Below are 66,123 nucleotides of genomic sequence, written 5' to 3'. Positions count from 1 at the left end.
ATTTATTTTTTTGTATTTTTCAGTGTGTGAGTGACAGTAGGTCTCTACCAAACCCTCCTATCCTTATTGTTAAAAACCATCCAGAGATGACTGACTGGATCCATCCCATTCAGAAACATGTTCCATTCTATACCAGCAATAAGAATTACACCAAAATTGCAGTGGATAGTGTGCATGCATCAGATGGAGAAATGTACAATGTATTGTTGCTTGCTACAGGTATGCACTATTATTATATTCAATAATTTTGGGTTTACACATTGTTGTTATGCTTCAAAATTATGTTCCTGTTCTTTCTTCAACTTCAGCTCTACAGTTTAGCAAGTGTTACGTAAGGTTCACTGAGGCCAAGAGTCCATTCGCAGGAAGTACTGTATAATAATAGGGTGGTCAAAACAAACAAGGTCAACACAAGAAAGACAAATCCAAAACACAATCAGATGCAGCAAATCAAAACAAAAAGGTCAGGCAAAGGCAGGGATGAGATAAATAAAGCGGTAGCCACCATCTAATATAACAGTGGCTAAGCAATTACAATTGATGGGGCAGTCTGCAAGGCTTCATAATGTATGTTTGCGTCCATGTGCTTTTATTGTGTATAACTGGAAATTATGGAACTATGTAAGGAAGTGGCTCAAAACTATGGTGCGAGGGATCTCTATTCAGTATTTACATTATATTGTATAGTTTGAAAATTTGAAAATCTTTCAGTGTTTACTGGACTGTCCTCTTTTTTTTCTGAATACTGTTGGTGTGTGCTATAATGCATTATATAGTGAGGGCCACACACTGACTTTAATGTACCTGAATAAAACATTTCCTGGCTCAGATTTCAGGCTCTCTACAAGCCTAACAATGTCATAAAATCTTGCATAAAATGTTATAAAATCCCAGTATAACCCTCCATGTAGATTATCAAATGATGCTTGTAAAAGAAAAAGGGCCATGCTTTCTAGGTGGGGAGGGAGGTTTTGGACAGAGCAACAGTAGCCTATAACAGGCAAATGTGATCTCATATATGAAGAAGACGGCAGGTAGTGCTTTCCTCTAATTTTGTTTGTTTCCTCTTAATTTATGTTGTTAAAATGAAAATTTTCCGTAATGATTTGCTTCCCATGCCTTTGATACGACTTGTGGCATGCAAGATATTGTAGCATCTTAATTACAAGCTTGAAAAAGTTGTGAAAATTTAATGATGTTCAAGGGAAAATCTAATTAGCATAATTCTGCAATGGGTAATGGGTAACGAAAGTCTGGGTTGAATGGTTGTTGCAGCAGTTTTCAGCATTGCAATGTACTTCAGGCAATAATTTACCATATAGCTGTGTGTAATGATTTCAGCATGCATGTTACATGATAACAATTAACAGTTATAATCTGTCATTGAGTCAAGATTTGCCTCTTAGCTCCACTGCAAAAGTGAGAAAAGTTAATAACTCAGGTGGTTAGCTGTTTGTTAGTTGTCTTCTCTTTAGTCATTTCATGCTTGTGTGTGTGTATGTGTGTGTGTGTGAACTACAGACACTGGAAAGATACATAAGATATTGGAGCATGATTCCAAAGCCTTTATAATTTCTGAAACAAGTCTTTGTAATGGATCTGCTCCTGTTCTCTCAATGAAACTACACTCTAAAAAGGTACAGCCTGACTCCGATCTGAATTTTCATTTGTTTTTGAAAATGTTGTTCTCTTAAATTCTTAAAATTCCCTTAATATTTGTATCCTTATGAATACAGTCAGTATATAATACAATTTAAATCACACAATGTATTCCCTTTTTGCTGCTTACACTTTACTTTCTCAGAGAAAGTTGTTTGTTGGATATCCTGGAAAAATGTCTGTCTTAGACCTGCAGAATTGCCACGTCTACAATACATCATGTGAAGATTGTGTTCTTGCCAGGGACCCATACTGTGCTTGGACTGAAAATGGATGCACTTCACAAATTAAGTATGTTTTGCAAGCATTTTCTTGAAGTTTGCATGTTTGATAAGCTTGTCAGATTAAAATTGTGTCCTCAATGTATTGTCAACAAGCTAAATAAGCCTATGAACTGAATGGTATTGTATTATAACCTAATTGCAGAGGGGGAATTCAAAATATTGCCACTGGTGAACCACAAATATGTTCCAGATATTCAGGCAAGATTCTGCATTAATTCCCTTTTGATGTTCTTTTTATCTGTGTGATTTTGTTTTGTTTTTTGTTGCTAAAATCCTTTAAATGACATTTTTCCTACACAGCTCTCAAAAGGCCCAAGCGGGATGTAACATTCTCATATCCAGCCCCTCCAATAGTGCACACTGTGCCCAACGGTTTCCCTTTTTACCTTTCCTGCCCAATTGACTCGCACCATGCCACCTACAGCTGGAAGCACAGAGATAATCAGAGAAGCATACCATGTCAGAGAACTCAGTCTGACTGCCTCCATTTAATACCAGATATCCATGAACATGACTATGGAATGTACAACTGTGTGTCAAGGGAGCATAACTATGACAAAATTATTAAAGTATATAAATTGCATGCTCCAGCTAAGCCACAGAGCCTAAGCAAAGCTTTCAAACTCACAGCTCAGAAAGAATGGCTGTTGGCTATATTCATTGCACTTCTTTTCAGTGTACAGTAATATAAATCAATGGTTGCATCGGAAAGCAAACAAGTTGCAAGCAATCGTTGTAAAAAAAAAAGGCTGGAAACCAGACAAAAGTGTCTGTCAGTGGGTTTGGTGGGATGGCATAATACCAGTGACATTCCATCTGTGATGGCTGGGATTTCCAGTATTAAGGTTAACCATCAAGTCTAATTCTAATAAGATTAATGAAACAGCTCATAATTAGGTTTGGTCTGAATTATATAGCAGGGAGTTTAGTGCAAATTGAGATCATTTAGTCTAAAAAGTTATGCTCCTAATAACATTTCTCTTATAATATTTTTGAAAAATATGTCTTATTTATTGGCTCTGTGCTGAGTTCCTCACCTAGGCTTAACAGTAGGTAAGGTCATCTTTTTTGTTAGTTTCAAGTTAAAATGTTTAAGCCATTACACCTCTAAATTGCTTAAACTTTTCTAATAATGTGATTTATACATTTAAAAAAATATTTTATTATTTTATTCATATTTTTAGATTCCCCTTTTGGGCCCCATGTTTATTAAGGACCCTTGGTCTTAAGCTCTTTCCCTAACCACCCCTGAGTCCCTTAATGCATATGTAGCATTCTTTATTCATTTCCTTGCGTAGACATGAATCTACCATGAAAATCTTTTGTTTAAGGATCTTGGGGGTGAGATTTAAACAGCACAGTGTTCAGTGCTTCCTGCTGCTGCTGTAGAATTAGAATGTGATGTACTGTATGTACAGTCTATAAAGTGATGTGATTTGGTATGTAACTGATACGAGTGAGCATATGTAGTGTTATAATGAGTAATCCATGTGGCAGATCTGATGGAATTGAACAGTCAGTTAACTTAATGTTTTTAAAAATGGGCTGAATTAAGAAGGACTGCGTGATTTTTATTGTTCAGACTGGAAGTAGGTGTCACCCATCCTGGCATAGGCTCTGATGACAGAATGGTAATGGGGGATATAGGAAAGGGTGTGGAATGAAGTTAATCTGTTAGTTTTACTGCAGCAGCCACAGCCACACTGTTATTACACCAGGGATGTGCATTTTAATTAGAGAGTATATTTATTTATTTTACAAAACTTGTTTCTAAAGAAAATGTTAAACTTTTAATCTGGATCCTGTGTGCTGTGTGCGTGTGTGTGTGTGTGTGTGTGTGTGTGTGTGTGTGTGTGTGTGTGTGTGTGTGTGTGTGTGTAATATTTATTTTTATATATAGTTACTGTGTGCTATTAAAAACAGGTGCCATTACATCATGGAAAACATGGTTGAGCTACTGTATTATTTATTGATGGATGATTACAACAACAGGCGGTGATTCAGGATACATGACAAAACAACCAAGCCTTTCCAGAGAATTTCAACTATTATTGTCTGCTCTACAGGATATCAACCTGTTAAAAGAATTATATTTTGCTAGGTCAAGGGTGATGCTACACTGGGCCAGTAATAATATTTTATTAAAGTGATTAAGACGTGGAGTCTATTTTTCCTGTAATATTTCATTGTTAATCTAAACAAACTCAGCAGTTTACTTATTGACGTTAAATGAGCAAGCACATCATAGAAAATGATGGAGACACCATATTAATGGCCAAAGGTTTTGACACAATTAACACGGGATACACAATTACGTATTTAAAACAGTAACAAGTTGTTAGCTTAAAAAGACATGGTATCTGGCTAATGTGAATTTGGTTTAGCTTGAGTTTGAGGTTTCCTGGCCTTAGGTGCAAAGGCAGTTTTGGAGTTGAGACTGTGTAAACCTGATTAAGGTCAAGTCAGGATCTCCTGAGTAATCTGTTAATGTAAGTCCTGAATAGAAACCCAAATAGGATTGTTGCAAAAGCTGGGAGACACTGCTTTATACTGTACTTTGACCTTGTAGTGAGTATTGATATAGGGCAAACTACCTGCCCAGAATAATGGATATAGTTTCTGCAAAGAACCATTAAATACAATATGTGTTCACGAGTTAGGTCAAAGGGACCATTAGTCATGAAGGGGTAACAATACGCCTTGCACATCTATACATTTCCTTCAAACAAAAGATTATTCAGAACATATGGAGGCAATAATTTCCCCCAAGCTGTGTTTGTTCATTAAAGCCTAGACAATGGTTTTACTATTTTATGCTTTATACATTATTTATTCAATTACTTGAACAAACAAGCACAAACACAGACTCTTTTATTGGATATGTGGACAATAGTCCTGGCCATTACACTGTTAGCCCGGATTTAGTTTCTACTTAAATATTCAAGCATAATACACTAAAACAAAAAAGTTTGATGACATCACTTTATAATTTTAAGTATATTCTACTAATTTGTTGGCATAGTCCAATGTGCAAATAATTTGAAGTACAATGAGCTTAAATTGGGGCGGGCTTAGTGGTTAGCACGTTCGCCTCACACCTCCAGGATCGGGGTTCGATTCCCGCCTCCACCTTGTGTGTGTGGAGTTTGCATGTTCTCCCCGTGCACTCCGGTTTCCTCCCCCGGTCCAAAGTCTGTATACGTGAGTGAATGAGAGTGCGTGTGTTTGCCCTGCGATGGGTTGGCACTCCGTCCAGGGTGTATCCTGCCTTGATGCCCGATGACGCCTGAAATACAGGCACAGGTAGTTCGGATAAGCGGTAGAAGATGAATGAATGAGCTTAAATTGAAAAGTTATTGAACAGACCTCTTCTTCCCAGTTGTGACAACTGTCTATTAACAGAGTAATGAGCAGTTGCTCAAGGTATCAGTGTGTGTGTTTTCCTTATTTTAACAGTCTTTATTGCAGCTTGCTCTTACACACAAATACATACAGACATATAATACAAAACAAAAACAGTCCAAAACTGATTTCAGTCACGTACTGAGTCGAAGTTTTCTGTCTTTGATGCGGTTGTGTGGATTCAGGCACTGTTGGCGAGGAACTGGGATGTGAGTATAACTCCGAGAGTTGTAAAAACCTCATTTAAACTTTCGCCATTTCGACGGGCATTTTTAGACACTGGCTAAACACGATTTTAACCAGTTACACTGCCTTTAGGCCTTCACCTGGCCGGCTGCAAGCGGCGTTTTTTCCAAGAAGATAGCGGGAACACGTGCGGCTGTTTTTTACACGGTTTATCACAGCCTATTGTATCTGGTAAGTTCCTTTAAGACAACGTAAGCGAATATGTGTATCTTAAGATGTGTATGTGACTTAAAATGCCCTATATTAAAGCTAATTCGCCGTAAACTAGCAAAATAATAAGTGTGATGTCAGTGTTCAAACTTTTCCAATCTGTTAGGTTTCATAAGGTAAATGTTGTTAATGTTTGCTCATTTGCAGGAAAATAAAGAGAAATGCTTAGAGTTAAGTCTAAAGAAACATTAAATAATGGTTTGGAAGTGCAAGTATTGTCCTTTTAGCTGTGAAAAAAGAGCACAATTGTTTAAACATTACAGGCTAAAACACGGAGGTTATACCAGAACCGAGCCTTTTCCTTGTTTACATCAGGGCCCTTGATGAGCATAAATTTAACCCTCCTATTGTCCTATACAAATTAGGAGCACTAAGTCAAGTATATATGATAGCCTTTTTTTTCACCTTTTTAGTCAAACTTGTTTCAAACATATTAACATATATTTTGCAAAAAAAATATTATATTTGGTATAATAAACCTTATTTATATACAAAAAATGCCTCATTTTTTAGTAAAAGAAAAATAAATTTTGAATTATTTTCACTATAGAGGCACAAAAGTTGATGCACAATTACAGGCTGGTATATTTCAAGGGCAGGAGATTGTTTTGAAACAATTTTGACCATTTTTAATGTCAGCAAATAATAAAACGTGTTATTTTCCAGGCCAAATTGACTTGAATGCTTATAAATCAAAAATTCTACAATATCACCATTCTGTGTGTAATATCTATTTTACACTTGTAATAATATCTATTTTGCCCACCTGATGTCATCTGATCAACCAACAACAGGCTACACACACACACACACACACACTCAAAAACATGCCATGATTTCATGTGAATAAAACTTCGTTTACCTCCCTATGTTTTTTTTATTATACTTAATTCATGAATGATAAACCTTATGAAATTTTGCCATGTTTTGAGTAAAATAAGCAGAAATGATTATATATTATTTTGGATAACAACTGACTGATAAATGTCAACATTACTCAGCATATCTCCAGGCTAAAGCTGACTGATGCAACTAAATTCATAAATAAGAGAGAGGAAACAAACATGATTTGAATATGAAAACACAACGTGTGTGTGTGTGTGTGTGTGTGTGTGTGTGTGTGTTTGTAAAGATTGTTGGTAGAAGAAGAGAAGAGAAGATATTTTCCCCAGCTGGACAAATGCATATAACGAGTGTGAAATATTTACAAATGAGTAGCTTTTATTTCTGGAGGCCTAATGAATTGCTATGCCCAGTGCTTGTGTGTGTGTGCGCGTGTGTGTGTGTGTGTGTGTAGCATCATTTCGGTAGATCATATTTTGCCCTCTGCTAGGCAAAGGTATATCAAAAGTGAGAAATATTTACAAATGTGTAGCTTTTTTTTTTCTGGAGGCCTAATGAAATGCAATGCCCAATATGTGTGTGTGTTTGTGTGTGTGTGCATGTGTATGAGTGTGTGTGTGCGCGTGTGTGTGTGTGTGAAATGTTTACAAAAGTGTAGCTTTTGTTTTGTCTGGAGGCCAACTGAATTGCAATGCCCAGTGCTTTGAACAGTGTTTGACTGTGTGTGTGTGTGTGTGTGTTTGTGTAGCATCATTTCGGTAGATCATATTTTGCCCTCTGCTAGGCGAAGGCATATCAAAAGTGTGAAATATTTACAAATGTTTGGCTTTTTTTTCTTTTCTGGAGGCCTAATGAAATGCAATGCCCAATTTGTGTGTGTGTTTGTGTGTGTGTGTGTGTGTGTGTGGGGTGTGAGTGTGTGTTTTGGGTGCGTGTGTTAGTGGACATTTTATGTGTGCATTTTTGTGTCTGTATGTATGTTCATTGCGCTTAAAAGGGCAAAAGTGTGACCTATTGCCCCACTAAATGTGGCCGGGTCAAAATGACCCAAGCTGTTCCAAAACGCAAAGTATATATTGTTCTGAACACATAGTCAAAAGCCGGGTCAAAAAGACCCAGGGAAAATAGGAAGGTTAAAGAGAATTCGGCTATTACGTCGTTGCACTATGATACTGAATGAGTATGATATACAGAACACTATCCAATTTGTGTAAAGTTATGTAGTATGAAATTAATTTGTAAATGGTTTTATTGTGTGGGGCTGAAGTAGTAAGAGGTGGCACCGAGGTGGTGGAATGAACTTCCCCTTAGGGTGAATACCAATGAAACACTTCAACTAGCACTGTATATATATTTATATATATATAAATCTTTGTTTTAGACTCATGCTATCTTAAATATGTAACCTAGAGAACCAGAGTTAATGTATCCAATGATAGAGACTTAAGCACTTTTGTACGTCTCTCTGGATAAGGACGTCTGCCAAATGATGTAAATGTAAATGTAAGAATTTGGATAATTGTAAACCCACAGTAAGTGTGACAAAAGAAAACTTAAATGGAAAAGAGAAGCAAAACAGGTCAGATTAAACCCAAACTTGAGGCCAATAAATCCTGAACAAGATGGCCACTTGTCAGATCTATGGGCTGGATGATTTGATACGATAAAACTCTTTTTGGCATTGCACCGAGACTACTCAAATTTTCATAATGGATGAGTATCGTAGTAATTCGTACAGTCTGTTTTGCATGTTTTGGGTTGTGGGTCAGAGCAGTCAGGAGTCTATGCATTGCTTCATGCATAGTGGAGTTTGCATAGGGATTCCAAGTGGCCCATAATGAACTAATTTGTCTTTGAATCTATGATTAGTTATGCTTTAAATAAATAACATTATGTAGCTTATTCCACTATATTATTTAAAGCATTATATGCATATAGCCAGGAACCAGCCTATATTCCCAATATAAAGTACATGTTATTCACATTAGTGAAACAGATCACTGATGGTTGAGTTCTTTGCCACAAGCATGTCTCAATGCTGTCCTCTGCTGGACAAACTGTATAAATTGTAACAGTCAGGTTAAAACAAGGTTTTAATAAGCATTCGGACGTTTGTTGGATATTTCCCTTTTTTGCGCATGCAGTTAATTGTGAGTATTGTGAGCGTTATGTGTTTTTTACTAATTTAGCCACATGGGTTGCAAGTGGTTTTACCCCTACTGGTCAGAATTTCCTATGTCTACATTAAAATAGACATAACACTGCAAAAAATGCAATACTCAGTTTTAACATGGGTCTTAATAATACTGACATTACTTACTTCATCAGGATGTAGTTCCTATAGTTCTACCCAAAATCATGGGTAGCTTTTTCTGATAAGAAAATCCAGTCCAGAGTATATAAGCACCTTAATAAACTGATCTTTTTCAGCATAATCTCTGGTAAAGTCATTATTTAAGAAAATTGATCTTAAGCACAATAGTAATAAAAAACTGACTTAACTGTACAACAGTTAATTTATAAGACAAATGTATTAAAATATAAATATATTCATTCATTTTCTACCGCTTATCCGAACTATCTCGGGTCACGGGGAGCCTGTGCCTATCTCAGGCGTCATCAGGCATCAAGGCAGGATACACCCTGGACGGAGTGTCAACCCATCGCAGGGCACACACACTCTCATTCACTCACTACAGACAATTTTCCAGAGATGCCAATCAACCTACCATGCATGTCTTTGGACCGGGGGAGGAAACCGGTGTACCCGGAGGAAACCCCCGAGGCACGGGGAGAACATGCAAACTCCACACACACAAGGAGGAGGCGGGAATCGAACCCCCAACCCTGGAGGTGTGAGGCAAACATGCTAACCACTAAGCCACCTGTTGTGTTCTCTTACAATTTAATTGCTATTACCATTTATGTTCACTAGGTGGTATATACACGTTAAGAGATGTAAAGGGGTGTTAGTGCTAATGTGAGTGAAGTAAAAGAAGCATGGAGATGTTAAGCTACAGCTCGTGTCCTGCCTGCTTATTTATCTAATCCTCCTTCAACATAAGTGGCGATGAGGATTTTAGGATGGCCCTGCTCTTTCTACAACCACCAGTAGCGTTCCTGGAATGTCCGGGTGAACCGAAACTTTCATTTGATGCATGGGAAAAGTTATTTCGGAACTACTTGCTTGCTATCGGTGGGGACGGGTTTTCCGCCGAGAGGAAAAGAGCTCTACTGATACACTGATTGGGAACGGAAGGACAACTGATTTATAATACCTTGCCTCTTACTGCCGTAAAGATCAATGGATCTTTACAAGCACTAAAACAGTTCTTTTCTCCCAAGCTGAATGTGGTCTCAGAGAGATACCGCTTCAGACAATGTGCTCAGGCCATGGGTGAGTCCACTGATCATTACGTTGCTGCGCTCCGTGAACTAGTTAAAACATGCGCTTTTGGAGATATTGAGCATGAAATGATCCGTGATCAGATTGTGGAAAAAACGTGCATGCCCCGAATCCATGAAAGACTGTTAGTAGAGCCCGATTTAACCCTTTAAAAGACGCTAGCTATTGCAAGACAAATTGAAGCAGCAGTAGCAGACGCCAAGGTCATAGCTGAAGGGGAATCGAAGCAAGTAGCAGCGATACAAAAGAAAGAAAATGCACGAATGCACAAAAATACAACAAGAATGAAATCGAAGGAGGACAAGCATGTGAAAGGACAGCAGATGTGTTACTGCTGTGGTTCTGGTGCAAGTGCTGCCCCGCAAAAGACTGTAAATGTAGAACTTGTGAAAAAGTTGGACATTTCTCAAGGGTGTGTAAATCTTCATCAAAATCAGTTAATGAAGTATGCTTACCTGAATTGACGGTTCTTAGTGTGAATGACCGCCATACAGATGATGGAGCCATAATGGGTACTTTTACCATAGCTACACCCGTACTTCCTACAGAGACCTGCACCATTAAGATGATGGTAGATACAGGGTCTGGTGTATCGATCTTACTGCAACACATATTTAAAGAACACTTCAGATCATGTGCCCTGTCTCCACCAAAAGTGCAGCTTCTGACTTACTCAAAAGAGAAAATACCTATGTGTGGTTATCTGACACTGAATTTGACATACTGTGGGAAGACTGCCGTTGTATTCGTCTGTGCGTTGATCTACGGGAACCAAACAATGCTGTGGTACAAGCTAGTCATCTTCTGCTACTGATTGAGGATATATTGTCTGAGTTGCATGGATTAGTGATGTTTTCTTCTCTTGACCTCAAAAACGCATATTACCAAGTACTGTTACATGAGGAGAGCAGAGGACTGACCGCGTTCATTACTCATGAAGGCCTCTACCAGTTCTGCAGAGTACCTTATGGACTGTGCTCAGCACCTTCTGCTTTCCAACACACGATGACCATGACCTTAAAAGGACTTAATGGTGTACAGTGTTACTTGGACGATGTGATAGTCCATGGTTCTTAGGAAGCCAGTCACAATACAAACCTTAAGGCTGTTCTAAAAAGGATTAGTGAAGCTGGTCTGAATCTGAACGCAGATAAATGCAAATTCAACTTAATGACTCTTAGCTTTTAGCTAGGTGGTATATGCACGTTAAGAGATGTAAAGGGGTGTTAGTGCTAATGTGAGTGAAGTAAAAGAAGCATGGAGATGTTAAGCTACAGCTCATGTGCTGCCTGCTTATTTATCTAATCCTCCTTCAACATAACACCACTGTGCCCCCCATATATACAGTGATACCTCGAGATACGAGTTTAATTAGTTCCGTGACCTTGCTCGTATCTTAAATTGCTCGTATCTCAAAACAATTTTCCCCATTTAAATTAATTGAAATCCCATTAATCCGTTCCAGCTTGCAAAATTCCTCCAGTTGTTTTGTTTATGTGTTTTGAATATGAAAAATGTACAGTACCTGTATTTATAAATGACAAATATTGTATAAAAACATACAGTAATAAAAGAGAATGTTAAAAAAATAAACTGTTTTTACTTTACGGAAGATGCGCACGGAGGTGTTGAGGGAGGAGTAAACAGGCGGAGGAGTTAGGAGGAATTACACTTTCACTTTCGTTCACTTACTCGCTACTGTACACTCTTAATGCTACTTTACAATTAAATGTAACTTAACTAAACTTCATTTAGAGCGGGGAGAGCAGCAACTAGAAGATAGAATAGACCCCCGTATAACAGAACCATTAATCATGCATAGAGTTAAAAATAAGAAAGGAAAATAATAAATGAATAAATGGATAAATAAATAATTAAATAATTAGAGAGAGAGAGAGAAAAATATGTGGAGATTTATGACGTAAACTGGTACAATGAACACAGGTTGGAGGAGGGAGTTTAAATCGCAGCAGCAGCGAAGCGCTAGAAAGCGGCTCAATGAATGGGAATTTAAATGGTCAGGTAATATGGATGTTGTAACCGGATTGGTGCGCGTCGTGGACAGCTGATTAACAGCTGATGCACGCTTGACGACGTGGCCTGCCAGAACTAATGTGATGTTTGGTTTCTCTTAACTCTACATTAATTTTGCTTAATTTTCTTCATCGCTTTTCTCTTCACTTGTTTTTGCTTTTTTTGTCACTCTTTCCTCACTAACATCTGCCGGTCATTTTAATAAAAACCTGTCCGGTCGGCATATCTGATGCAGTGTACGAGCGCGTAGATTTTTGTCCAGAACAGAACCATACCCCCAACACTAACTGTATGCCATTAAAAAGCCAAAAGTAGTAGCTTTATTTTGGGTCATATTTTAGCCATGTGGCAGCTACAGTAGCTTAGCATGTTTGTCAAGAAGTCAGTTGGGGATGGTTGTCTCATAGCTTGCAGGGTTGGTTGTCACATGTGACAACCAACCCCTCAAGTATTAGAATTTGTTTTTTTTCAACTGAGAATGTGCAGACAGTGATATATTGTGTCTTTGTTGGTAGAATGGTCAGGAACTTCAAGAGAAAGACAGACAGGGGCAGAACACCAGCAGACATTATGCTTTTGGCTGTGAGGCAGGTGAAGCTAGAAGGCAAAAGCATACGTAGCAAAGCAGCAAAGACATTGACCCGTTACTGCCAGAAAATGTGAAATGATGACATCCAGGGTGGAGCTACCACTTCCTCACTGCCAGTTGGCTATAGAAAAAATCGCCAGATTTTCAACGGTCACCAAGAACAGCAGCTGAGAGATTACATAATAAAGGCCTCTGAGATCTATTATGGTCTCTCTCCCAAAGAAGTGCGCAGTCTGGCTTACCAGTTTTCAGTGTCACAGCAAATTAAAATTCCAACATCCAGTCTGGCTTTAGGGTTGCGGGCATTTACCCATTTAACAGGGATGTGTTTAAAGACTATGAGTTTGCCCCATCTTTTGTTGCAGATCGGCCCCTAGCCCCTCCCACAACTGTGCAACAGGAGCCCCTGGTCCCTCCCACCACCAGTCAGCAGCAAGCACTGGCCCCTCCCACCACCAGTCAGCAGCAGACACTGGCCCCTCCCACAACTGTGCAACAGAAAGCCCTGGTCCCTCCCACCACCAGTCAGCAGCAGGCACTGGCCCCTCCCACAACTGTGCAACAGCAGGCCCTGGTCCCTCCCACCACCAGTCAGCAGCAAGCACTGGTCCCTCCCACCACCAGTCAGCAAAAGGTACTGGCCCCTCCCACAACTGTGCAACAGCAGGCCCTGGTCCCTCCCACCACCAGTCAGCTTCTTCTTTTAATAAAAACAAGGCTTCCCATTGTGAGGATCCTGAAAAGTCTGACTCCTTTATTTGAAGATTCAAACAATAGATTAGGTAGAAGAACTTGAAGAGGATCTTTTGTTAGAAGACCGAAGGACACCTGCATTCAAGGTAAGACCAACTCTGATAGTTGATCTTGTGTTTTCAATACTAGGATACATCCTTTAGTGGGAGGGTGGAAGGGTTCCTACGCACTTCGAAAGCATGTGTCACTAAAGGACATGTATGTCAGTATAATTACTTCAATGTTTAATAATGAGCATTTGGAACATCATAGGATAAGTTGACCATTTGCTGAATTACAATATTTCGATTTCAAAGCCCAGGTATACGTTTGAAGACATTAATAGTTATTTAAGCCACAGAATACTTTCTTTAAGTACTTTAGATGTATAGATATGAACTGAGCATGTGGGATGAATATGATTCCTTACCATTTCAATCATACCTTTTTCAGCATTACCTTCCAACATGGAACACACCACACAGATGTCCTCTGCATTTCCTAGAACACAATGATTGAAATAATGATTGATTGAACAAAACAATCCATATAAAGTTCATCCAATTATAGTACAAAACATTTAAAATTTATATTTACAAAATGAGACTTGACAATCCATTGTCCGGCATGTCTACAGGAACCTCTGAAGGAAACACTGCCTCTCTACCATACATTAAAAGAAATGGAGAGTGCTTCGATCTGAGGGAAAAGAGTGTCGCATCCAGATATATGTCCCAATCATTCTGCTGATCATTTACTAGCTTCTAGAGGGCTCTGAAATATAAATAATGCCATACTATCATTTAATTTTTTTTTTCCATGTAATGTAATATGCCAGAAAATGTTATCATTTGTAAAGTTTACCGTTTAATGTTATCATTGGTTCTTTTCATCAGGGCCATTCGTTTGGGGGTGATAGGCTGCTGTGACACTCCTTTTAATGTTCAGCAGTTTACAAAGTATATGGTTGATCTTTAAAAAAAAAAGTAAATTCTAATTTTTGTATTTAAAAAAAAATACTTCATTATCAAATTCTCTACCTTGATTGCTCAGTACTCTTTTAGGACAGCCATGTCTGTAATATAATAGAACAAATTTGTTTTACAACTTCAGCTGCAGTTTTGGTATTCCATGGGAAGGCTTCAACCCACTTTAAGAAGTAGTCAATGGCTACATTACCAACCCATTATTTAAAATTTGGAGTCAAATCTGAGCAGGTTTTGTCTCTGTGACTTGTCACGTCCTTCTGGGTATGACTGTGAAGATAGACAATTGTAGATTTCCTCCCACTTGGGTAGGACGCTAAGATGGAATGCACAAGCGCAGAAAGCTTGGGTAGGAAATAATGATGAGTAGAATGAAATGATAGAACACCTGTCCCAAGCCCAGATAAATAGAGAGGGTCGCACCAGAAAGGGCATCCGGTGTAAACCGTGCAAAATTAGTTAGATGAGGTGATAGAGATTATTCCCAGATTTGAGTCCATTCTTGTTTGCCATGGTGATGGACAGGCTGACAGATGAAGTCAGACAGCTGATGTTTGCAGAAACATTGTGATCTGTAGTGAGAGTAGAGAGAAGGTGGAAAAACAATTTTTAAGCAATGTGCAGCACATGTTCATAAGAGATAGTTATGACTGCTGTGATCAGTATTTTAGGCTCGTTTTAGTAAACGTTGTGGCACACGAATGTTGATATCACATAATATCACGTGATAGTCTGTGAGACATTAGAAGCACTTACTCTTATGCCACTCGTGCAAAATAAAACTCGAAAGGATCAGAGAAGCCAAATGAACAAATAAACAAAAACTCCCTACATAGCCTACATTTGTGTACATTTTAGCTGTTTCTAAAAATTACATGTCTGAATATGAGGAAATGAATGATGTAGGCATAAATGTAGGTTTGTAATGTGTTGTTGAATTAGTAGAATCTTTGGTAAAATATCTTAAAAGCCAAGTTGTGCACTACTTGATAAATGTGCCAGGGCTGGAATTGTGAAGAAAGTAAAGAAAAAGAAATATTTCTTGTTAAAGTGTTTTTTTGAAAGTGGTTTGCAAAAGAGGGTCCCATATTAAAGCCCATATTAATGTATCTTCCCTAAAATGAAAACACTGAATTAGGGTTGTTATGGTCAGCTGACTCCCTGTGGCCTACTGTGTAAAAGCCCACACCACCACTTCCTGTTTAGCTTTTTTGGCTCATTTGCTGTGGTTATTTGTTTGCTGTTAACTAGTTTTGTGAATTGGTCGTTATATTTGTATGCTTAGCATTTCCTGTTATTACGGACTCCTGCCTGTTCTTTTGACTTTGATTCTGGATTGCCCTTGTTTGGACTTGTCTGCTTATCTGTATATAGTTGTACATAGTATTCTTGGGGAGGTAGGGAGACCGATGCCATTTTGTTTGTACCTTTTTCTGACTGTGTTTTTGTTCAGGGAGTTAGGGAAGTGATTTGTATTTTCTTTTTTGTTTAGTAGGGAAGTTAGAGGGTGAAATAATTAGCTGTTTTTGTTTGTTATTTTGGCCTTGTCGGCTCCTGAAGACACACCCCCACCTGTACACTGGGTTCTCATTAAACTGTTGTTCTTTCAGTTACCCCTGGTTTCTCATTCCCTTTCATGTTTCGCCTTCACCCCTAGACGGGGCGTAACAGGGTAGTTTAGTGTTCTGATTAGCAGGTGGATCTTAGCTGTGCACAGAGAAAGTGTTTTATAGCTTAAGTCCATCACCATTAAGATAATTGTATAAGTTTTTGATTTTCATAGAACGAAGTAGAGGTGTGTCATGTGTCTGGATTCAGTACTTTTCACTGCACTTCCACTTGTCACTTCACCTTACTGGAGCAAGCATCAATATTCTCAACTATCTACTGCTCTTAGTCTTGGCCTCCCTGAGAAGGGTAGGAGATCTGTAGGCCCTGCAAGTAACCCCTTAATGCATAGACTTTGCTCCTGGTATGTTCAAGGCTATTCTGCAAACCAGAGCAGGATACATTCCTGTTCCCAATGATGGATGGACATCTAGTTATCCTGCAGGCCTTCTGACCTCCGCCTCATGAGTCAATGGAGCAGGAGAGACTGGACCTGGACCTTGATGATGTCATGACAGCCTTACTAACCTTTGACCAACAGCTGAAGGACTTTTCCAAGGTTCTCTATCATCAGTCAGATGTTCAGTTCCTAATGAAGTTTGAAAAATGGATGTCACTCTGGTTCCAGATGTGCTCTCACAGAACCACTTTAGTTCGTAAATGAGGAAAACTGATCCATTGCTTTACCATCACACCCATTTGTGGTTTTTGAACTTCCCATTCCAGATTTAGTTACCTCCTTGCTGTTAAAATAACCTCCACACTTCTGGGAAGGTGTGCCACTAGATTTTGGAGCATGGCTGTGGGGATTTTCCCATTAAGCCACAACGGCATTAGAGAGGTCAGGCAGTCAGACCGTCAAGGATTAGAATTTGTTTTTTTTCAACTGAGAATGTGCAGACAGTGATATATTGTGTCTTTGTTGGTAGAATGGTCAGGAACTTCAAGAGAAAGACAGACAGGGGCAGAACACCAGCAGAGATTATGCTTTTGGCTGTGAGGCAGGTGAAGCTAGAAGGCAAAAGCATACGTAGCAAAGCAGCAAAGACATTGACCCGTTACTGCCAGAAAATGTGAAATGATGACATCCAGGGTGGAGCTACCACTTCCTCACTGCCAGTTGGCTATAGAAAAAATCGCCAGATTTTCAACGGTCACCAAGAACAGCAGCTGAGAGATTACATAATAAAGGCCTCTGAGATCTATTATGGTCTCTCTCCCAAAGAAGTGCGCAGTCTGGCTTACCAGTTTTCAGTGTCACAGCAAATTAAAATTCCAACATCCAGTCTGGCTTTAGGGTTGCGGGCATTTACCCATTTAACAGGGATGTGTTTAAAGACTATGAGTTTGCCCCATCTTTTGTTGCAGATCGGCCCCTAGCCCCTCCCACAACTGTGCAACAGGAGCCCCTGGTCCCTCCCACCACCAGTCAGCAGCAAGCACTGGCCCCTCCCACCACCAGTCAGCAGCAGACACTGGCCCCTCCCACAACTGTGCAACAGAAAGCCCTGGTCCCTCCCACCACCAGTCAGCAGCAGGCACTGGCCCCTCCCACCACCAGTCAGCAGCAAGCACTGGTCCCTCCCACCACCAGTCAGCAAAAGGTACTGGCCCCTCCCACAACTGTGCAACAGCAGGCCCTGGTCCCTCCCACCACCAGTCAGCTTCTTCTTTTAATAAAAACAAGGCTTCCCATTGTGAGGATCCTGAAAAGTCTGACTCCTTTATTTGAAGATTCAAACAATAGATTAGGTAGAAGAACTTGAAGAGGATCTTTTGTTAGAAGACCGAAGGACACCTGCATTCAAGGTAAGACCAACTCTGATAGTTGATCTTGTGTTTTCAATACTAGGACACATCCTTTAGTGGGAGGGTGGAAGGGTTCCTACGCACTTCGAAAGCATGTGTCACTAAAGGACATGTATGTCAGTATAATTACTTCAATGTTTAATAATGAGCATTTGGAACATCATAGGATAAGTTGACCATTTGCTGAATTACAATATTTCGATTTCAAAGCCCAGGTATACGTTTGAAGACATTAATAGTTATTTAAGCCACAGAATACTTTCTTTAAGTACTTTAGATGTATAGATATGAACTGAGCATGTGGGATGAATATGATTCCTTACCATTTCAATCATACCTTTTTCAGCATTACCTTCCAACATGGAACACACCACACAGATGTCCTCTGCATTTCCTAGAACACAATGATTGAAATAATGATTGATTGAACAAAACAATCCATATAAAGTTCATCCAATTATAGTACAAAACATTTAAAATTTATATTTACAAAATGAGACTTGACAATCCATTGTCCGGCATGTCTACAGGAACCTCTGAAGGAAACACTGCCTCTCTACCATACATTAAAAGAAATGGAGAGTGCTTCGATCTGAGGGAAAAGAGTGTCGCATCCAGATATATGTCCCAATCATTCTGCTGATCATTTACTAGCTTCTAGAGGGCTCTGAAATATAAATAATGCCATACTATCATTTAATTTTTTTTTTCCATGTAATGTAATATGCCAGAAAATGTTATCATTTGTAAAGTTTACCGTTTAATGTTATCATTGGTTCTTTTCATCAGGGCCATTCGTTTGGGGGTGATAGGCTGCTGTGACACTCCTTTTAATGTTCAGCAGTTTACAAAGTATATGGTTGATCTTTAAAAAAAAAAGTAAATTCTAATTTTTGTATTTAAAAAAAAATACTTCATTATCAAATTCTCTACCTTGATTGCTCAGTACTCTTTTAGGACAGCCATGTCTGTAATATAATAGAACAAATTTGTTTTACAACTTCAGCTGCAGTTTTGGTATTCCATGGGAAGGCTTCAACCCACTTTAAGAAGTAGTCAATGGCTACATTACCAACCCATTATTTAAAATTTGGAGTCAAATCTGAGCAGGTTTTGTCTCTGTGACTTGTCACGTCCTTCTGGGTATGACTGTGAAGATAGACAATTGTAGATTTCCTCCCACTTGGGTAGGACGCTAAGATGGAATGCACAAGCGCAGAAAGCTTGGGTAGGAAATAATGATGAGTAGAATGAAATGATAGAACACCTGTCCCAAGCCCAGATAAATAGAGAGGGTCGCACCAGAAAGGGCATCCGGTGTAAACCGTGCAAAATTAGTTAGATGAGGTGATAGAGATTATTCCCAGATTTGAGTCCATTCTTGTTTGCCATGGTGATGGACAGGCTGACAGATGAAGTCAGACAGCTGATGTTTGCAGAAACATTGTGATCTGTAGTGAGAGTAGAGAGAAGGTGGAAAAACAATTTTTAAGCAATGTGCAGCACATGTTCATAAGAGATAGTTATGACTGCTGTGATCAGTATTTTAGGCTCGTTTTAGTAAACGTTGTGGCACACGAATGTTGATATCACATAATATCACGTGATAGTCTGTGAGACATTAGAAGCACTTACTTTTATGCCACTCGTGCAAAATAAAACTCGAAAGGATCAGAGAAGCCAAATGAACAAATAAACAAAAACTCCCTACATAGCCTACATTTGTGTACATTTTAGCTGTTTCTAAAAATTACATGTCTGAATATGAGGAAATGAATGATGTAGGCATAAATGTAGGTTTGTAATGTGTTGTTGAATTAGTAGAATCTTTGGTAAAATATCTTAAAAGCCAAGTTGTGCACTACTTGATAAATGTGCCAGGGCTGGAATTGTGAAGAAAGTAAAGAAAAAGAAATATTTCTTGTTAAAGTGTTTTTTTGACAGTGGTTTGCAAAAGAGGGTCCCATATTAAAGCCCATATTAATGTATCTTCCCTAAAATGAAAACACTGAATTAGGGTTGTTATGGTCAGCTGACTCCCTGTGGCCTACTGTGTAAAAGCCCACACCACCACTTCCTGTTTAGCTTTTTTGGCTCATTTGCTGTGGTTATTTGTTTGCTGTTAACTAGTTTTGTGAATTGGTCGTTATATTTGTATGCTTAGCATTTCCTGTTATTACGGACTCCTGCCTGTTCTTTTGACTTTGATTCTGGATTGCCCTTGTTTGGACTTGTCTGCTTATCTGTATATAGTTGTACATAGTATTCTTGGGGAGGTAGGGAGACCGATGCCATTTTGTTTGTACCTTTTTCTGACTGTGTTTTTGTTCAGGGAGTTAGGGAAGTGATTTGTATTTTCTTTTTTGTTTAGTAGGCAAGTTAGAGGGTGAAATAATTAGCTGTTTTTGTTTGTTATTTTGGCCTTGTCGGCTCCTGAAGACACACCCCCACCTGTACACTGGGTTCTCATTAAACTGTTGTTCTTTCAGTTACCCCTGGTTTCTCATTCCCTTTCATGTTTCGCCTTCACCCCTAGACGGGGCGTAACAGGGTAGTTTAGTGTTCTGATTAGCAGGTGGATCTTAGCTGTGCACAGAGAAAGTATTTTATAGCTTAAGTCCATCACCATTAAGATAATTGTATAAGTTTTTGATTTTCATAGAACGAAGTAGAGGTGTGTCATGTGTCTGGATTCAGTACTTTTCACTCCACTTCCACTTGTCACTTCACCTTACTGGAGCAAGCATCAATATTCTCAACTATCTACTGCTCTTAGTCTTGGCCTCCCTGAGAAGGGTAGGAGATCTGTAGGCCCTGCAAGTAACCCCTTAATGCATAGACTTTGCTCCTGGTATGTTCAAGGCTATTCTGCAAACCAGAGCAGGATACATTCCTGTTCCCAATGATGGATGGACATCTAGTTATCCTGCAGGCCTTCTGACCTCCGCCTCATGAGTCAATGGAGCAGGAGAGACTGGACCTGGACCTTGATGATGTCATGACAGCCTTACTAACCTTTGACCAACAGCTGAAGGACTTTTCCAAGGTTCTCTATCATCAGTCAGATGTTCAGTTCCTAATGAAGTTTGAAAAATGGATGTCACTCTGGTTCCAGATGTGCTCTCACAGAACCACTTTAGTTCGTAAATGAGGAAAACTGATCCATTGCTTTACCATCACACCCATTTGTGGTTTTTGAACTTCCCATTCCAGATTTAGTTACCTCCTTGCTGTTAAAATAACCTCCACACTTCTGGGAAGGTGTGCCACTAGACTTTGGAGCATGGCTGTGGGGATTTTCCCATTAAGCCACAACGGCATTAGAGAGGTCAGGCAGTCAGACCGTCAAGGAGGCCTGGGGAAAAGGTGTTTAATGGTATTTAGTTAAGTCAGGGCTTTGTGCTAGCCACTCAAGTTGTTCCACGCAACCTTGGCAAACCATAGCTTGGAACTTGTGTTGTCATTGTCATGTTAGACAGGTTTGGGCCCCTGTGTAGTTCCAGTGCAGGGCAATCCTAAAGCTACAGCATGAAAATACATACTATTCAACTGTGCACTTTCAACTTTGTACTGTAGCAACAGTTTGGGGAAGAACCAAATATGGGTGTGATTGCAAAATTTCACACACTTTTAGCAATATAGTACACATATATTTGGTGTATATAAAGTGGTTTAAATATTTGCCGGATTTGTGAAGTCATAGCTCAGGTACCTGCTCATAATCTCAGAAAATTACATAATATTTTACAGCCCTTAAACTTATTGTTGCACAGAATTATCTAGTTTATCAGTTATCATTTCGAGACTACTGTGACACAGTTCCAACACAGACTAGTTATAGCCTTAGGTTGAATCAAACACCATCAAGTAAAATGTTCACTACATTGAAAATATTGCCACATGACAAATTTGATAGCCTTTCTTTTGTATGGCAGGGACTTCAACAAGTCTGTCGATACTTCAGACCAAATATGCCTCAGACAAAGTGGACAACTATAGGTGAGATCATCTCTTCTCTCAGAGATTCCCATGATAATTTACAGTCTTGTGTGTCTGACATCTCACGCAAAGTACAATGAGTGCAATGTAAGTCTATCAAAGCCATCCAAGTTGTGGAGGTGCACCCTGAGATAAATAGATTGCGTAGGGTCTTTGATGGTGCTTTAGCACGCATAGTACATCCTTCCCTACTTCACATTGGATGAGGATTCACTGGGTACACATGAAATTTTGCAGACAGTTGGGTAAAGAACTCAAGGACTCATATGATGGACATGGTGCACGGTCAGAGTATGGTTTATCTCAGTTAGTGTCTGCTTATCTCTGAACACTGCAAATTTCATGCTTGATGGCACTCAACCACCTAGTGCCCTAATTGTGCATTGAAGTCCCACCCTTACATTCAAACTAGTGGTCCAGACACAAAGTAGTGTCAAGCTTTTAAAATGTTATGTGAATTTTTGTAGCTGGGAGGTGAACCTTCTATTTCATTTTACCTGAAACATGAGTGTTTCAATATCATCTAAAATGTAAATTCTATGTAACAGTTACATGCTAATTGAGTTATTTTAAGGATAATGTTTTTTAAACTCTAATGCTGAGGAAGTTGTACTTTGTCTATTGTTGTTTTTGTATATTATGCATTAAGAGCTGCTCATTTGTAAACACTCTATAATGGACACTGCTCTACTGAAGGGAATTCTTGCACATGCGCACACTAGACGCTAGGTGGCAGCGCGCATGAAGCAATGAGAAGCTGTCCATCACTCAGCTTTCTGAAGCAACAGGGTGTGTTGTGAAGTCGACAGGGTTTGGTCTCGTTATTAAAACAGGACGGCACATAGTGACCTAAACCTTCACATGTTAAGGCAGTTTTCATGGGTGGTCGCATCATGGGTCAACTTTTCATTTCTAATTTAATGTTTTGTTTTTAATTCAGCTAAATCCAAAAGGAATAAGTTTATTTTAAAAGTACAGCCTATACATAGACTGAATCAGTAATAGGTTATTAATACACCGATTACCATTTGTACAGACTCGTGTTAAGTAATGTGAGAAATTTTACTAACTGTTTAACGCATTCTCCTTCACTAAGGTGTTAATCCATGCGCACTTAGCGCGTAATCAGCAACATCTAGGTGGAGGTGAAGTATCGTTCAAGGTTTATGATATGCAAAAATGAAACCTAAAAAATGAAAACGTGCGAGATAATGATGCTGTCTGATAGTCCAAAAAAATACATTTTGGGTGTTGCTCAGAAAAGTCCAATTAATGACTCAAAACCGAGCAAAATAGGATAGATTGTATGAAATTGTATGAAATTACTTGTTACTTCTATACTTCACCTAAATGAAAGTCATTAAATCTTAAAAGCTCAAGTCATGCGATTCGTGAGTCAATACTATTTAATGTACTTGGGTCATTATCAGTTTGACCATCTAATTCAGTGCTTATTGTGTACAACCTAAATGTAGACCTGACTGCTACAGGAAAGTCGAAACACTTTTTGTGCTTGTTTCTTTCGCACTTTTATAAAATAATACAATACTACAAAATAAAAATTATGCTATTTTTGAGGTAAGAAGCGCATCTAAACCATGAACCCTTTCTTCTTGGCGCGCCGTTTCCCGTAACTATAATGTATAGACAGGGAGAGGCTGCGCGTGCACGACCCTTCTCTTTGCTCTATGGAGGCGGGAACGCGCAATGGTTCCTGCTCACACTCGATGCGCATGCAGAGAACTACCTCCGGATTGCTAAGCATCACAGTGAGACGAAAATGTCTCATCTGCTGTCCAATAACAAATATTGCTTCGTTTTCCAGAGTAACATAGGAGTATTAATTATGTTTTGGATTAATTCTCATTACCACCTCTAGACCAATCGCATCATATTTCATCGAGTGTTGTATTAATTTATTTCCGTACGAGGAGTCGGAATACTCGGCCACAGGTAAGACAGTTTAAGGACTTGCTTATAGCATATAATTAAATTAAAAACAAGAAAGTAAATCTAATCTAAAGTTTCTTTTGAAAGTTTTTTTTTTTTTTGGCACAAATTGGTCTGAGTACTATGAGTACTATCCAGACTCCATTGCGCTAAAATTAGTTTATTGAATGTGACATATTTTGTCAAGTACTATGCGACTTATATTTCATGTTTATTTGCAAAAGGAGAAGCAGTTAAAGGTTACTGAAAGATTTTTAGCACCACGGACAGCGCGATTGCAGCGCGCGTAGTGTCGCGCGCTTTCAGGCTTTTGCGCTCAATGTGAAACGAGCGCACTTAACCCTCAGACACCGTTGCATTTTCTTTTGTCTTTATCTTTACATTGTATATAGTTATATCATCATATATAATATAACAATATGTACTATTATATTAATTATTGAAATTTTCGTTTTAATAATCGTTTTAAGTAGGTTTGTTTACTTTACTGTGCATTTACCATTACTGTAAACCTCTGTAAAGCCTCTACATACGTATTTAGAAACTAATGTGTTCAATGTAAATATGGGGTCGCATGTGGTGCCTCACCATCTTTGAACAAGAATAACTTTCCTTAAATTATTCTAGGTAGTGAGTTTTTGCTTAGTAGTTATGAACAGTTTTCTCAACGTCCTTCTTTGTAAATGTGTTCACTGCAGGTGTGGAAAATGGCGACTAGGTCCTTGGTGTTCCTCGCCTTAGGGACTGCAGTGATTACCTTTGCTGTGACTGTGCAGTGCTGTCCTAAAGAATGCAGTTGCTCAGGTAAAAACCCTCTTCACCTAGTGGACTGTGCTTACAAAGAACTTCAGCTGGTACCAGAGGGCTTGCCATCCAATGTGACCACTCTTGGCCTATCAGCAAACAAAATAAAAGTGTTGAAATCCCAGAATTTTGTGAATGTGACCCAGACTATATCTCTTTGGCTCGCCCACAATGAAATTGTCACCATTGAGAGAAATACACTGACACCACTGGTCCTGTTAAGAAATTTGGATGTAAGTCATAATAAAATAGTCAATTTCCCATGGGAGGACCTTTCTAACCTCACTGCCCTACAGATGCTGAAAATGAACAACAATGAGATGGTCAGTCTGCCTAAGGATGCTTTTACCAACTTAAAAGATCTGCGCTCAGTTCGCATCAACAATAACAGGTTTACTACCATTGCAAAAGGAACTTTTGATGCTCTTATCTCCATGTCACACCTACAGATTTACAACAACCCGTTCACCTGTTCTTGCAAGTTGGAGTGGATGAGGGATTGGATTGCTAAATCTAAATCTATTTTGTCTGAGCAGGACAGCATCTTATGTGAGATGCCTACCCATTTAAAAGGTTTAAAGGTCATTAACATGCCAAAACTAGCATGTCAGGCTCCAACTGTTACCATAACCTATCAGCCCGACATTGAAAACACAGAAATTCAAGAGGGGTACACAGTCATCTTAAACTGTGAAACCAAAGGAAGCCCCAAACCTGATGTTGTGTGGGAAGTTTTTGCAGGAAACCAATTATTAACATTCCCATTGCCTTCAGTTGTTGAAAATAGTGAGTTCCCTATTAATGGTGCACCCTCTAATACAAGATTCCTCATCTTTCAAAATGGAACTCTAATCATTCCTCGTATGAGCAAAAAAGAAGATGGAAACTATAGCTGTTCAGCTACTAATGACATGGGAAAAGCTGAAAACAAGGTGAAAATTGCGATGACTGTTGTCAAAAAAGTAACTACCAACTCTGTGCTGGACAGAAAAGAAGTTATTGACAATAAGCCTGGCCCAAAGAACCCCAAAAACAATGTGTGGCCCATTTTTGAGCAGCCCAAAATTCTTCCAAATGGAACATCCTCCATTAATATTAAAACTGAACAGGTTGATATTGATACTTTGCCATTTACCAGTAAGTGTGGAATAAGTGATGGTACACAGTATATATCCAATCATGCATTTAACCTGAGCTTGGATGACCTTAAACAGTATACCTTTGATTTTGGTGTGATAGCTTTGGAAGTGTCAGAGACTGAGGCTAAAGTCCAGCTTAATCCTCTACAGATGGCAAATACCAAATCAAATCTTCACCTCAACCAACCCCAAGACCAGGAAACTGTGAATAAGGAAACATTCACTCTTTACCAGTTATCCTCCAAAAAATCTCCCATGGATATGTTGTATGTTTGCGTGAGCACTGGCAATGGACATTCAGTTGTTCAGTGGTCCAAGATCGAGGATGGTGTCAATACTTATCGTTTTCAAGGTCTGCGGCCAGGCACTAATTACACTCTGTGTCTTACCTATGGAGGCCAGGACTGTCAGGTTCAAGTTGTTTTTACGACAAGGAAGAAAATCCCATCATTGCTAATCATAGTGGTGGTTAGCATATTCTTGCTGGCTCTGGCCACAGTGCCTTTACTGGGAGCCACGTGTTGTCACTTGTTGTACAAGTATCAAGGAAAGACCTATAAACTGATTATGAAAACACAGAATGCAGATCAAATGGAGAAGCACATAGAAACAGATTTTGACCCAAGAGCTTCTTTTGTGGGATCTGAAAAAAACTTCAATGCAAGTGAGTTTGGAGAGGAAGATGCTGAAGCTGATGTAGAGGAAAGAGAAGGGGAAGGTGAGGAAGTGGAGGGCAGCGTTGTGACTGAGTCCATTCCTGAGTCGCAGTCCAAAACACAGGAGGAGTTTGAAGTGGGCTCTGAGTATAGTGACAAGTTACCTTTAGGGGCTGAGGCAGTGAATATATCTGAGGAAATAAATGGCAATTATAAAGAGCCACGCTAAAAACGAACACAGTGTAAAATATTTACATTTCGACCACATTCCAAACCAGGTGAATACTGATGAGCACATCACCTTACTATTCTAATATTCTGCATAAGGTGCGTTAACTCTATTTTACCTCAGTTATTTAGCTGTAAATGTATATATTTCATTTTGGCTCTTGGGTTTTATAGCCTATATCTACAATCAAAAGGAATTTATTCCAAAACACAGTACACTGAATTACAGTGTACATTCAACTCAACGTTAAATCCATCAACTTAACATCCCTGCATACATGCAGGAGAGTGTGGAAACTGTAGTAACAATAAGTCATTTATAAAATGTCCTTTATCTGAGGGTTTTGGTAAACGTAATGTTGTAGTCACCCTGCGCCAGGAAAGGTACATGTTCATCAGTTCAGGGAATATTTTCACCACACGGCATGTGAGAAAAAAATTAGGCTAAAAACCCAGATCACCTTCAAGTGACATTTTGTGTATTGCGTGACTTCAGATCTCCTTTAAGGAGCGGGTGCTTAAGAAGATCTTCTCGCCTTTTTTTTTGGACTGGTTGAACGTCTCCTTTCTCTAGTTTAAGGTTACTTGTTCGTGGCATGTCACACAAGAAGTATTTCCGAGTGTGTTTTATTAGAATATATAGAACGGTAGATATTCTCGGTGTCGATATGTGATGTAAAGCAGTAATGTGTAAAGATGTCCTCTTTTTTATATCTCAACCGTTGCATTTCACCATCAGCCTTTACGCACGTCCTGTACACTTCCGCTTAGTGAAATGTGTCGAGCTGTTCAACTGATGTTGTGAACCATCTTTTCAAAGATTTTGATATGATTTTATGTACGTGAACTTAATAAAATACTGATGAATACGTTTGGTTTACTTCTTGCGGTGGTTAAAAGGTTTCTGTTTAATTCGCACTCATTCTGTCTTTATATCAGAATATATGCACAAGGTATTTATTTATTTATTTATTTATTTATTTATTTGGAATGATAAGCAGAAAGCTGTATATGCGTTAGACTCGAGCAAAACAAGTTATTTTTAGGAATAATCAAGACACACGATCTTGGACAGAAAATATTACCGCACATCTTTGTAAAAAGGATTTAAAAAGTTAAACAACAGAAGAAATACATGCTTATAAATTGAGAAATGTATTTGAACAACGTGTAAAAAATTTAATTCATTTTCTAATGACACAACGCAAACGTTTGCCTGGTTCTAGTGCGTAAAATGCGCAAAATGCGCACTAGATTCTGTTTTTTAACGCGGTCTCAGACCATCTGTTACATGTTCCACAATTCTTTAAGCGTTATGAAGTCTCTGTATATTTGGTAGGGGATCATGGTGTTATTTTTATTTTATTTTTTTTTATAAAGAAACGTTTGAAAGAACAAAGAAACGCAGTGCTGGTTACAGCAGGTTGCTGCACTGCGTTTCTTTGGCTCTGATCCGCGACCCGCCTGCAATAAGGGTCAGTTATAGCACCAGAACATCACAACTATTCAAATATAAAGAAAAGAAGAAAAATTAAAAATGCAAGAATTTGTTTGTAATAATAATGAGAAAAAAAAACAAGAAGCAAATCATGCATTATATTTCAGAAATGTAATTATAATGTGTGGGTATTTGAGTTTAGCGTTATTAAACTATTATGCATTTATTTAACAGGCAATGTATTTCAGGAAGAATTACCCACAGATGTCTAATGAACCTTTTTCATCCTTATAGTGCTCTTATATGCCTCAATGCGGTATGGTCCTTCCTTTGTGTAACAGACACACGCCAAAGCATTGCTTTTTATTTATTTATTTTCGTTCAAATCACAAAATGACTTTAATTAAAATTAGAAAATAAACATTTTTAAAACTAAATATGCATTTGGATGAACTTGTTTTAGCCACAATTCAAAAAGATTATTGTCTATTGTATTGAATGGTAACATTTTACAAACAAATTAATCTTTAATCTTTGCTCACTTTTGCCAAAGACTATACTGAATGCACAGGAAACACTCAACATGGAAATGAAAAAGAAAAAACACCCAGGGAAAAACATACATCATATATCATCATTATAAATAGCAAATATAATCTTGCACAAGTATTTTTGTGGGAGTCCATTGCCACTATAAATTTTCTGATAATCCTGCACCAAAACACCCAAATGAAAAAACAGTCATTTGATCACAAAAGAAAGAGTGCATCCATCCTGCCAAAAAAAAGAAGAAACAGTCTTCTTCCTGAGGCACTATAAGGTATAAGGGCATTTATTCAAGACAAAGTTCATTTGTACACAAACACTAAAAATAATATCATTATTATTATTATAATCTGTCCAATATCTAATATAATTTAACAAAGGAAGCGAGAGAGCATAGTTTCTTTTTGTTTGTGTTTATCAGTCTCAGTCTTTAGATGCATCTCCTTCGCACTCTTTGCTGGTTGTTGTGGTGCCGATCTCTTTTTTACTGCCTTCTTTGAAGCTTCGTTTGAGGGTGCCATTCAGGACACTCTCTGAACTCTGTCGCTGAAAATGCTTCCTAGACCCCACCAAAGATGGATTATTCACTAGCGTATAAAGGAGGTGCCAGTGTCCACGTGCTCGCTTAGCATTTGGCACCTTGTTCTGTTTCTTTTCCTGTGAAACCAGTTGAATTCCTGCAACAAAAGAGCCAGATAACATCTAACATTAGCTTGTTTTACTTATAGATAATTTTGCATGTCAAATATATGCATATGAAAATATGGTCTAAGAAATGGGGTTTAAAAGCAATCCTAAGGCTATTCATTTCCTTTCAAAAAACATTATTATGCATAAATAGTGTATGACATCCTTCCATTTTCTTTTCTTCAGATGTCTTTCAATGGTGTTAGCAGGAAAAAAATAACATGCATTAAAATATTAGAAATGGGTAAACAGTACTTCAAATGTTGATATGGTCTACATAGTAAATGAGGATCATCCGCACACTGCTGCATCTAAAGGCAGTTGTAATGGAATCTTTTGAGCACAGTTGGGCCATATTGAGCCTGCCATTACCACACTAAAAATGCAAGCCCTCTGGGTTGCATAAATGAAACAGTCAATTAGAATGGTCCATCTGTGTAATCTGCAAACCTAATCTCTACTACACAAAAGAACCTTGTTCACCGGGAGTTAGCAGAATTGTGATTGTATCTAATTACAAAGACATAAATATTTTCAATTTGGGATGCCAAACAATTTGTAAATGTCTAGGTATTAAAAGAGAGATGTAGAGATTAATCAGAGCTGTGTTTTTCAGCGATGATGTACTCACCATCTGCTTTTTCACTGACAATTTGTTAACTTCTTTGGAAGCGAACAGCTGTGATCACACTCCGTTTCTGTGACTTTGACTTTAATATAGAATTATATAGAAAATAGCAAGGATATGTCTTCCTTGCCTGATGGAAAAGTATAAAACTGAGGGAAAAGTCCTGTTCATCTTGGATGAGGTGCTATTCAGCAGAGGTCGGATGTTTGCTTGGTCTATGACAGGTTTGATTGAGAGCAACAGTGAAGCCAGAGATACTCATTGTACATTATGACCCAATTTATACTCACAAATTTAATCAGGATAGATATGCTCGCCTGCTGCGTGCAAGACAGTCTGATGAATCAATTATTTTTTAAACAAAGCTGGCCAACTGCCTGGAAATACAGCCCGATGGCTTTGGAGAAATCAAATCCACAGACATGCTGCTTTAGTAGTGCACAGGGATAATGTTTATCCACCATTAACAGAAGAGAAACAGCAGACTTTTTAATAAAACTCACTGGACAAAAAGCGACAAAATGTGATAAGATTTTTTACCTGTGTACTGGATTCATCATTGCATAGTAAGCAACAGATCTGATTCAGAAACAACATTCCATAGTGTTTTGTTTACAAATCATTACATTTTTGTTTGTGATAGGAATAAGGTAATTCAGCTGCATATGGCCATTCATTCATTCATTCATTCATCTTCTACCGCTTATCCGAACTACCTCGGGTCACGGGGAGCCTGTGCCTATCTCAGGCGTCATTGGGCATCAAGGCAGGATACACCCTGGACGGAGTGCCAACCCATTGCAGGGCACACACACACTCTCATTCACTCACACAATCACACACTATGGACAATTTTTCCAGAGATGCCAAACAACCTAGCATGCATGTCTTTGGACCGGGGGAGGAAACCGGAGTACCCGGAGGAAACCCCCGAGGCATGGGGAGAACATGCAAACTCCACACACACAAGGTGGAGGCGGGAATCGAACCCTGACCCTGGAGGTGTGAGGCGAACGTGCTAACCACTAAGCCACCGTGCCCCCCCTGCATATGGCCATATCAGATTTTATTCTTATGCTTTAAGATTTAAGATAAGATTTTATTCTTATGCTTCTTATGCTTTATTCAAGGAGCACACAGGAATTGTTTCACTGCTTTCACCAACCTTCCTCCACATTACGTGCCGCATCTCCGGTGCCTTTGTCCTGTCTTGAAGACTGCAATAGCAACCCACAGAAGGCCTTCATGACTGGGTGAGACTGACTGACCTCAATCTTTAAATAATGAGCATAGCAGCGATACCCTGCAGAGCAACAGAATGGTACATACATTGAACTGGGGAAAATGCAATCTACAGTCTATCATTGAATATGGTGTACATCTCAAGTAAGACATACAGATTACATTGCAATCGGTGTCTAGGAGGATTATACAGTTTTTACATCTCATATATTTAAGAAACCTGTCAGCATGCTGTCAGCTTTACATAAAAATTATACACTCACTATACATAATGGTACTCACTCTCACTCTCACTCATTTTCTACCACTTATCCGAACTACCTTGGGTCACGGGGAGCCTGTGCCTATCTCAGGCGTCATCGGGCATCAAGGCAGGATACACCCTGGACGGAGCGCCAACCCATCACAGGGCACACACACACTCTCATTCACTCACGCACTCACACACTACGGACAATTTTCCAGAGATGCCAATCAACCTACCATGCATGTCTTTGGACCAGGGGAGGAAACCAGAGTACCCGGAGGAAACCCCTGAAACACGGGGAGAACATGCAAACTCCACACACACAAGGCGGAGGCGGGAATCGAACCCCCAACCCTGGAGGTGTGAGGCGAATGTGCTAACCACTAAGCCACTGTGCCCCCCATATTGGTAACAAATTCAAGAAAAATACAATAACCTGTGTCTTAGTAAGGTTGCCCACCATGAGCTACCAGACAAGCTTCAACGCACCTTGGCATAAATTCTACAAGGATATTCCCTCAATTATTGTTTTGATGATGGTGAATGAAAGCCCTGTCTAACACTTTTGATCAGAAATCTATTGCAAATGTTAAGTTGGGTTCTCTCTGGAGGTCATAGCATATGATTGACTTCATTTTCATACTTATCTAATCTTTCAGTGTGCCATTGTGCCTTGTGAATGGAGACTTTGACATCCTGGAAGAGAGCACTCTCATCAGGATAGAAATGTTAAATCAAAGGATAAAGATGATCAGAGATAATAGCTCTGTATTGATATGCACTCTTTGCTTTAAATGGACAAGTGGATCTAAAGCATGCAGGATAAATGCTTCCTACAGCATAACCACCACTGATTTCACCTTTAATTTGTCAACCGTCTGTATGTGTCACACTTATATGGACAAAAACAGGCAATAGAAAATAAAGCAAGCTGGTTTTTAGCTGAGCCAGGCTGTTAGTGCAATCTGATATACCTGTGTCAAAAGATTCCACATTGCGGTTGAGGAGGCTGATGTCCATGCGGCCCAAATGCACAATGTTAAAAAGAGCTGTGATGACCAACCTCCAAATTCCCAACAACCCACCCACCAGTACATTGACTGGAAATAGTATGTAGGTCAGAAGGAAAAGCCACCCCCTACACACAGACAAGCAAAACACATTTATACATAACACACATATTCACATATAGATTAAAAGTATATAAACATAAATAAAATGACACAAGGTGTTTAGACTTCAAACAGATTAACACTTTTTGGGAAAAACTCTACCTGTTAGTTAGGTCTTGTGTTCCAGCATCCTTTTTAATGAAGAAGAACCTGGACGTAAGGTGCTGGATAAGCACTGTTAATGACAGAGTCAACCAGAAAGGCCTGGGAATGGAGACACAGCACATAAGAGAGGATTTGTTTTAAGCAGCACTTTTATAAGTGCTGGAGTATATGGATTAGGATGAGAGATTTTGGAGTGCCCTGACCCTGGACACAATTAGGAAGCAGAGAGACTAACAGCTCAAGTTCACTGATCAATACCATGACAACATATTATATTCATCGTCAATGGCAGTGAAGTGTACTCACCACATTCTGCCAATGATGTGAAAGACCACAAGGTTCTTTCCATATAAGATGGGAATGATGATGAGGAACACAACAAATAGAAAGCAAATGAAGAACACCAGAGTCTGAATGATCATGCCTTGATGAGAACAGATACAGAGAGTTCTCTGTTATACTTGACATGTATACACATTATTTGGTAGGTGTAATTTTGTAAAAAAAAATTGGTAATTAAATTAATTAAATTCATGCTTAAACAACAGTTCACACTTAATTTTCCCAATTTAGTAAATATATATATCTTTCAAAGATATGTGCCACTACTAAATAATCCATAGTACAGTATGTGCTGAAAATTACACTCTAATATTAATAATAATCAATAAGTGTAGACTCAAGGGGTTAATATAAAATTGAGAAAAATATTTTATAAATACAACAAAATATCAATATGGAAATGAAAAAAAAATATATGTAGAAAATTTACCTTCCCACTGGAAAGAGAAAAAGGTATGTTTATAAAAGAAATCTTTTAAATTTACCCAAACAAATAAATGCAGCTTGGTAGCTGGTGTAGCCCATCCAGCACACGAGGGCAGGACGTGATGGCCTTATGCTTCTCTGGACGTTATAAACATTGTAGATATCCCCTCGGTACAACCCTCTCAGATTAGACCTGAATTCCAAAATATGTAATTTAATGAGATACAAGAGTTCAAATATATGAGGAATATAATAAGGATGTGTGAATTGATTTGAATGGAAATTTTAATGAGGCAATTAAAATTGACTCGATTTGAGAACCCCATTATTTTCAGCTTGTAGTTTGTAGATTAGAGTCAAACAAAGTCTGCTCCCACTAAAAGTAACTCTTATCAGTGCGAATACAATATATTTTACTATTAGTTTCATATGTGTGTGTGTGTGTCTGAGTGTGTGTGATATACAGTAAGCGAGATGCACTAATGTGCATTTAGACATTCTGTGAAATGTTAAACATTATATGCATTTTAGCCTTACCTATGCAGGACCATGGACCTCATAAACATGACCAGATTAACCAAGCAGGTCAGGGCTATTGCTGAGACATAGCACACTGAAAGAACAAAAAATAACCCTCATACAGCCAAACTCAGCAGTTTTCACTGTTGGTTGATTATCAAGTACTTTCTGCAATGGTCCATCAGTCTGCTCTGCTGACTCGTTCACTATTCTCCAGTCTTAATTTGTATATGTGGACTTGTGCATGTTTTGTGCACATAGTATAGATTTACACAGGTGTGTATAAGGAGAAGATTGACAGTGGATCTATACGCTCAGCAATGGATCCATTACAGGCCTCTGCGCAATATTTCTTGCAGTTGGCAAGAAGCTTAATATAATTAGACCACAGGCAGCTTCCTCTACTGAGCACAGAAGCCTCTAAGTCAGTGTAAGTGAATTCTGGATTACTTCTCATGTACACTGTGGAGTTAACAAACTCAACAATACCAAATATCAGAAATAAAAAAGAAAAATTAAAGCAGCGATGAATTGGCAAAATTATAAACATAAACATATAAACAGATTTGATTTTACAGATCAAACATTCTGCATGCAAACCAAGAAAAATGTTGCTTATTTTGTTTTCATGAAAGATTCGGAATGATTCTGAACTCACCCTCAACACACCCCATGTAGTACACTACTATCTTAACCACCTCTTTCCGATCATCTGACAGAACAATGTTAAAACCAGCAAGGAGAAATGCAATGTCTTCGTTCACTCCTTTTCGGACAATCTGGAGAGTGGGCACTACTCCAATGACCAGCAAGAGGGCCATCTGATAGAACATGGGCAAACAGCATATAATTAGGCATGTAGTAATCCTGTAGTAGCCAATTCAAATGTCTTTACTAGGGATTTACAAAGATACACACCTGATAAAGAGCAATAAATGAAACAACAAGAGAGATAGTTAACTTCAGAGGGAACCTAAAAACTATAGAAAAAAATCACCAAATCACAACAATGCAGACATTAAGACCTAAAACTGGCATATATTATACACACTGTGATAGTTACCCTCTTTAGGTGTGTATATGTAAGATTTTAGTGCTTTAGTGATTCTTTCAGCCAGCTTATGTTTAGAATTGCTTGAACTGAAAAAGGAAGAAACAAGAAACACAAATAAAGACAGTCAAACAATTATTTAGATGAGAACGATTATTTCCTTCTCATTTCTAACCGTTAAATAAAGCATAATAGCTGCATAGTATATTATATGTCCTTATATGGTTTAACAGGATATATTCCTACTCATAAATAATAGGAAATCTCTTTTTATCTGACTGAATGTCTCTCTTATGATTCTTTATTCCTTTTTTGAGAATGTAATTGTTATCTGATTAACTGCTATATCTTCACAAAGATGATGAATTCGGATTGATTTTAATAATTAAAATCAATTAAAAAAAAACAATTTGATACAATCTGTTAACAAAAAATATTGCACAGAACACTCATCTAACCTGGCTTGAGATGTTTTTTTCTTTTTGAGGATGTTCTTTACATAGTCTGTGTAGTAGCTACTGTTGAGGTCCTGTGAAACAAAATGAAAGTGAATGGAAATCAATTAGCACATGCATTTGCATGACATTTGCATGACATTTTTAACAAGGTACTGATTGTAATCCAAATGTATCTAATCAGTTCACGTTTTCAATTCAAAGCAGCTTTACAGAACATAAACATAGAACAAAGGATATTATAGAGAATAATATAAAGATTAATAGAATACAAAATTCAAGATTAATATTAGATATATTTAAATGTGTTTGTATTTGTCCGAGAAGTCTGAGGTGACACAAAACTCCCTTGAATGGAAGAAAGAAACAAGAATTAAAAATAGTCATGACGTTCTATTAAGATTAAGAGAAGATTATTCCCCTCAATTTCCAGTCAACACCATACATTTTTACAGTGACAAATAAGAGCACCATTGTTCTGTCTCTGTGGGAAAATAAAACAATGTAATCTATTCTGCCACAGACCAGAACTTAAATCCCAGAAAGCTGCTTATTATGATTAGGCAGTGGAATGACATTCTGGTGATTACACACAGTTTTACACTTTGCATTGTGTTAGATAATTAAGCTTTATTATTTGTGAGTTAGAAAACTTTCTCAGGTGTGCACAGGGAGTGAAAACAGGAAACCACCGATTTTACACATTTACGTGTTCTAGAGAGCTCAAATGTCACCATGACAAATTCTAGGCCTCAAATATGCATGACAAGTTTATTAATCCCTCAAAAACACTCAGTCGGTCCCAGTTCATTTACACATCAGTGGCACTGCACACACTCACCTCAAAGGGATCGCTTTTCTCTGTTCCTTTAAAGCCCTTGAACAGGAGAAGAGGATACTGGAAACTGAGAAATGCCAAACAGGCAATCTCTGGCAGGCTGCTCAAAAGGGAATGGTACTTATATATCTGCAAAGGATATGTAGAAAAAAATAACAAATAAATTTCCTACTTTTATATAACTTGGGCGGTTAGAATAGGTTGATACTCTTGATCATTTTATTCTAACTGCTTACTGCATGTCTAGCTTTTCAAAAACAATAAAACAGACAAGGAAGGTAAGCCCATTTACACAATCATCCGTTTACATGTTGTTTGCAACCTTTGGTTTATCTTTAACATTTTGATTAACTTTCAGAAGATATACTTCACTCTGCCAGACGCTGCAGTGATTAGCTATGCTAAGTGCACTGTAGCTGACTTGTATGCAGAACAAATAATTTTAAGTCTTGAACATATATTAAGAAGGCATTGGGTAAAAATGATGGGTTGTGGGATGAATGTGAGAATCTTAGGAGCTACAATATGTATTCATTCATTCATTCATCTTCTACCGCTTATCCGAACTACCTCGGGTCACGGGGAGCCTGTGCCTATCTCAGGCGTCATCGGGCATCAAGGCAGGATACACCCCGGACGGAGTGACAACCCATCGCAGGGCACACACACTCTCATTCACTCACGCAATCACACGCTACAATATGTAGTTCTACATAATTAAATTCTAGCTATGCTGTGACTTACTAGATTCTATGTAATGTTCCTACATAAAACAATAACAACCCAACTATTAACAATGCCAATACAATCTAAGGAGACCTACATGTGGTGTTTTGGGACAGTCAATTTTATGCCAGATGAGTATGCCAAAATGTGTCCATGACAACAGGCTGCCCACTATATAGCCAACTCTGATGTGGAGGGTGCCGCAGGCCAGCAAGGGGTAATACAATACAGGGTAGTAGAAGAGAGCAAGGATCAGCCAATACTCTGAGAAAATCAATAATAAATAACAACAAATTAAGAACATTTATTCAACAGTTTCTTGTAAAAATGGTACACTATTAGCTAAACATATATATAGAAACCTTGATAATATGGAAATGCGTTTAGTAACAAAAATAAATATGGGATCAATAGTTCAAAGACAAAGAGTCATGTAAAAAGACAGGTATTGTTTATCCTCTTGTGTGAATAGAGCCTGTTTTGGATAGGAGCCATTTTGTGAAAAAGTATAGTTCATTTGATAGCTTCAGTGCAGGAATGACTCACTGCCTCTGGTTCATATCATCTTTACAGATAAGTTTCCCAACTAACCTGGTGGTCTCAAACAATATCAGAATTTTCACTCGAATTGTGGCTGTTCCAATCCCATAAACAGTATAATATATCAATATGTAGATATAAAGAAACAAGCTAAAATAAAGAATTAGCACAGAAAAATCCCATACCTTTGTTTTGTTCATCCTTAGTAAAAGGTAATGGGTTGGGGGATAGAACCAGTCCAACAAGCCTGCAGAACATAACCCCAAACACAGCCGCAGACAAAGCTTTGTGCTGTGTGTGGTCTAAAAAATTCACAGGGCTTGAGAAAGAAAAGAAATATTGAGTTATATATACAGTACAATACTATGGGAATGAACCAATAGTTCTGTTTCATTTAAATATTTTAAGTTCACTGCAAAGTAAGCATGAAGTAGAACAAGCTAAAGTTTTGACACTGGCTTTAATTTAAGATGTTGAGGTGAAAATCATGCTGGACTCACCTGCATAAAGCTGGAACTCCTTTTAGCCTTTCAAATTTCTTCCGCTTTGCCAACACCACCAAGATCAGCATGACCACAAACTAAGATAGCAGAGGAAGAGGAACAGAAGAGGAAATCTTGAGCAATCTAGCCCTGCCAAGATCAAACCATAATCCACTGTTGAAAACAATGTTCTATTGCTTCCGAGTTCAAATTAAAATTACTCTCAGTAGAGGGAAAGAAAACAGACACTTCTTCAAAGAAGGTCATGTGACGTGGCCCTGTCCTCCATTAATCAAGGTCAATGAACAGAGGCCTGGGATCAGTGACCTGCTATGACCCATCACAACTTTAGGACTATCCAGGGCCTAAACAGCATGCAGGGGGTTGGCCTGACCTTACCACATGGTCCATCACATTTATAAACTTCAAATATGCTAGAATGATGGCTGTAACCTCGAGTCAACGGGAAGCCCAGGAGCTATGCATTATAAGTGCTAACCACTTCAAATGTTTCCTAGTATATTTTATATGATTTGGTCATCCACAATACAACATGCTTTATCTGTGTGGTAGCCTAGTGATTAAGGTGTTGGGCTACCAATCAGAAGGTTGTGAGTTTGATCCCAGGTCCACCAAGCTGCCACTGTTGGGCCCCTGAGCAAGGCCCTTAACCCTCAATTGCTCAGTTGTATAAAAAAATTATGAGATAATGTAAGTCGCTCTGGATAAGGGCGTCTGCCAAACGATGTAAATGTAATGTAAATGTAATCTCAGACAAGACTCACGGATATGACTGTGATGCATATGTGGTAGAGACTTTCATCAGCTTTGGGGTCACATGGTGGGATAACTCTGGAAATTTCACAAAAACAAAGTATTTATTATAAGCTGCCATAATTCAAGCCACTTAAAAATCCTTTTGCTGTTAGCATCCTTAAAGGAAACCTCTTGACCATTGTAAGCCTGAATTATGCAATTAATTGCTACACAAAGCAACAAAAATTAAACTACATCTTAAATATACAATTTGCTGTGATGAACAAAGATTGAATTAAACCACTGCAAAAACAATGGTGTCTATGTACAAATACTCAGACTATTCTGATATGAAATCAATGTTTACCAGCATGTAAATACACCAGATATACGTTTCTGGAGGCTCCTATAAAGAATACAAATCAGACAGTATGTTCCTTTAAGTGGTAACAGGAAGTCAGGTAATAAGTCTGATACTGAAATACAAACTGCAGTGACAGAATGTGTTTAGACTGAGTTACATTTTCCCTCAGGATTCAACATGTCATTTTGTATACTGATGTAACTGAGAGCACTGAGAGTAGGTCAAACAGGAAAAGATACTGTTTTCTATCGAATTAGTCCATTATTTTAGAATAATTAGCTCTATTATGACTCATCTAAACTTATACATTAGGTGATATATCCATGTTCAGTCAAACTTGTACTAATAAAATGTACAAAAAGATTTTTTTTTTTTTTTTTTTTCTTAGCAAAATGACAAAAATAATCCTACAGAGAAAACCCTGGTTAGTACATGAAAACAAATTACTTACTCTGCAGGAGCCTTTGTGGGTAGCGGATTATCATAAAAATCTTGATACTCATAGAAGTCTTCCTTTGCAATGTCTGCACTCATGATCTTGTTTTAAGGACCAAAACAGATCTATCAGTATGTGAAAGAAGTCCAGGAATTCAGGCAGAGTGGACTTCTCTTCTCTTTTCTCTCTTCCTGTGGGATACACAACACCTTTCTCCTCTTTCTTACGTTGTGCAAGAAAAAAGCTCCTTTCAAAGTTTGGTTTTGTGAAGTCCTGTGTTCCTTGTGATCTCTCCCTCCTTCACCTTATTTCTGTCTCTGTTCAGGTGCTTCAATCCTGTTGTAGCAGAGAGTTGTGAAAAATAGTTTAAGTGGCCTTTGTTTTTAGATTTAAATCAACACCACACTGGAAGACTGAATAGAGGGAGCCAAACATAAAGGATAGAAAAGACAGAAAGATAGAGAAGAGAAATGACCAAAATATGAAAATAAAGAGAAGAACAATGCAAATAAGGGGCAGCTAGTCTCTCCTGCCACCTGTGGCTTACTGAGATTGGGTGACTGTCCATGGGCGGGCTGCTGTCTGAGAGGCCAGCATGAAGAGTATCAGAAGCACAGGAATTTTATAAAACACTGAGTTATATGTGTGTGGGATGGCTATAGCTGAGGAGGTGTGGTACATTCATTCATTTCCATTTTCCAATGAGATAACAGGGAAATACATATGAGTAACATATGATACATATAACAAGCTATCTTGCTGTGAGGATTAATAATGATGAGTCAAAATCAAGTAATGAAAAGCAAGTACTGTCTACACAAACTCAAAGCTTAAAAGTACCACTGAACTCACGAAAAAAGGATTTTTTTAATGGATGATCTAGATTAGTATAGGGACCAAATTTGTTAACAAAAAAGCAAAGAGCACCTTTTCTTGGTTTCTTAAGTCACTTTCTTAGTACCTCAGTAAAGACAAGAAAAGGAAGAAAAAGAAAAAATAATCGATAGATAAACAAATAGTCTGTGTTCTCACAAAACAAACTCAACTGTTAATTAACCTGGAAACTAACTAAACCTCAATAGCTGACTGGCTGTACTGACAAGCTAACTAGATGCAATAACCATAGTTGTTTTGGTATGTTTGGATTGGATTGGCTAATCTTAATTAATTTGCTGAGAATATGGCAAAGCAACCTGAAGTCCAACTCACAACTCTTCAACTCTAAAAGTGCAACCTAGATTATAACAACTGACCAGTTATCTATCTGTTAGGTACTCAGTGGCAAATACACATGCATATGAGCTATGATTAGGAGTAATTATAGCATTACTTGCAAGAAAATTATAAAGAACATATGATGTATCATAAATCTGGAGCTCCTGGAAGCTGAATTAATTTAGTATAAAAGAAATAATTATAAGTAGATTAATATATGTCATTTAATCGTATTAGACCTTGAACATGCTATGTACAGTATCAGGCTTTTAGCTTTGGATTTATATAAATTTAGATGCATATAACTTTATATACCATTAGATTTAGATTTCACTACATCTGAAATTAGAAATGCCTTTTCTGCCCCAGCATCAGCACAGAGAAGGCAGAGCCATGTGAACAGACTGAAAACAGGATGGGGTAAAGGTTACAGTACATCTCCCTCACACACAGCACTTCAGTTCCAATTACACACATTTACTTAACTGAATATTGTCAGGATTCTGTTTAAGTTCTATGTTGTGCATTTGACAGTAAACAACAGTATTTTTCTATAGAGTTGGAAATACAACAAAGCTCTGTTGCCGGTCTCCCTCCCTCACTCATCTATTCTAGCGAAACTTCGTAATCTTAATCACAGTGTCAAGGTCAGTTTGCTCCTCTCATTATGCAGGGATTACAGTCAAAGAGAGTTAAAGAAATTTTCAAAACCATCGCTAAAACTCTTGAGGGGAACCAAAAACCTCACAAATCAGTTTCATCCTTCTGTGAGAAAAAAAAGAGGCTGGACAAACAGAGACTGTTGAACAAAGAATGCTTTGAAGACTTACATCACCAAGGTGGTGGTGGAATAGGGCCAGAGACTTTGTTTGGTCCAGGCTGAGAAATTGCTGGTGCTTGGTTTTGGGTCTGAGACGTGAACAGAAAATGTCTTTCATAAATCAGAACACAAAAAGAGGTATACTGTTCCTCAGGCCAAGTGAAAACATTAATGCACTACACACAGAAAAATTCCAACAGATATTAGTCATAAAAAGACACACTTTGATTTTCTGTAACATAAAAACGACACCTTCTTAACTCACAATTGAGTACCAAAAAAGGAATTTCATTATTAAGTGCATCACTGTCCATCACCGTGGCTTTTAAAGCTGTGTGCAGCTTTCATCTGACCTGCTCTCACACAGTTAACTAGAAAAGGGGTACAGCCAAAACCCAGTGAATGACCAGATTTAATTAAAGACACAGCAGCAAGGATATAGAAAAAGATGGACGTTCTCTTTAGTGATTTCATATCCTCTATCATCGCTCATGGTCTCTTGGGAGCACTAACATCAGTCAGTTAAAGAAAAAATTGGTGGTGCTAACCTGGCTCTGCCAATAACAGACTGAGATATTTAATGATGGGGGGAAAAACAGCCATTAGTCACTGACAGAGCATGTGACAATTTAATCTCCTGTCCTCAGCAGCCTTAAAAGAATATTTTTTCCTCTTTTTTAATTGAAGAACACCCATAGACAATGTCATACTGTCCACTAAGACCCTGTAGATTTCGGACTGGCTGTTGTGGATAGATTATCTTATTTATCAGATTTTTTTAGATGAGCTTATTTATCAGAAGTACGTAAATGCTGTTATAATAACCGTGACAGTTATAGGACAGTTACAGTTTCCACTACATTTTGGAAAGAGGTTGTATGCAATTGGTTCATTCAGCCACAAGTGCATTAGTGAAGTGAAGGGTGAGGTCAGGGTTCTTTGCAACCACAAGTTCTTCCACTCCAAACTTGGCAGACCATGTCTTTATGGACCTTGATTTGTGTACTGGTGGACTGTCATGCTAAAACAGGTTTGGGCTAGACCTACAGTACCACCAAAGAGAAATCTTAATTTGACAGGATACAAACATATCTTACACAATTCTTTACTTCCAGATTTGTGCTAATAGTTTGAGTAGTCGCACATATGGCAGGTGTGTACAATTTTGCCATATATTGTAGGTGACAGCAGTTTTGGGGGTGAAATCGTGTGGTGAAAATAAAGTGTGGCATCCAAGTGTGGTCTATTATCAATTTATATCCACCTCTGGGTCCACTACTAACCTGACCAGGACAAAGCAGTTACATTATGAATGAATTAATAAAGAATGCATAGAAAATCCTTTTTTAAAATTATTTGAAATTGTGATTTTGCATTTTTTTTTTAAATGTAAAGCTGCTTTGTGGCAACGTCCATTGTTAAACGCACTATATAAATACAACTGAGTCAAATTACAGTGAACAATTATGCAGATCTGGCAACCTCGCTCATATTGGACAGTGTCGAGAGTTTGACTTCAGATAGCTGTGTGAAGTCTCACCTCGTAAATTTAGTAATGAAATGCTTTCTTTTCAGCGGATTATTGGATTATTTATCACATTTTGTACTTTTCTGTAACATACAACACTGTGTACTCGTTTACCTGCATATGGTGGATGTAGCATAATATTGTGACAGACACACTAAACAGCTTTTAACACAATTATCGTTATAGATGTATCACACACCCTATAATAAATACATAATTTCACCGGCTTGTAAAACGAACGGTAATTTAGGTTAGTTAAAAGTTGGTAATTTTTAAAAAAGTTCTGGAAATCATGCCCAATCTGGCAACCCCGATCCGTGTTGAATGTGCAATCTTGGTGCAAAAACACTCGAACACAATTCTCACGTAAAAAAATAAAAAAATCCAGACCATAATTATACGCCAATTAATCATTATAATGACTCTCACCGTGTCTCTCCCAGCATCAGGGAAGAGTGGTGTAAATTGCATATCCCAACGTTTTCTATGTTTCTTTTTACTTTAAGTGCATTTCATTTAATTTTTAATTTTATTTCATGTTTGATTTGAATTCATTGTTTAATTTACGCACAGCATATTATCTTATTTAAAAAAAAAAAAAAAAAAAAAAAAGAGAATACACACACTACAATGCTTGCTCTTACCTTCCTGGATATCAGTTTCATTGATCCTACATACATAACAAAGGTTCATTGTAAAACAAAGCTGAAGATAGAACTTGTCTTTGGGTTTAAATGACTTTCTCCATGCTGCTTAGATTTATCCTGTGCAGAGAAAAAAGAAGTGCTGCACTACATGCAATCTTATGGGACTTTGCCCCTGATTTTTTTAGTGTTCAAACCTTGAAGTGAACCGATGTGTGTTCATATCTTAATATTAACAAGATTATTTTGTATCATGAGAGATTTTTTTTTTTTTGTCACACTATAGGCATTACCATGAAAAGATATGGCAATGATTACAGCAGTGTTTTACATTGCCATTAATTATCACCAACAGCCAATGCCCTTACGTTATCTGTTTAGTTTCATGTAGAGGGATATGACATTCAATCTGTATCTCCAGCAAAAGAAACAAATTGTGATGCTCTGTGTGACCAAAGGACAAATCCCTGACTGAAAATAATATTGTATGGGGGTTAATAATGTTGAATAGCCATACTAAAATTGAAGAGAAGGCTCTAGTGAATCAGCTGTGGCACTACAGGCTTATGCTGACTGTAGAAAATCCTCTTCTGGAATGAACGATGAAGAGATTATTAAGGCAAACTCAGTCTCCACTGATATTTTTGAGCAGGCTTGTTTGGAAGAAGTCTATGCTTTTTTGAGCAACAAGTTTGTCTTCACACCGTCTGAAGGTAGGATTCATTACCACATTACCTTATTTTTGGTTAACTTTTGCAGGGCAGTCACCATCTTCATGAGTATTTTATCCCCAGGAAGCCTGGTTCTGCACCATGACCCAGATCAGGATAAACTGATCAGTGAAGATCGATGAATGAATGATTTTTTCTCCCTTGGTTAGGCTTTTGCTAGAATGACAGAAACCACGATATTTGACAAAAAGTCATTCATGCGAAAGACTCGTGAAAAAGGGATTCTTTGAATTTTATCCGAGAACCAATGCACCCCTGTATGCTGAACCAGGAGAGGAACTCTATCAGTACATTGGCATCATGGCACTGCTCCGTGTGCAGAATGATTACATGGCTATGAATTGTGCGCCATGCATACTTTATCCAGTGGCTCCACATGAAGCCAATCCTATTGAACTGATGAAAATAACTTATCTTGCTTAATTTTAGTAAAGAAGGTGAAATTATATAATATAGCTTGTATTATGTGGCCTTTCTCTACACATGTGGACAGTCTGGAATATTTTGAACAGCAGAAAATCGGGGTCGAACTGTTCAGAAATCTCAAGACACTAATATACACATTACCCATTTTTTAATATTAGCTATAATCCTATTGCTTTCATGTTACTAGACCTTTTTTAAGCACAAAAAGGCTTGTGTTTTACTTTCTGTAGCCACTTTTGTATACAGAGCCTGATGATAAAATTGACCGCTTCAGACAGAGACTTCCATCCTATCCAAGAAGGGTTACATGCACAGAAAAACCCATGGCCAAGACTGAACCTGATTTGAGTAGCCTGGTATTATTTCCACATGAGTTCACCCCATCACAAAGTCCTGATACCTTCCCATATATTAATCTAAGTTAAGCTATCATGCTTATGTCTAATTTATTTGTCTGTTTCCTTTTCTGTCTAAGATCAATAAGACTAATAAAAGCTTATTATCTTGTGTCAGTGAATGATAAATGTATGTGACCTTTTTCTGACCTGATCTGATTCACCCCTGTTAGCCCCAACATTATGTCTTGACACCTCAAAAACTCCCATGTCACATGCACAATTTCTGAGCTTATGGTGTTAAGACGTATTCTATTAGTAAGCAACAGATGTAATCAATGAGCCTTGCTGTACTCAATTACAATGTAATTGGATTGGTGTGTGTTCTTAAATATTCTGCACTGTGTTCAACAGAGAATGAGGACACGCTTATTACTGGTGACAATTATGTTGTCACTGAACTGAAGCAGCGTCTGTGCCTTTCAGTATAAATACCACCAATCGGCACCATCTGCTTCTGTGCAAGTACACAACCCAAGCACATGGGAAGACCGGATGTACATCAAAGTGTTAATGTTTTTATATGGCTATTTATTACTGCAGCAGTGGAAATGGCTGGCTTGATTGCATGCTGAGATATTAGGGGAAAAGGTATTAAAACTCACTTTAATTATTGCAAAACTTTGAATTAATGTATCGAGCAAGTTCAGCTGGACCAAACCTCATCATTATAAATTGGAGACCACAAACAATGCTTTTTGCTACCTTTAAATCATGTAAAGTTTGATTATTACTTGAGTTCCTGTGGCTAACAATGAAAACCACTTATACAGATGTACAATAGTCTGAAAGCCTACAGTACATGACATCCGTGGTTAATTACATTGTTCACAATGTGTACAGGCTATAAAAAATGAAAACTAATTTGTGTCACTGGTGGCATCTTTTGAAGCGATAAAGCAGTGCTGTAAAGAGGGCTCAAGTGCATGAGAGAGGATTGTGGAACCAGGCTGCCTCTGACAGGTACACATATTTTTGATGGTTGTTAAAACAGGAGCATTCATCATAAAGACACACACATGCACACACAGACATGACAGTCTGTCTTCTCACTTGTCACTTTTGCCAGTAGCTGACAGCCGCTTTGATATAGAGAGGAGAATAGGAGCTGTCTGCACATTGCTCCAATTGATTTCCTAGAATTTCAGACTAATCGAGGGATCAGCCACCTGTCATGTAGTCTGTGTTTGTGTAGTGAGTTCTATTGCATTCATAAGCAATAAAGTTATACAATTTTAAGATATATTAAAAGAATATTTTAAAACATGACCCTGGAATATTATAACATTATTGATTTATACTGTAAACTAGAAAAGTTCCACAGATGAAGGCGTAATCTAAAATGAAAATGTATTTACTGTATGGTAGAGTTTTTCATACCTTAAGATACCTCAAATATTTTAAAGTGAGGGACAGGTGATTGATGGTTTGAGATGCTTGTTATTAATGAAATCATTTACAGGTTTTGGGTAGCTTAGTAACATACAGGACATAGGTGGGAAATTCAGCATAGGGATGAAGACATGAAAAATATCAGAATAATTTTCAAAGATTTTACAGTATTGGGTTGAATACTTATACAATCACATATTTTCTATTTGTAAATAATTTTGCAATTTAGGTGATTTGCCCCAGAGAGCACGGTTGCTTAGAGGTTAGCACACTTGCCCTGTACTTTTGGGGTTGGGAGTACAGTATGTACAGTATGTTCTCCAAAGAGCTGCTTGCTAGGCTGATTAGCATCTCTAAACTGGCCATGTTGTGTGAGTGTGTGTAATTTTTTGGTTGCACCCAGCACTACATAAACTGAGGTGCGTAATTACCTCATCAAACTGCATGAAACACTGGATGTTTTTTTGTCACGGCAAGAAATTATTTCGGCAGTAAAATGTCAAATAATGTTGAATATGATTTCTGAGGAGAGAAAAATATATACACTGTCTGTTGTTCATGTTCAGCAGATTCATTTGAATTGATTATATCGACATTTAAGGCAGAGATGGAAAACATTCAATCATTTGCATGTAAAGCACAGATGAAATAACACACAGAACTATCAGGTCACTCATGTTCAGATTAAATAGAGTAAACAGGAATATAACTAAATTGCAATGAGACTGGTGTTCCATATTGGAAGTAAAGAACATTGAGATTAACCATGCCTTTAATTACTGTTTGTTCCTAACTGCTTTGTTAGCACCCTGCTCAGCTCTCCGCCTCTGCCTAGAGCACATTAGTGAGCTGTGTGTGCCGCATCACGCCAACTGCACTGCCAAGCTTTATCAGCACTAATCATCACAACATGGTGATACTGACAGGTACAAGCCTGCTTTAATGAAAAGCTGTGGCACCCAGCAAAGATAACCACTCACTACAGCTAATGTAATAATATACAGAATCATTATTAATTGTGGTTGCCTTGTCCTATTTTATCTATACAATTATGTTTTTCAGTGCAATGAAGATTTCATCTTTAGCATCTATGTGTTCAGTGAGAGTCTTTTCCCAATATAAATATTCATAGCTCATAATAAACCCTTATTAGTAATCCACAGTAGATATCCTTAAGGGTTACATTTCCCTCCCTCATCTTCCCTATTCTAGGGAATAGTGGTGGTTTGGTATTGTAAGGTGTTGCTCCCTAGTGTGTCAATCTCTGTCCTGCTGTGTTTTTATGGTCGGAACTGAACTCAGCATCTGCTCTTCTCTTTAAGCTATGCCACACACACCATACAGCCAAGTCCTGTGCAGCTTTTCATTATGAGCTCTACTCAGTGGCTGAGGATAAACAGGCTGTAAAAATGTACTCTTGCAAATTAGTGTTGTAATTAATAGCTAAATTTTATTGTGGTCTAGGGAGCATTTGGGTTAAAGTCTTAATTGTGTGCATGTGCTGCTGGGATGGGACAAGTCTTTATATTACTGATTTATGATGATTTTCAAGCTTTGTGAGCGTGTGTGGTGCGTGTGTGTATTTATTTGTGGTCAATCTAAAATCACCCTAGCTTGTCCTTATTTGTTGTGGTTTATCTAATTAACTACATTAGTAGATCCAAGATGTCATCAAAAAAATAAAACAGAGGATTTCTCATGCCTAAACGCATAAATATGCAGGAACACAAGGAAAAAATTCATCTTGGGATTTTATCTCAGTGTTTCATTCATTGTATAATGCAATGTGGCATTTGAGAAAGTGCTGATTTATATGCCATGTGATTTAAAGTGGAATATTTCAGTATGTAGTTTTGTGGAAAACCACTCAATTAACCATGGAAACCAGTAGACCGGTGTGCTATTTGTGGTGTTTGTCCTAATTAGGTGTGTGAAAAAATGACAGACATAAAGCATGTTTTAGCTTTACATTAGAATCTTTCAGTTGCTAAGGACTGCACAAAGAGGACTCTCTTTAGCATGTTGTGTTCCTGTGAGGCAGTTTTTATTCAGCATCTATAATTTTTCAGTGCCCCCATGAGACAATAGTTATTTTAAAGGCCCTAAAAAGATCATTTACTCATTTCCCCTTGATGTTCCTCCTGGCTGCAGGGAAAACTGAAGAAACCCAGAGAGCAGTTATTGCAGTTATTGATATGGACCATGAAATTGTTATCTGACAGAATTTCAGCAGGATAACACCAGATTCTTCCACTTTACCCTTCTAATCTTATATTTCTATTTGATTAGAGAAGACTGACAGATCCAACATGTGGAATTTCATTGACTGACCAGCAGTAGAGATAAGGTCTGAGAGTGTAATAATCTTATTTCTAATATGTCATCAAGTTCTTTTAAACTGAATAAAGTCTCTTAATCTCCGTATGCCTTATCTATATCAGATCTTCTTTGCCTTATCGCACCAAGTTATAAAACTGTGTTTTCTCTTAGATGTTGTGCAAGTATTGAAGTTAATTATTGCAGTAATTCACAGTATGTGATAATGTTAAAGGAACACGGCACCTTACAGTATATCTACCTAGCATTTTATATGGCAGGCATTTCAATCCAGTAATTACTGCTAAAGTAATTAGGCATAAAGGTTTTTAAAGGCACACAAGCAGATGAAATTATAATGGTAAGAGATCCTATTAATTATGATCTCTATCTCATTTTTTTCTGTTTCAGTGCATCATGCAGTCAGCTATTCCAAATGGACTAAATGAATGGTAATGTTATTCATTCAGAGCCCCTTTAGAGAACCTGACACGTCTGCTTTCATCCTCACAAATGAAGCATTTACCGACTGTGTGAGTGGTCTCAGGCCAACGCTTTGAAGATGCAGTGATGGTCAGTATGATGTTTGTGGAAGTCAACCATGTACAAATGGTTCAGGCAAACCATGATGTTTTATCAAGAGCACCCCACTGAGTGAGAGGAGTCTCCAAACAAGCCATGTCCCTTCAGAGACCAGCATGATGCTTTATTCACACACACACACACACACACACACACACACACACACACACACACACACACACACACACACACACACACACACAGAGAAAGAGAGAGAGAGAGAGAAGCATAAAAGCCTGTCACAGCAGATGGTAAATGGCTGCTGACACAGGAACTGCTAAGGAAAGTAGGCAGGAGCATTATGTGAATTGAGTCATTTTGGACTATTATGTCTGACATGTGGATAACTGCCTTGTATTATTCTTTCTCTTCTAAATCATAGGATCATGTAGGCAATATAAGTAGGTTGTAAAAGATTTTTTCTCTTGGTTATCAGAGAATATTTTACCCATTTTTTCCAAATTTGGTCAATACACAGTCCATACACTAGCTAGCTTTCCCATATCACAAGACATCTACAAACCAGGGGTGGTGAAGGCCAGCAGGTACCTCCTCATGAACATGCTTGGAGAAAAAAGTTAACTGCACTCTTCTGCATATGTGAGCTCACAGATGCCCTTGATTGTTTAGTGTCACTCTCACACTGTTAGTAAAGAGAATAATGCTATCCCTCCCTTATCAGTTATTTTCCCAGAGATGACTGTGACTTGTTTGTATTTGAACTTAAAATCTGTTGTGCTATTTGGTTGCTCCACTTAGAGCCAGTCGTACCATTCTTTAAAAACACCTCAACCAAGCTACACAAATACTACACAATGATCGATCTCCAAGCTAAGAGTAAATCATCTGTTATGACAAATTTGGCTAAAACACCTTGTTTAATGGATGCCTATATGGTAGCTTATACCTTTCATGTTTCTTTTTTCCTCTAATTTTTTATTTTAAGCAAAGTGCTGATTATTCACTATACATTTTTAGTTCACTCATATAAGGATTTGTGTAGATGCAGTTGTTAATATCAGTGGACCTATGACAGCTGTTGTATGAGCTCTGTAATAAATCACCTCACATTATATGGTCTCAATCTCCTTGACTCTGCCTGATACAACGCAATCTCTGAGTCATCAGGATATGAGCTCAATGGAGGAGTCTGCTAGAAGATATTCCCATGGAAGCTTATTTTGGATGGGGGTAGAATGACAGTAATATGACTCAGTACAGCATTTCCTGTGAATTTATGCAGTCACTGAATACTCATGTCAAAAGCACCCCCAAGTGCTCGCTAATATTAAGCTCCCAATATATAATATGACATCATGCTTATGATAAATTGTATATTGAATGGGATTACCTTTTATAAGCCACCTTCTTTTAGCTACACATTTATCAGAACACTCCATGGCAGATTTTTTGCTGTGCACCTCCTCCCATCTCCATAGGGATGGTGGGAAAACCACACCTTTATGAGCTGCTCTTCTCACATGTCTCAGGCCCTTCATTATTAAGGTAACAGATTGTAATTTGCATGTGCATAACCTTAAGGTGTGTGTACAGTATGTGTGCTTGTGTGCGTATGTATGTGTGTGTGTGTGTGTGTGTGTGTGTGTGTGTGTGTGTGTGTGTGTGTGTGTGTTGCTTATGTTTTTATTTATTATTGGGGGTGTAATGGCCCCTTAAGTATAGAAATATCTGACAGGTTTGACATTGTTGAAACATTTGGTTTGGTTAATTAAAGAAATTAAAACAGCCAAAAAGGTTTTCTTTGGTTACTGATTTTAGGTGTAGGCATGCATTAATTACCTGTAATAATAATAATGCTGATGGAAGGTTCTCTCAAAGATAATAACATAAACGTGTGTGTGTGCGGGTGGGTGTGTGTGTGTGTGAGAGAGAGAGAGAGAGAGAGAGAGAGAGACAGAGAGAGAGAGAGAGAGAGAGAGAGAGAGAGAGAGAGAGTGATGAGTAGGGAGGATGACACTTAACTCTAATGCCGCAGCAGACTCTTGAGCTGAGAGAAAACCAACACTCTCATTTTGCTTCTAATTATGAGAGTGGGCCGATGATTGCCTTTGAGCATTTGAAATGGTTTGTCCTAATGGAGAAAAGGTCACCTGTGTTTTGTTTGTGAGTTAGTCGCTGCTTCATCTGATATTTGCTCTCACATTGAATGACACTGCATGATGATTAGATTGATTGTTAACTGTATCTTCTCTCAAATTTGGGACATCTGGGTTAGTGTGCTGGTAGAGAGAAGGATAAAAGTGTTAAGCCAATCACAGAGCTTGCAGTGGGGCAAGTCAGAAACATGCAATTTCCTCAGAGACAAGGTGTGTAGTTACAGTCCCTGCAGCACTCATTTGTGGACGAGTGAAAGGTCGCTCATTTCCACACCTCTCTTATTTACTCAAGTAGCATGTTCTGTGGTGTGCCTTTAATGCATTTGCCTCAAAAAAAACTGTCTGGCACTGACTGCTTAGGTGCAGCATTATAAATTTTATTGAAACATATTTATTTGTAATTAAATTGCAGCATTTATGCTTAGAAATAACACAATGAGTCAGTATTGCTTTTAGAGCATTTTGCGATGCTATGAGTGAATATAAATGTTATTCTTATAGTTTTCTGATGTATTTATTATTATGGCTGTTATTATGAATGTTCAATTCAATTCAATTTTTACAATAGACATTGTCTCAAAGCAACTTTACAGACCATAAACATAGAACAAAAGGTTAATATAAAGAATAATATAAAGATGAATAGAATACAGAATTCAAGATTAATATTAGATAGATTTAGTTCACAATGTGTTTGCATTTATCTCCAATGAGCAAGTCTGAGGTGACTCAGGCAGCAGCGGCAAGGAAAAACTCCCTTAGACGGTAAAGGAAGAAACCTTGAGAGGAACCAGACTCAAAGGGGAACCCAACCTCCTATGGGTGACACTGGAGGGTGTTATTATAAATATACAGTCAAACAAATGTTGTATAGATGCAAAAGATCACATGGAGTTCACATCTCCTCTTTAGTATCGCAGAGTCTGACTGCTAGATCTCTAGATGGTAGAGCTGGTAGATCTCTAGATGCCTCAGGATTGTCAGAGTCGGCCTCATCTCAGTGGCGGTCCAAAAGCTTCATCGCACGGAAGACGATCGGAGCTGGTACAATTTCTGGATGCCTCTGGATGGGTAGAAAGAGAGAAGCAGTGGAGAGGAATTAACATATCTTCTGTTCATAAATAATAAGGAATGTTCCCTTCCTTTAAAAGCCTTTTATTTCACAAATCCACTCTGTCTCCCTGTGAGAAATCGGCTCAGCTCTACGTGGTGACATTTCAAATTTGACACTTAACAGAGATTTTTACAAACAAGCATCATTAGTTTTAGTTTTCAAAGGAGAAGCCCTGAGTAGTGGCTGATAAACGGGAGGATTTTCATTCCTGCTGTGAGAATTTTTTCCCTGGAGACATGAGGCAGAGAGCTTTACTCTGCCTTTCTTTTATTTAGTCTCTCACATTTTCCTGCCCTTGGCTGTATGCATGAGTTTTCAAAAGCCCTGCTGAGTGTGTTTAACAATATCATGTTTTGTTCTACTTTTATCTGATGAGTGTGTGTCTAGGTTGAGATTTTTTTCTGTCTTTCTTAAGTCAGTTTGAGATTCATGGTTTGTTTTATCACCGCAGGTCCTGCTGACTGAATTGTTCTTATCAAAGAATCGTTTAGCATGAGGAGAGGAAGGAGGTTGTGAGCTACATATTGAGGTGGCACTTCATACAGTTCACACCTTGTTCTGAATCTCTGAATGAATGTACCTGACAATACCACTTAAATTATTTCCTTTTTATTTCAGTTATTAAGAATTCATTCAATAAAACTACGTTGTTACATACAATTCCTGGACTTATTACTTATCCAGAATTCTACATTCAAAGATGTGTGATTCAAATAAATAGGTATTCCCTGGGCACAAATTGAGCACAAACTGAAATCATACAGGCTTCCCAACCCTCATGTAATCTAGGTGAAATATAAATGGATTACTGTACACAATCATTGATTGAAGAAAAGACAAGCAACTTTTCTTTTTAAACACAATAGAGAGTGACCTGTGCAGCTGTCCAATTTAATAGAAACACCTGTACACCAGTTCATTCATGCAATTATATTACAATAAAGTAATGTAAAGTACTAATGTTCACATCAGAATGTACTGGAATCTCAGTGATTTTTACCTTGGCATGAAGCTGTGAAAGTGAGCAGGATGCACTATGCACTGATGACAATTAAAGGCCAAATGGTGAAAGAAAGTTTCAGAGCAAAATTACTGTATAATAGGAAACTGTATCTTTTTCCGTTCATTGGTTAATGGCTTAGATTCCTGGTTACCAGCTAGTTAGCTATAGTACTCATATGGTAATTATTCTTTAAGCATTAGGAAAGTGGAATGTTTTACCAGCTATATCTATCTCGTTCTCTCTCTTGTACTCTATCACTCTCTCTTTTTACGTTTTTCTCTCATGTTTGTCTCACTCTTCTGTAGATCCTGAGCTGCATTTATGTCATAGCCAATGATTTTTTTTTAATATATTAAAAAATCTGATACATTTTTCTGAATGGTGCTTACTAATATATGAGAAACACTAAAGAGATGTGGATAACTGTTATTGAGACAAAACCTCCATCTTACAGACAACCATAGTACAGTTACCACCTGGCAGTTTACAGTGAAAAAATAATATAATTTAACGTGCACTCTTACTGAACACAGTGCAAACATAAGTGCAAACATTCTTTAAAAACTCTGAAACTGAACTTTAAATACAAACACTGTTGATCTCATTTGTGTGAAATCTGTACACTATAATTACAATCTTATTAATTATAATGAAATATATTTAGTGATTATTTAGGGAATTGAAAATCCTTTTGTTAAAAAATGGTACTGTAAAATGACTAGGATTAGATATTTGATGATTAAATAAATTAAAAAGGACATTAAAACTATATGAAATTAAGGTAAATTAAGATTGTGGGATTGTCTAGTGTGCATTGCTGCAGCATCAGTGATTTGACATAAAGCTTAATAATCATAAGAATGAGCTAAATGACATTAAAAAGTTCAGGATATTGACAGATATAAGAGCAAAAGCTTTTATTCATTTCTGAAAGCAATTGATATTGAATAAAAAAATACTGGATAAAATATCTCTTCTATAATATGAAACAGTTTTACCAAATTTGCAACAGATTATTAACTCCATTAATATTCCACTATTACCCTTTCACTATCGCAAGCCTCCAATCATTGCCAATTAGTGTTTTGTTTTGACATTTTCCATGATTTATTACTATGAGTGTCTTTCATCTGGTCATCTTAGTCTGCTGCCATGCATTGTCTATATCTCTCCTCAGGTTCATTTGTTGCTCACCCTGTAGTCTGCCCATCCTTAATTTCCACTGCTTCCCCATCCACTGCCCCTCCTCCATCTCCTTCCCCACTCTCTGCTGTCTGTATCAGCTTATAACATTTCTTCGACCAACACTGAATTATTGACAAGTCTGGAGTCTCGAGAGAAAGCGTGCGGAAGCCAGTTTTATCTAGGAAATATGGTCAAGACTCATTTTACACTCATATTACACTCAATGGTCATTTTGTTAGGAATACTATTCTAATACTAGGTATAATTGCTGTAGTCCATCTGCCTGAAAATTATTGTAACCTTCCATAACCTTCCATAGATTCTGATGTTTCTTATCAACAAGCTGTATCCACTCACAGAACTGCCTCTCATTAAATTGTTTTTTTTCACTGCAGTATCTGTAAAACTGTCTCTTTTGTATGAAAATTCCAGGTGATCAACAGTTTCTGAAATATCGAAACTAACCTGTCTGGAAATAGCAAAAATCACTGAGATCAAAATGTCCTTCCTTTTTTCCACTACATTTCATATTAGATGTGAACTATTGCCCGGTATATATCTGATGTGGTATTTGATATTTGATGTGAACTCTTGACCTGTATATCTGCTGTGATATTTGATGTGAACTCTTGACCTGTGTCTGCATGATTTTGTAGAAGTGGCTAGTTTTAAAATACATCTATTCATGCTATTGGACGCATAATCAGTGATGTTTCGTGTCATCAGATGTGTTTTGGCACTTTTGAACATGAGTTATAGCTTGTTTAATAGCTTTTTTTGTACAGATTACCCCACTTGTCCTTCAGCCTTGCTAACATTCCTAATGCTACCAAAACTACACAAGTCTCCCAAGGCTATAGCAAGTCCCATTGGCACAATTAAAGTATGCTCATTTTCACTGGTTCTGTATGAATTTCTTGTTAAACGTAACAACAAACAGACATGTCGATCTAACATAATTGTAGCCAAACTCACCCAGTAACTGTCATAGCAAGGCACACTGGCATCATTAATGCATCCTCAGCATCCTGGTTCTGTTTGAATTTATCTTCTTACACACTCAGACATGACTGAGTCCATCCAATAAGGAAAATATAAAACTATATATTTGTCCTAAAGTGATCACATTTTTCAAACACAATAGAATCCTTGATCCCATTGAAGCCTGTTTACTTTTCTTCCCTTTGGGTATAAGAGGCTTATAACACATAAGTTATAAGACATTAACAAATTGAAGCTCTGAGAAAATCCTTCATTCTAACAAAACACAGCTTTGTTTAGAAAACCACAAGTCTGCGGGAAAATACTTATTAGGCTGCACATGTGAAAGGACCTTGAGTCATAGATAGATGCAGCCTCATTGTTTTCTGGTCAGTTTTTTTTCAGGCCTTTCATTTCAGTTGTATAGAAACAACACTCACCACTGTGGTTTGAATGGTAAAGAGTATCTCAAGGTTGCTACTGAGGAAGTGTTGCACAAGATTGACTTACACAAGCTTCCAACTGCTACTGTGAAAAGCCCTTTCTGTTACAGCTGCTCATCTATTGTACCATTTTCTGTTGCTTAGGAACCGCAATGACTTCGTCTGTTGATTTCCATTTGAATCTACACGTTCGTTGTTATGTTCATTATGTGTTTTATTATATCAAATGCAGAATGCATTTAAATAGTTTTTTTTAAATTTTGCAATAAGCACAGTTTGCCTTTCATGTCATCCATTGCTCATGTTCTTAGGGACATTCCAGCAGTGATTAATCCTTTTGTTTGGGCAGAGATTTAGTGCATAGTTTGGTTTTAAGATTGCTTTGTAAATACACATACTTTCAGCCACATAATTAGTCAATCCCTTTCTTTCCTGAAAATGTTTTGAGGTCAGATTAGGTCTCCCTCCAACTTCTTGCTAAACTTTACATACTTTAGAGATAGAGATTACTACAAAAATGAAAACATATTATTACAAGCATATTAATATTAACCTGTCATTTAAAAACCTTTAGAACATTTAGTATACTGTGACTGTAAGTAACTGTGTATGTACATGGTGACCTGTAATGAACTGGTGTCCTATCCAGACTAACTTGTGTTGGCTCTGCTGGATAAATGTGCCCAGTTTTAATGTACTGGCACACAGATCACCAAGGCCACCATTTTACTGTACTCTTTTTACATAATCAAAGCACAGAGCCCACAGTGTTAGCTAGACAGCTTATTTCCCTTCCCTGCATTTCCTTTTTAACCAAACAAATGTTACACACTTCAGTGTTTAATGATATAGTGAGAAAATCTCTCATAGATTATTGTTATCCTTTTTCTTTAAAAGAACCACTTTAACAGTCTGTAGGCTGACAGTGACAACTATCTTGCCATTTCCTGTGTTTTTGCTAATGAGTTTTGCTCTGCTGGAGATGCCATCTGCTTGAGCCTCAGTAGAACTGCATGTATAGAATTATTAATAAGCTAGATATAAATAAGGCTGCATACGCCCCACTAAAATACACATGCTTACAGTATCTTCACTTGAATGTTCATGAACATGAACATTTTTCATGAACATTTTTTGTTTGTATTTATGTTTATTTTTCATTGGCATTTATACATTATACATATATACTGTGTGTGTTTATGTGTGTGTGAAAGTATTCCCATGAAAATGTCTTTCTGTATGGATTTTAAAAAGTCTCAGCTTTGTAGTGAACAGAAAGGTGAATGTTAAGGCTACATTGGCTCATCCTTGTATGATTCTACTTTATTTTATCTTCACACACCCCTGAACTCAACCACAATGCACACCTGGGGCAATCTGTGTAATGATGCTTTTAGTGTCTTGACTGAAAGAAGGTTCATGCTACATTTGGCAAAGCCAGCTAGGCGTATGATTTCTGGAAAGAGATTTTGGAAGAAGGTATTAGCCTCCTGGTGTTCCTGTGTGAATGCCTTTATATATACAGAACATGCATTTATGTGTGTGTCTCTGTAATTGTACATGTTCATTGTTCTACATGTATGTTGTATTTACTACTGATAAACATATTTGTTCTGATTTAAACATACAGTCTTGTTATACAGTATAAAAGCACTTTTAATGTTCAATGCTTAACTTAGACTACAGCCATCTGTACCATGTTTTTGATTTCTAAAGCAAATTATTCTATTACATTAAAGTTCTTATGAACTATTGAACTAAGACCTTTTGAATATTTTATGTTATCAGGGAAACTATAGGCTCGAGTCCACCCGTCATTATCATAAAGCTCTTTAAAAAATATTTGTGTGTTAATTAAAACAACCCAATCCAAAAATAACCCTACATTACAGATTTACAGATTTCCATAAGATTTCAACAAAAGATATTGTAAAGCTATCATATTAAATCACATGCCATTACATAGAGAAATGCACACTTGATGTTTTGGTGGAAGAATTAATTCTCTCAATGCTGCTTTTTTCTTGGTGAAGTAGAACACAGTATTGCAAAAAAAAAAAAAACCTTTCTCAGGATGATCCTCCTGTGGTGTTGCTGCAGGCTTTTCCCAATCAGCATGTGAGCTACTCTGTTAATGTTTCTCTACCTTTTGATCTGATAGCTAACTCTTATGAATAATAAATTCTGATCGTTCAGTGTGAACTTGAAGGAAAACGCAAGCCACAAACAGACAAATGCTATAACATACACCAATGTAAATTGGATTGTAGGTTTTTTCCTTCCGTAAAATGATGGGAAGAGTCAACAATCAGGAATCACAAATGCAGTGCTGAGGGGTCAGAGTCTAGCAGAAATTAGTAATTTCTTGCTCTAACACACATTCTAACCTAGAAATTAACTAGTCAGTTGAACAAGGAGACTTTAAATCTGGAAATCACTGAGCAGTGCTCCACTCCTCTTTTCCAGGACTGGACTTCTGCATTCCTGGTCTACACCCATCACTAATTATCATTATCTAGACTACAGGTCTTGGTGAAAGGCTTTTGAGCCAGTAGTGGACTCAATCAATCCTTGATTGCACCAGCTAGCCAGTTGAGATGTGCTTTAATCAGCAAAGGTCTGACACGCAGCATGTCAGAGGGGTAAGATGGCCACCATCAGAAGGGTTAGCTTCAGAGAAAGAGCTTCAAATGGAATGGAAAAGTGTTTTTTTTCCAAGTCACATTGTCATAAATTTTTCATCTGCAGCTGGCTTTGAGGCAGACAGAAGAGGGGGCAGCCCAGGCAAGGGGCAAATCGAAGGCTTCAAACCAACCCGGGCTTTCAGAGTGAGGGGGAGGGTTGTTGTATAAAAAAAAGAAAACATTGTGATTATTTACTGAAAAAGAACAAAGACTGTCTCATGCTGACTCTTTTTACAAGGATTTGAACCAACTTTGGTTTACATTTGTCAATCAAAGATTATTAGAGTCTTTCCTCAGCTTGATGTTTATGATACCACATTTGTGCTACTACATACAATACTGTGAGTTACTTAGTTGCCTAAATCATATGGAAATTTTAATCTAATTTTTCTTCTTCTTCTTCTTCTTCTTCTTCTTCTTCTTCTTCTTCTTCTTCAGAACAACCCTAAAGTAGTCAAGTAGCATTTTATTTATATTATTATAATATTATAATATATAATATTACATATCATTATATATTACTATTCTGTTTTTTTAAGTTATAAATGGTAAATGTTTCATTATCACCCATTAACACCTATTATATAATGCTTTTTTCCTATGTTCTGATTTTAATTTGTGCTGCTGATGTTCATGGTTTTAATCATAGTTGACTTTGGCTCTTTGGAGATTGGACACTGAGAAGTGGCTATGGCATAATCCAAATTTCCTTAATTTTGTTAGGTATCTTTGAGATTTCTGTCAGAGGCAAAGTCTTACATTACTGCATTTCCATCTTCCTGCACAATTAATGAGAGATTTCATGAAACTGTTACATCCTCTGGGTACTGATTCTGTACAAAGGCTAATGGGATCATAGCCAATATCTCTGGGGATGTGTCCAGAAATAAACTGGATATTGTGCAGGATTCATATTTGCTTATGTTTCTTGCACTAAGGATTTTTTTTGTTTTAATCCAACATTTTGATTGTGAATAATAGTTATCACTGTTGTATCTAATGGTGACACTGATGGATGTAACAGTCTTAAATGTTTTTGGCTTTTCCTGATGCTCCGATATTTTACAATATGAATTGTGACATACATCAAAGATTTAAACTCCATCTTCTAAATTGAGTCATGTATTTTGCACAAAGATTAGACCCCATACAGTTTTACATTACCATTACTGTTTCCTTGAAGTGGAACAACTGGAGCATAAAAAAGTGAATATATGTATAACAAGAAGTGCTTGTTATTATGTCTCCAAGTCAGAATTAGGATTGTTATGACTTCTTATTCCAGTAATAATTCTGTTTTGTTTTTGCTTGTACCATTTTAATGATAGTTAAATGTTCTACTAAGTTGCTCAGTAGATAAAGTCTCCTGAGAAATGAAAGGATTTTGTTGTGTTTTTGTGTGCATTACATGAAAGAATCTTTCACTAATAAAACATTAGCATCTTCCTCGCTGTCTTTCACACGTCTATGATTTTCTGTTATCTAACAAATATTATGCTCATTAGATTCTTCTGATGTCTCTCCGATTGCCTGTTTCCTAATCCTCCATTTTGCACTCAGCTCAGACACGGTGCAGGTCTTGGATACAGATGAGGGAAGAAAGGGCGGCATTGTTGGATTGTCAAAGCTGCCTGTGCATTGGGCTGCCAGATTACAAGCAATAGATCCCCCAAGATGTGTTCAACCCTAAGAAAGGTCAAAAGGGATGTGGCATGTCATTTGAAGACAAAGTAAAATTAATAATAGTTTCACCTAATCAATATTAAATATATTACATTTGACATAAAATATGCATATTTGTTCATAACAGACAAAGCAGAATTTGTGATTTTGCTTTAAATTTTCAATGTCACCTTCACATTTCTACAATTTTTAGTTATTAACTATTTTTAATATTAATAAAAAAACTCATAAAAATGTATTGTATTTTAAACTTTTTATGTAGAAATGTAACAGCTATTTTGAATTTATTTATACTGTGTCACATATCCTCAGAAGGATTATTTTTTTTAAAAACTAATGTTATGTAGTCTAAGTACCAGTCATTTACTTAGATGACAAAACAATCCATGCTAGAAGAGTTACTGTTTCCTGTTGTTAGTTACTGGTCATGTGTTTATTGGCATTTCATAATAATTTCACACACTGGTTCATGGGGCTTTGATATACAGCTTTTCTTTTTATATTGAGTAGTTCTGACAAATAAAAATTATTAATAAAATTATTCAAAATATGCACCATGAAATTCCACAACATAGCAGTTTTATAAACTGTTAAGTGTGAGTTTGATTATTATGTCAGTAATATGCTGAAACATTTCAGACATTATTTATTGCCTCATTAGAATATTTTACTAAATTCAAAAAAGAAAATCTACTTTGCTGATATTTACAACAAACAGGTTGTGTAATTTGTTTGTGTGTGCATATGTGTGTGTGTGTGTGTTTGGGTGTGTGTGTGTGTGTGTGTGTGTGTGTGTGTTTTGTTGGGGTGGGGGGTGCATGGAATAAAATCATTTCATTTATTCATACATGAATTAGTATATGCATGTTACACTGTGTATTAGGTACATTCTGTATCTAGTGGTTTATTTATCTGGTGTAGTTAATTAGCAGTGGTATAGCGAATGCAAGTATAGTGCATTAGTATAGTGCACGATTGTATTTTGTGTTTACACGTGTAAGAGGATTAGAATTAGGAACTTACTAGTAATCTCTGTCCTGCAAATCATTTATAGTGTATCAGTAAATCGAGTCCTTGCTAATGTTATAGTTATTAAAGGCTGAAATTTACCATAATCTGCTAAATATTTAAGTTGTACACTGTGTGTATTTATGTGAACACCTTTAGGGGGACTGAAGAGGTGGGTCAGTGGAGGAGCCAGTCAGTAACACACTGTGCTCTCAATCCACACATAACCCCTCCTGGGAGCTTGTGGATGTTGAAGGCCATAGGGAGGGTAAGCTGTTTCATAGCTAATGCAGACAAGTGAAATCATTAGTAATTTTCCGTGGGCGGGGGGCAGTCAATAAATTATACAGGCCATACCCGGCATCCTAGTGGAGTTGGCATTTTTGCAGAAGTGCAAGCACTGGCTTGACTCTTATTCTTCTTATGTTTTTTTTTATCCTGGCTGTGCACCAGTACTGCATATTTGGAGTAAACTGATGGTTCATAGTTAAAACAAAACTCTTTTTATTAAATATTGGATCTAAATATTGGATCTATTGTTCCTTGTTGAGTATTTTCATAGTTGATTGTTAAACAGAATGTTTTATTTGAAATGAATTTAATATTGCAATTTATTATTTTTTTTAAATATGAAAGGTACATTTTAAAATATTGCAAAGATGTTGTGAGATAATGCCTTGAGGTAGGTACAGTAACCTGAAGTACAATATAAATAAAATCATAGTATAACTTACATAAATAGCTCATTTCTCCCATGTGTATCAAGCACTAAGTCGTCACAGGTTTTTTAACAATTGAGGGAAAATTTAAGCACACACCTAATCAATTAAATAAAAATGTTTTATTAATACAGTAAAAAAAATTATAAAAAATGCAAAGAGAATTTTTTTTTAATAATAACGTCTTGACATTTCTAATCTCTTGAGAGAAACTGGACTTCAGCTGAATGTTTTTCAAACTAAAAATCCTGTTCAATGGAAAAAGACTGTCCATATCATTACTCACACAATGTTTTAAAATTTTCCCCACAGAAGAAAAGAGGAGAAAAATAATTAAAAACGATTAATATTTTTTAGCTATGGTTGTACAGCCTTGTACTGAATGTTAATTGAGCAATATTGTTCTCTCCACTGTGAGCATAGAATGACTGACAGAGGAAATGAGATCGGGAAAGAAAGTGTGTGACAGGAAAATCTATTTGTATGAAATAGGTTTGTCTTGATCTGCTAGTCCGCACTCTGAATGGGCTCCTGTGTTGATGATAATTGCAGTGTGTGGGTCTGATTATTCCAGCCTCATGTTTTCTGCCTGTTAAGTGACAGAATAATTACCCACTGGGCTTAATGGCTCTCTGAACAAGAGCAGAGGGAATGATTGCTCTGAATTTGCTCTTGATGTGTCAGGAATGCTGATCAACTCGGGAGAAAATGGTGCTAAAGCATCTCAAATAGGTGCAACTTTCCAAGTGTCTGCTCACTCTCCATTTTCAGCTTTATATGTTTCTTCCAGGCTAGGAAGTAAACTCATTGGCTGAAGGCAAAGTCAAGGGGCTGGCCTTGTGTCCTTGGCAAGCGGGTATAAAGATCTAAGATGGGTTGCTGAGCAGCCTGGAAACATTTCTAATCATTGACTGCTATTGGTGATGGAGGTGTTGGTTGTTGACTTTTAGGGATGAAAAATTTTTATCTTCAGTAAAAGAAGATCTTCTAATGCCAGGGCATACCCTGTATCTTCTTACATCAGAGCAGTCTGAGCCATGAGCAACTTGTTAATTAACTTTCAAATTATTTTAAAAATTCTTAATAGGATTTTGCAGTTTAGAAAAAACCCTCAATTTCTTCCTCACATGGCACCAGTTGAACAGTTTAAACTGAGCCTGTGGCTGAAAGAAGGACATCAGAAGGAATCATATCCAATTTCTTTGGTTGGTCTCTACCCTGATATAGCCAAAAAAAAAACCCAAAGCAAATTATGTCAAAGATTGCTGTGGCAGAACAGTTAGACAGAGTTATTGGAAATGTTTAAAAAATATAGAATAACTTAAGACAATAGTACAGTACAGAAAAAAGCAGCGAACTACCTTGTATAATTTTTTCCTCATTGACATTACCATTCATTTATATACAGTAAATCCAGATCCTACACTGTGGACATTGGGTGCAAAGAAGGCTTCCTTGATGGAGTGGCAGTTTGTCCCAGGGCACAAAACACACACACACACACACACACACACACACACACACACACACACACACACACACTGCTTTCAAAATAATTTCTGTTTCCTTATCATGTGTGATTGTCTTTGGATTGTTTTCCTGGCTTACAGATATTTTAAAATATATAACAGATGGTCCATCAAAAGAGCTTTTTGCCCATTTCTTAATGCCTTCATCTTAAGCCTTTTGAACACTACCACCTGGAACTGGTACAGGTAAGCGTTTACAGCCCTCCAGCATGTATAGCTATAACTGTAAAATGCTCTTGCATTAACCTCTTGCACATTCCCTGTACCTTAGATGATTATATCTCCCTCCATCTAAAAATTTTATGTGTGTGTGTGTGTGTGTGGTACCCTGTAATGCACTGACATACCATTCAATGTGTATTCCTGCCTCAATCCTAGTGTTACTGGAATAAGCTTTGGCTCCACCATAACCTCGATCAGGATAAAGCGGTTACTGAAAATGTCTGTGATTGGTTGTACAATGCTACATGATTAGTTTCAGTAAAAATAGTCCCACTCTTGTACAGATCCATAAGCTTTATCAGACCCTGCTTACTGTCAGCATAACAGAGCATTCGGTGATACAGTTCACCCACCCTTTTCCTGTCATCCCTATTCCAGTTTTAGGTCTTAAGTCACTGGTTAGACAGGTCTAATATATCATTAGTTTAAGGGGGACCCACAGGCTGCTGGAGTCGGTGCGTTCATCATTGGCACTGAGGGGCTTTGTCAGGGAGATTGAGCAAGAAGAGCTGCCTCAGGGGCAATCCATCAAACAGGACCTACAGAAGCAGGGTTTATAGAAGGAAATGAATAAACCATGCTCTCTAAAACACTCTGAGGTACTGTAGGCTACTACAGGAACAAAAGTTTATTGGCATTTTAAACAATGGTGAACTGTAAGAAAACGAATATAATTCTATATACTGTATACTGTAGGAGCACTGAAACAAAAATCAAGTGGGACTCTGAATGCAATCTGATCATTTGACCTATATAATTAATGTCTTGCACACCATAGCAAAACATAAAAGCAGTTCCCAGGTTTATGCTTTTTGCATTTGTAATCTATGAGCCTAAACTGCTTGTGTTTAGAGATACTTCATGTTAGTGATAAATACACAAACCCTCCTCCAGACCATTCCAGCATCAATTGAGTCAGTATCGATTCTCAGCAGATTGAAGATAAACATGTAGATGAATATATTCTGAAGACTTTACTATGACTCACAGCGACTTAATGTTATAGCAGATGGCTGTATTTGGGGCATTTTAAGAGGAAAGTATGAATCTTCTATATAAATAAAAGAGAAAGAGAGAGAGGGCGAGAGAGACAGAGTGACAGATATTTCTGTTTTTCTGCTTCACCCTGTTTTGTCCTTTAGCTGTCAGTCACTAGCCACAGCCCACAGACCAGAGGAGATGTGAGTTTACACATGATTAGGCTTCTCTGCTCCAGTCTGCACAGCTTCCCTGCACCAGGGCTAGCCGACTCCACAACATAAATTATTCATCTGTTGCTCTGTTGTCAAAGCGCTGCCGGCACTGTAATTTCACTCTCTGCGCTGAATTATAATGGTCATAATTAGCTATGGCAATTTCATATTTTTCTTCTACTCCGAAGAATAATTTTCCTCTTGTACCTCAGTTGCGAGGTAAATGGAGAATAAAACGATTACAATGATTGCAGTCACATTTGTCAGTAAGAATAATACAAGAGACATCGATGAAATGATTGCAGACTGACTGTGACTAGTTATTCATCAAACTCCTAACAAGCAGCAAGCCTTGTTCTGATGAAGCCATGCTCAGGGGTCACTGGGACCCTAGCTGACTCTTCTTTATGGCCCCTATAAAAATTGATTAGTTTAGTGTTGTGTTATTGAAGCACACTCTGGAGAGGCAGATCTGTAATCAAACGTGCTGCATAGATCTGTGTAACCTCGCTCCATCACCCTGTCATTGCAACAACCACACAGACAGATGGACACATTTAAACACCATCTATTACTATCATAGGGAATGATGATATTTAGAGACTTTAT

The 66,123-nt window shown here is 37.6% G+C and overlaps 3 protein-coding genes across 4 annotated transcripts in view; 2 read left to right on the top strand and 1 right to left on the bottom strand.

Annotated features, from left to right (window-relative positions):
- The window catches only part of sema7a (semaphorin 7A), a 9,538-nt gene extending 5,433 nt beyond the window's left edge, over positions 1-4,105 (top strand). Inside the window, exons 10-14 of the mRNA XM_060887185.1 lie at positions 24-219; positions 1,522-1,637; positions 1,805-1,950; positions 2,086-2,141; positions 2,244-4,105. Of these exons, the coding sequence (XP_060743168.1) occupies positions 24-219; positions 1,522-1,637; positions 1,805-1,950; positions 2,086-2,141; positions 2,244-2,629 (900 nt within the window). The 3' untranslated portion in view covers positions 2,630-4,105. The remainder of the gene's footprint in view (positions 1-23; positions 220-1,521; positions 1,638-1,804; positions 1,951-2,085; positions 2,142-2,243) is intronic.
- Positions 4,106-13,494: 9,389 nt separating this feature from the next.
- Positions 13,495-27,453, top strand: islr2 (immunoglobulin superfamily containing leucine-rich repeat 2). 2 transcript variants are annotated; one of them, XM_060887290.1, is made up of 3 exons: positions 13,495-13,512; positions 17,368-17,808; positions 24,456-27,453. In XM_060887290.1, exon 3 carries the CDS (start codon positions 24,465-24,467, stop codon positions 26,583-26,585), a length of 2,121 nt encoding a protein of 706 aa, XP_060743273.1. In that variant the 5' UTR covers positions 13,495-13,512; positions 17,368-17,808; positions 24,456-24,464; the 3' UTR covers positions 26,586-27,453. The 2 variants fall into 2 exon arrangements, with proteins under 2 accessions (XP_060743273.1, XP_060743272.1); XM_060887289.1 differs by lacking the exons at positions 13,495-13,512; positions 17,368-17,808 and adding an exon at positions 23,519-23,760.
- A 1,088-nt stretch (positions 27,454-28,541) lies between these two features.
- On the bottom strand, positions 28,542-43,928 carry stra6 (signaling receptor and transporter of retinol STRA6). Its single transcript, XM_060886587.1, has 19 exons — positions 43,792-43,928; positions 41,630-41,708; positions 39,600-39,920; positions 38,814-38,880; positions 38,047-38,126; positions 37,732-37,865; positions 37,104-37,270; positions 36,284-36,409; positions 35,446-35,516; positions 35,000-35,076; positions 34,855-34,916; positions 34,595-34,757; positions 33,955-34,030; positions 33,477-33,610; positions 32,956-33,073; positions 32,647-32,748; positions 32,347-32,510; positions 31,049-31,186; positions 28,542-29,245 (listed from the first exon to the last, which is right to left on the bottom strand). The coding sequence occupies exons 3-19, from the start codon at positions 39,680-39,682 to the stop codon at positions 28,992-28,994; spliced, it is 2,016 nt and encodes a 671-aa protein (XP_060742570.1). The 5' UTR covers positions 39,683-39,920; positions 41,630-41,708; positions 43,792-43,928; the 3' UTR covers positions 28,542-28,991.
- Between the last annotated feature and the right edge of the window lie 22,195 nt (positions 43,929-66,123).

This window comes from Tachysurus vachellii, chromosome 14 (assembly GCF_030014155.1).
Source record: "Tachysurus vachellii isolate PV-2020 chromosome 14, HZAU_Pvac_v1, whole genome shotgun sequence".
NCBI classification, from domain to species: Eukaryota; Metazoa; Chordata; class Actinopteri; order Siluriformes; family Bagridae; genus Tachysurus; species Tachysurus vachellii.
Note: the sequence above shows the minus strand (reverse complement) of the source record. Positions and strands in the feature narration are given on the sequence as shown.

Excerpts from the sequence above, each read along its gene's own strand:
- islr2 (XM_060887290.1), top strand. The coding sequence starts at position 24,465 with ATGGCGACTAGGTCCTTGGTGTTCCTCGCCTTAGGGACTGCAGTGATT.
- stra6 (XM_060886587.1), bottom strand. The coding sequence starts at position 39,682 with ATGAGTGCAGACATTGCAAAGGAAGACTTCTATGAGTATCAAGATTTT. Across the intron at positions 38,127-38,813 it reads TATGCATCACAGTCATATCC|TTTGTGGTCATGCTGATCTT; the intron begins GTGAGTCTTGTC and ends CTGCTATCTTAG. Across the intron at positions 34,758-34,854 it reads CATTTATTGCTCTTTATCAG|ATGGCCCTCTTGCTGGTCAT; the intron begins GTGTGTATCTTT and ends ATGTTCTATCAG.